This window comes from Arachis ipaensis, chromosome B1 (assembly GCF_059453495.1).
Source record: "Arachis ipaensis isolate K30076 ecotype BB chromosome B1, ASM5945349v1, whole genome shotgun sequence".
Classification (NCBI taxonomy): Eukaryota; Viridiplantae; Streptophyta; class Magnoliopsida; order Fabales; family Fabaceae; genus Arachis; species Arachis ipaensis.
Window position 1 is genome coordinate 71901869 of NC_142436.1, and position 72089 is coordinate 71973957.

At 39.4% G+C, this 72089-nt stretch overlaps 1 protein-coding gene and 1 non-coding gene across 2 annotated transcripts; one reads left to right on the forward strand and one right to left on the reverse strand.

The window, feature by feature from the left end:
* Positions 1-14628: 14628 nt before the first annotated feature.
* Positions 14629-18050, forward strand: MLS (malate synthase). Its single transcript, XM_088501466.1, has 4 exons — positions 14629-15243; positions 15898-16223; positions 16302-16632; positions 17149-18050. The coding sequence occupies exons 1-4, from the start codon at positions 14854-14856 to the stop codon at positions 17803-17805; spliced, it is 1704 nt and encodes a 567-aa protein (XP_088357592.1). The 5' UTR covers positions 14629-14853; the 3' UTR covers positions 17806-18050.
* A 16263-nt stretch (positions 18051-34313) lies between these two features.
* On the reverse strand, positions 34314-34421 carry LOC148576991 (small nucleolar RNA R71). Its single transcript, XR_015902954.1, has one exon. It is a non-coding gene; the product is annotated as a small nucleolar RNA R71 (small nucleolar RNA).
* Between the last annotated feature and the right edge of the window lie 37668 nt (positions 34422-72089).

Consider the following 72089-nt stretch of genomic DNA (forward strand, 5'->3'; position numbering starts at 1 on the left):
ATGGCATTCAGAGTATCAATCTCAAAAACTCCTTTCTTCTGATTTGTCCCATTATTCACATGATTCCTTTCAAAAGTGTACATGAATTGGTTATTTGCAACCATTTCAATGAGTTCCTGAGCTTCTGCAGGCGTCTTCTTCAGATGAAGAGATCCTCCAGCAGAGCTGTCCAATGACATCTTGGACAGTTCAGATAGACCATCATAGAAAATACCTATGATGCTCCATTCTGAAAGCATGTCAGAAGGACACCTTCTGATCAATTGCTTGTATCTTTCCCAGGCTTCATAGAGGGATTCTCCTTCCTTCTATCTAAAGGTTTGGACTTCCACTCTAAGCTTGCTCAATTTTTGAGGTGGAAAGAATTTTGCCAAGAAGGCATTGACTAGCTTTTCCCAAGAGTTCAGGCTTTCTTTATGTTGTGAATCCAACCATGTTCTAGCTCTGTCTCTTACAGCAAAGGGAAAAAGCATAAGCTTGTAGACCTCGGGATCAACCCCATTGGTCTTGACAGTGTCACAGATTTGCAAGAATTCAACTAAGAACTGATGAGGATCTTCCAATGGAAGTCCATGAAACTTGCAATTCTGTTGCATTAGAGAAACTAATTGAGGCTTAAGCTCAAAGTTGTTTGCTCCAATGGCAGGGATTGAGATGCTTCTCCCATAGAAGTCGGGAGTAGGTGCAGTAAAGTCACCAAGCACCTTCCTTGCATTGTTGGCATTGTTGTTATTTTCGGCTGTCATGGCTTCTTCTTGTTTGAAAAGTTCTGTTAGGTCCTCTATAGAGAGTTGTACTTTAGCTTCTCTTAGCTTTCTCTTCAAGGTCCTTTCAGGTTCAGGATCAGCTTCAACAAGAATGTCCTTGTCCTTACTCCTTCTCAAATGAAAAGAGAGAAGAAGAAAATATAGAATCCTCTATGTCACAGTATAGAGATTCCTTGAGGTGTCAGAGGAAAAGAAGAATAGAAGGAGGAGGTAGAGAAGAGAGACTTCGAACTTATCAAGAGAGATAGAGTTCGAATTGCATATTGAGGAGGAGTGTTAGTCCTTAAATAGAAGGGTGTGAGAAGAGGGGAAGAATTTTCGAAATTAAAGTAAAAGATTTTGAAATAATTAAAAAAAATTTTGAAAATTTGGTAATTGATTTTCGAAAACTAAGATTGGGAAAGAAATTAAGTGATTTTTGAAAAAGATTTTGAAATTAGAAATCAAAAAGATATGATTGAAACTTAATTTTGAAAAAGATGTGATTGAAAAGATATGATTGAGAAGATATGATTGAGAATCAAATTTAAAAGAAGAAAGTTTTTTAAAATTAAAGTTGATTACTTGACCAACAAGAAATTAAAAGATATGATTCTAGAATTAATACTTTTGATCCTTTCTTCATAGGTAAGTAACAACTTGAAAATTTTGAACTAAATCACTAATTGTAACAAGAATTTTTGAAAATAATAATTAAAAAAATAGAAAGAAATTGATTTTGAAAAGATATGATTGAAAAGATATGATTTGAAAAAGATTTGAATTAAAAACAAAATCTTCCCTCTAGTGTCCTTCTGGCGTTAAACGCCCAGAATGGCATCCATTCTGGTGTTTAACGCCCAAAATGCTACCTTTTTGGGCGTTTAACGCCCAGCCAGGTACCCTGGCTGGCGTTTAAACGCCAGTTTTCCTTCTTCACTGGGCATTTTGAACGCCCAGCTTTTTCTGTGTGATTCCTCTGCTGAATGTTCTGAATCTTCAATTCTCTGTATTATTGACTTGAAAAGACATAATTTTAAAGAATTTTTTTTTGAATTTTTAATAATGAGAAACAATCAAAATGCAACTAATCATGGAAAACTAAGATCAAATAAGCAATGAATGCAAGACACCAAACTTAGAAATTTTCATATTCGAGATTCTAACAAGTAAATGAAAAACAACAAAACACACAAAACAAGAGAATTTAAAGATCAGAGCAAGGAAATCATCAAGAACAACTTGAAGATTAAAGAAGAACATAATGCATATATTCGAAAAATGCAAGAAGAATAAAGACATGCAATTGACACCAAACTTAAAAATTAACACTAGAATCAAGCAAGAAACATAAAATATTTTTTATTTTAAGATTTTATAGATTTTTTTGTGATTTTTTGAAAATTGAGTGGAGAAGAAAATAAAGGGATTCAAAATTTTTAATAAGAATTCCAGAAATCATTGCAATGTTAGTCTAAGACTCCGGTCCAAGAATTAGACATGGCATACTAGCCAGCCAAGCTTTCAGTGGAAGCTCCGGTCCAAAACACTAGACATGGCCAATGGCCAGCCAAGCTTTAGCAGATCATTACTTTCAAAAGCAAGATTGATAGAAATCATCAAGCTCTTGTGATGATAAGTTGAAACCTCGGTCCAAAAGATTAGACATGGCTTCACAGCCAGCCAGACTTCAACAAATCATCATGAAACTCTAGAATTCATTCTTAAAAACTCTGAAGAACAGAATAGAAATTTTTTTTCGAAAATAAAAAGTAAAATTACCTAATCTAAGCAACAAGATGAACCGTCAGTTGTCCAAACTCGAACAATCCCCGGCAACGGCGCCAAAAACTTGGTGCACGAAATTGTGATCATCAACGATAGCGCCAAAGACTTGGAGCTCTCAAACGTGAATCACACTTTGTCACAATTCCGCACAACTAACCAGCAAGTGCATTGGGTCGTCCAAGTAATACCTTACGTGAGTAAGGATCGATCCCACGGAGATTGTCGGCTTGAAGCAAGCTATGGTCATCTTGTAAATCCCAGTCAGGCAGATTCAAATGGTTATGGAGAATTGATAATTATAAAATAGAATAAAGATAGAGATACTTATGTAATTCATTGGTAGGAATTTCAGATAAGCGTATGAAGATGCTTTGTTCCTTCTGAACCTCTGGTTTCCTATTGCCTTCTTCCAACCATTCATACTCCTTTCCATGGCAAGCTTTATGTTGGGCATCACCATTGTCAATGGCTACATCCCGTCCTCTCAGTGAAAATGTTCCAAATACGCTGTCACCGCACGGCTAATCATCTGTCGGTTCTCGATCATGTTGGAATAGGATCCATTGATCCTTTTGCGTCTGTCACACGCCCAACAATCGCGAGTTTGAAGCTCATCACAGTCATTCCTTCCCAGATCCTACTCGGAATACCACAGACAAGGTTTAGACTTTTTGGATCTCAAGAATGACCGCCAATAATTCTAGCCTATACCACGAAGGTTCCAATCTTAGATTAGAAACCCAAGAGATACGCATTCAAGCCATTGCTAGTAGAACAGAGGTGGTTGTCAGGCATATGTTCATAGGTGAGAATGATGATGAGTGTCACGGATCATCACATTCATCAAGTTGAAGAACGAATGAATATCTTAGAGAAGAAGCAGGCGTGAATTGAATAGAAGAACAATAGTAATTGTATTAATTCATGAAGAACAGCAGAGCTCCACACCTTAATCTATGGTGTGTAAAAACTCTACCGTTGAGAATACATAAGTGAAAACAGTCTAAGCATGGCCGAATGGCCAGCCTCAAAGGTCTAAGGACTAAACGTCCCAAGATCAAAATACAATAGTAAAAGGTCCTATTTATAGAAAATTAGTAGCCTAGGGTTATAGAAATAAGTAATTAATGCAGAAATCTTATTTCGGGCCCACTTGGTGTGTGCTTGGGCTGAGCATTGAAGCTTTCACGTGTAGATACTTTTCTTGGAGTTAAACGCCAGCTTTTGTGCCAGTTTGGGCGTTTAACTCCAGCTTTTATGCCAGTTCTGGCATTTTGATGCCAGAATTTCTATGCTGACTTGGAACGCCGGTTTGGGCCATTAAATCTCGGGCAAAGTATGGACTATTATATATTGCTGGAAAGCCCAGGATGTCTACTTTTCAAAGAAATTGAGAGCGTGCCAATTGAGCTTCTGTAGCTCCAGAAAATACACTTCGAGTGCAGGGAAGTCAGAATCCAACAGCATATGCAGTCCTTTTTCAGCCTCTAAATCAGATTTTTACTCAGGTCCCTCAATTTCAGTCAGAAAATACCTGAAATCACAGAAAAACACACAAACTCATAGCAAAGTCCAGAAATGTGATTTTTAAATAAAAACTAATAAAAATATAATAAAAACTAACCAAAATATACTAAAAACATACTAAAAACAATGCCAAAAAGCGTATAAATTATCCGCTCATCAGGTCTGCACAAAATTCGAAGACCCCTGTTGAAACTTTTTTGTATCCAAATAAGGGGCTCTTCTCCAAGCTTCTCGGAAGAACCCCACAACCGCCTCCTCAACTTCGTCCAAATCATCCAGGCCGTATTTCTCGACAGGAGAAGCCTCTAACCAGTATAGAGGAAAGCGGGGAGAAGAATTTGCATCAAGGAAGAAGGGATGGTGACCCTCCACTGCTAGGACTTTAAAAAAGAAGTTCTTAAAATCGTGAAAGGACTCATCAAAGATGGAAAAAATCTTTCGACCTTGAATGGCCCGGAAAGAGATCCACTGTTGCTTATTATTTTGCCCACTGAAGGGCTTGGTCATATGGAAGAGATAGAAAAAGATCCTCAAAGACGTTGGAAAATCCAACTCCTGACTAACAAGATGGTAAATTTTCATAAAACCCCAAGAGTTGGGGTGGAGCTGGGTAGGAGCAACTCGGCAGTGGTTCAGAACTTCTATCTCAATGTCCAAAAAGGCAAAAGAACCCCTAGACGGGTAAAAAGACTATCATACATAAAAAAGAAATGAGGGTCAGCATTGGCAGCCTTCCCAAAACAAACCCGATCTTTAAGACCCGGCACAATCAACTCGTACTTGGGTTCATCCTCATCAAGAACACAAATCCTATGATGGGTGCAGAGGTCAGTGATGTAGTGTGTATCTACTAGGGGTTCCTCCCCAAGAATAGTAAGGTCTACCCAGTCAGAAATGTGAGAAGTCATCTTTTCCAGTAAAAGAAATGGAAGAAAAAGTGACAAAGACTTACAAAGGAAAACGGAAGAGGATCATACACAGAACCTCTAAAAAACTAAACAGCCTCACTCAAAGGTAAGAAAACAAAAAGGCTAGTTCAACGTACTCGCTAACAGCATGCCAGATCTCCTCTAAATACATAAAAAGTAAATGACAAGAGGAGAAGAATGGGGAACTAACCTTTGTTGATTAGCGCGAAGAGAAGCAGAGGCAATAGCAGTCACAGCAAGGAAGGCTAAAAAACTTTCTCTTTGAGAAAATATAGGTCTGAAGTAAGAAATTTCAAAAAAAAAAAGCGAAAGAAACGGAAGAAAGAAAGGGAAAAGTATTTATAAATACACTAGGGGCAAAACAATAAAACGAGGCTATCATTAAAGATACGCGCCGTTACCAATGTAACCGCTCCCTACGTGTAAATACGAAACTCCTAAACGGACGCGACATTTGATTAGACGCGACTGTTGGAAATTTAAAAATCACGTCGGTTTCTGCATCACGTCGGCTACAAGCCCGAGTTCAAATACTTGAATCCAATTCATGATTCAAAGAGATTGGACTCGAGTAGGGGCACTGTTCATACCCTGGCCCAACACTAAGGCTCAGGTCTAAATAAAAGGCCCAACCTAAAGATTAGCCTTACTCGACACCGACCTCCTCACAAAAAGTCGGACTAACACAAACTTGTTCTAAGGAAGTCGGGAGCGAAGATTAGCTGGCAGATAATCCTTATTCAAATAAGTAACCATCCCTAAAATCTCTCAACCCACTTCCAGGAGCCATATCTCAACTTCCCTAAGATAAAGGGACAGTTATCCACCTTAAAAGGTGGAACTACTCCAACGGTGGTTATTGGTTCACCACTATAAATATACTGACACCCATCAGGTATCTCTAAGCTCCAATACTCTCTAAACCTGCTAAAACCATTTGCTGACTTAGGCATCGAAGTGTCTTTGTAGGTACTACCCCCCATTCTTTCACATACACAAGTCGGACGACAGCTCCCAAACGCGAGCCTAGTCGGAGATTACCTCCACCCAACACGTGAGCCAATTTCACAAGCCCAATCCACTAACTTCAAGTTACCCACATAACAAAATATACTTCAAAATATAACTTAGAATATCTTCAATTATCATCTTCATCTTTTTATAGATCAATAACATCATAGAAATTTATAAAAAAATAATCTTGACAAAAAAAAATACCTAACCCAACAAAAAAACCTGCCTTGTCCGTCACAACTCACAGATTAAGCAATGCGAGTTAGACATATATTTTAAATTTAGCGGTATTAAATTTTCAACTTGACTCACCTTTTCCTACAAATTACAAGGACTGGCTCGGTGAATTTGGTCCCATTTGCGATCTTTTTTGGTGACAATCTAAACATTGATACATCACATAGCCATTGTAGTAATCAGCGAGGCATTAGAATGTTTCTCAATAAATATATAGTCCTTCGGATAAGCTCCAGAGATCCACACAAAAAACGTTCTAAAAATGAAGAGAATTCTTTTCTTTTTTTTGGACAATCCCCATGATGGGTTAGAAGAGAATTCTTTGTGAAGTGTTTCTTTTCATTTTTTTGTCTGAAGTACTTCTTCTCAGAAACGACCTATTCAGATTTTGGCCTTGCTATGAAAACCCAAAACTTAAATATCTGTGGGCCTTAATATTGATTTATTGCATCAGGGCTTAGTAGTAACTCTTTTATCAGGAACTGGTTGAGTGTAAGCCCAAAAGAACAAAAACATATGTCTGTCCCATCAAATGCAGTAATCATGAATAATTTAGAAGTTAGAACTATGACCAGGAAAAGAACCAAACGTTAGATTTTGTGTTCTTAAACAGGAGGCTTTTTTCTTAATCCATGATAAATATTGAACCTCAATTACCATTCTACTTCTACATTTCTACCAACTTCTTTTGTTCATTAATCAGTATCGACTTTAAAGGAACTTTTTTAAAGTATGGACTAACTGCATAACAAAAATACAGCTGAATCATCATCTATTCTGGTAGCAATATAAGTGTTTTAGCAGCATGACGCATGCTATACCAGATATTATTATTCCAATAAACTAAAGGAAAATATATATATATTTACTCTATTACTACAATAGATTCAAATATTAAAACTAATATTATCTGAATAAAAAGATATAATAAAACAAGCATATCAGAAAGCCTTATCAGAATCTATTATTGCAATCTATAGTAACACACTAAGACGGCTAAGGACACTAGTGCCCATTCCCAAAATAATTATAGGGTACACACACACACACACACACACACACACACACACACACACACACACACACACATATATATATATATTGGTTCAAACTTAAGTAGAATCCATATAAGATTAACTTGCTCTGTTGATTGGGAAATAAAAGATCATTGTGTTCCAATTCTTCAGCTTCTCAGTGGATGAGTACTAACCGTTGACAAATCTAAAGAATTTTGATAGTGAAAATAAAATATGTATAGTATGCTAATAATTTTATAATATATATATATATATATATATATATATATATATAATTAATTATTAAATTATTTATTATATATTAATATATTTTTAATGCATATTTTATATTTTATACAAGTAATTTTTTTTGTGTATATATAATATAGTTGTTATTATTATATTTGATTATTACAAAATATGATTAATGTTAAAAATATTTAATTAATAAATTAAAACAGTAAAATAATAATTTAAATAATAACATATAATTTAAAATTTTAATTTTTAAATTTTATATTTTAAAAAATTAAATATTTTTTTTAGTAATTTAATTGAAATATCATTAAACAATTATTTAAAAATTTGTCTCACATCTAATTAGTTTTTAATGATATTTATAGTTAAAAAATTTTTTTAATTAATATATATTATAAAAAAACCAAAACTAATTTTAAAAAATATCGATAAATAAATAATATTTTTTGAATTAATTTTTAATAAAAAATACTAATTTTACTTAAATTTAAAAATTAATTATTATAATGTATATTTAATATAAAATTCTCTCACTATTAAATATTAAAATTAAATTAAATAAAAAATTATTATGAAATTAAATTTATTAATTTAATAAAAACAAATAAATATTATCATAATGTATTACCGAAGAAAATTTCAAATTGTACTTTCCCCCACAAGTAGAACCGTCCCTGACTGCTAACACTAGCAGACGATGTGATCAAGTTCTTGCGTGCTTCTAGTTTTACAAGACAAATGTCACCCACATCATCAATGGCGTAACCTATCACACTTCTCAATGAGGGCACAAAATTCAATAACACCACACTCTTATCCCATGATAGACTTCATCCCTTGCGCAAATAAAGTCATGCAATCTCTTCACATACCCCATGCCGATAATTAGCTTTGTACCAATATATATTTGAATTATTTATTTATTTATTTATTTTTTTACCAAAAATATGAGACTCGATCCCGCAACCTTTTAATTGAGTATGGAAAAACTATGCCATTTGAGTTATTACTTATTGGCTTATTTTTTATTTATTTATTTTAATAGAGTGTGTTATTTGTATTTGTATACACTCTTTTGTTTTTGATATTAGCAATGGGATTTTTTTAAAATATGAATTGTTAGAGTGTTATTTTTAAACGTGGAATCATTTAATTAAAATTGAATGGTCTAATTTATTAGAAGTACAAAAATTGAACTGTTTGATTTGTATAAATACAAAAATTAGACCGTCTAATGTGTTAAAAAAATTAAAAAATTTGAGGTACAGAAATTGGACGGTCCAATTTATATATTCCAAATTTTTTTATTTTTTAAATACAAATCGAACGGTTCAATTTGTATACTTTCTATAATTTTAAAAAATATAAAAAATTATCATATTAAAGTATATCATTTATACTACTTTTATATCTAAATTTTTTAGTCTATTTGTATATTTTATAAAAAATATGTTTATTAATATTTGATTTAATGAACTTGATAAATAAGGCGATTATTATTTATTAATATTTGATTTAATGGTGAAAATAATATTTAAGTAATGAGTAAAAATTATACCAAAATTTGACAGAACGAATATCAACATGATGGGTATCAAAATTTGTGTCTTCTAAACACATTACTATTTCCTATATTTATGTATGAGTAATATTACGTATTTAAATTTGTTTATGAATCAAATTTAACCAAATTAAATAGGGTTATGTTATGTGTATATTAAAATTAGTTATTAAAATTAGTTATTAGTATAAAATTTTTATATTGGTTAGAATATAAATATATATTAAAAATAAATTAAATTACACATATATTTATATAAAAATATATTGATAGCTAATTTTAGTAGGTAATTTTAATTTACAAATAGCATTTTTTAATTAAATAATAAGACTTAAAATAATATTTGTCATAACTAATTTTTGTTATATTAAATTAATTTAATAAGATTTAATAAACAAAAAAATTTAGATGTATAACATTATTTTGTAATTTGTTTAAAAAAGAAAATAGAAAGCTATAAACTTTATTAGAATATAGTCGTTAGAATAATATGAAATATTCATTGATTATTTGACAATTTATTTATCCAATAATCAGCAACAAGTTCTAGTAGTAGTATTTTTAAAAAATACTAAAGACTAATATTTTTAATAAAAAATAAAAATTAACTAATATTATCTCAATGCAATATAAATTTAAAAAAATATTAATCACTTAATTTGTTCGTTGTTTTGTAGGAATTAAATCTTTTTAATTTTTTTATTTGAGAAGATAAAATATGATTATTTTAGAAATTTTTATCTAAATAAAATAAATTAATTATTTACTCAAATAATCGATTATATAATTTTACTGTTTTAAATATTAGTTATAAGTTCGCTGGCACAAAAAATAAAAACGGAATTTATAATGTTTGCGTTGGTGCTAACAATAAAAATAGCACATAATTCTCTTTCAAATTTTGCTGTTGTTGTCCGCGAAAACAGTATATAAATTTCGCTTTCCTTGATAATAATATAATATATACACACTCGTAATAAAATTAATAGGTCTAATTTTAAGAAAATAAATTAAAAAACCTAAATAAATATATACTAAATAACTTTATTAATTTATTTTTCATTCCACTAATTTAAATAAATAAATTTTAAATTTAAATCTCTATCATCTTTTACAACTAAAAATTAAAACTATCATACATTAACAAGTGTATATCTATACTAATTTAAACAAACTTATCCGTTAATCTAAATAAATACATTTTAAATTTAAATCTTAATCATCTTGACCGCTAAAAATTAATACTAACATACATAAACAAGTTTATATTTATACTAACTTAAACAAAAATAAATATAAAAAAATTATAAACTATTAACCTGCTTACTAATTTATTTAGTAATGTATATCTATATGTCTTTATTTAGTCTATTAATAATTTAATATTATTATTACGTGACATTTTTTTCCACTCTTCTTTTCCTCTCTTCCATTTCTCTTCGGCTGCTCTACTCTCCTTCTCACTCAGTGGTGGAGCTTTGTGTAGGTAAAAGAGGTCATGGTTCCAAAATTTTTATAAAAATATTAATAATTTTATTTTAAAAAAATAAAATTAATTTATTTAATTAAATTAATATACTTTTAATTTATGTATCTGAATTTTATGTTCATTTTTACTATTTTTTCAAACTTTTTATCCTATCTATTTGATATAACAAATAGCATATTTTTAAATCAATAATAAATGACATATTTTAAAATCAACATTACAAATTAAATATTATTAAAAAATTAATACTAAATTATATTTAACTTCTCATATAGTTTCATGCATTATTTTATTTTTAGAATAATAAAAATTATAATATAACTCATAATAATATCAGTTATTAATAAAAATTTATTATTTTATTTTAAAATCAACTTTATAAATTTAATACTACTATAAAATAACACTATTTATATTAATAAATTTTGATATATTTATTTTATTAGAAATTTAAGATTTTATTATATTATATTATATTATTTAATTTGTAATAAAATAATAATAAAAATAATTAATTTTAAAACTTTTGAGAGATAAATATTATTAAAAATAAAATTAATTTTTTAAAATATTAAAAAAAATTATAAATTATAATTGATTTTATATAATTTAAATAAAAAATTAATTTTTTAAAAAAAATCAGTTTTTAAATAAAAAAATTTAATTTTTTTAAATAAAAATAGATTTTTATGTGCAAAAACTAATTTTTTTCATGTAAAAACTGATTTTTTAAAATTAATTTTTTATTTAAATTCAAATTGACTTATTAACTTAAACAAAATTTTTTTATTAATCAAAATTAAAATTATTTTTCGTTAATCTTAATCATATATAATCCTATATATTAATAATAAATTTAAAAATAAAATAATTATATTTATAAATTTTATTTTAATATAAATACTATTATATAATTTTCTATTAAGATTTTTGACTCCTTCAAAAAAAATTTTCAAGCTCCCCACTACTGTCACTCAAATAAAAAATTTGGCAAACGAAGTAGTTTGGAAAATACTTACAAAGGTTACACTATTTATAGTCGCTATTGTCCCTTTTTACTGACAAGGAAAGTGCAAACCAAGGCATTTTTTCTTTTCGATTTTCGCTGTTAAAAGGAGTGAAATTGGAAAAAAAATTTCTCCAATTTTTTCGTTGCCAGTACCAGCGCAAACATCACATTTACATTTTTACTCTGTGACAACGAATTTGTAAATAAATGTTAAAACGGTAGTTCTATAAATCGATTTATTTGAGGAAATAATTAATTTATTTTATTTTAAACACCAAGGTTCAGAAAATTGGACCGGTCATCAAACCGTTCTAGTTACTAGTTCATTAGTTTACTGGTCTAACCAGTCTAACCAGTGGTTCAACCGAAAAAATTATTTTAAAATAAAATAATAAATAAATTATAAATATACATCCTAAAATATAATTATAGTCTAACAGCAATTCTGCCTACAGCAATTAACAAAAAAAATCAAACATTCCATAAATGGCTTGTTCACTTATTAGGATTATGTATGAATTACGAATCTAATTTTAGTTTCAACTAATCTCAAAATTTACAACATGAACTAAGGCTTACATTTTCGCTCAGTCCCTTAGCATTTCTTCCCAAAGATTTGGGATCATGCAAGTGTTTGATTACAAAGAAATTGTAGTGTACTATGTATGAATATAGGTGTCAGCATGGTTCATCCACTGTGTAGACAAGTCTTTGCCAAACTTTTGTGTTCTTTTTTGGGACCATCAGTGAAGCTATGATCAGTGTCATGTTCTTTGAATGTTCAAATAACAGGTTTTCGCACCCATCATGATAAGCCTCTCCACCATGAATAACTCTTAATTGCTCTCATCGCACCCATCATGATAAGCCTCTCCACCATGAATAACTCTTAATTGCTCTCAATCAAGGGATTCAGGAGATGACTATAGTTTGAATGATATGCCATTTTGTACCTGCAAATTTGAATTTGAATCATCGTGAACATCAATAGAACTTAATCTGAGCCGAAAGCTACATCGAGATACAAAACCTTTAAAGAGTCATTGTTCCATGAATCATAAGAGTATTGGTTCAATTATGCCCATAGCAATTCTGCCTACAGTATTCAGCCATTCAACAATATTGCAAAACAGAGTAAGTTTCCATTTTCCAGTATTAACAAAACAGAGTAACAAATTAACAATTACAAAGTAACAAATTAAAACAGATTAATAAATTAACAATTACAAAGCAGCAAAAGTGCAAAACACTAAAACAATAATAAATTGAAAAAAAATCGCGTAACGGGTACACTAGGTACGTCTTCATGTTTCTGTATCAACTGAGGAAAAAAAAGGAACGAAGAAGATGAGCAGAGGACTGAAGAGGCGAAGAATGAAGAAGATGAGCAGAGGACCGAAGAGGCGAAGAACGAAGAAGATGAGCAGAGGAAGTTCAGAGAAGATGAAGACCACGAGTCACTCACCTGGGTTCGATGGAGGGCTACTGGTGTTGAGGACCAGGCGACGATGAAGACGATGAGAGGGCTACTGGTGTTGAGAAGTTGAAGACGATGGAGGGCTACTGGGCTGGGAACCAGGTGACGATGGAGGGCTACTAGTGCTGAGGACCAGGCGACGGCGGTGGCGCTGACGACCTCAGACTGCGGCGACGATGGAGGGCTACTGGGCGACGATGGAGAGGAACTTCAGAGGGCTAGGGTTCACTCACTGTGAGACTGAGATGAATGAATGGGGGTGGGGGTGCCGGGTCGGGTAGGTTTTCATTTGTTTAATTTTTTTTAAAACAATTAAGAAAACGGCGTCGTTTAAAGGAACCGGCCGGTCACCGGTCCGACTCAACCGGCGGGTTTTTGGCCGGTTCACCGGTTTTCGAGCGGTTCTTTCTCTAGCGGTTTTTAAAGGAGGATCGGACCACTTGTATCGCTGGTTCACGGTTAAACCGGTCGAACCGGTCGGTCCGGTCCGATTTTCAGAACCTTGTTAAACACGGATACTTCATTGAGTTGCTGTGTCCACGTGTCAGACACATTTCGGACACGACGCTCACCGACACTCGTCCGACATGCGTGTCTGTTGTGTCCAACCGTGTTTTAATAAAAAATAAAAAAATTCTTTTCTGGACACATCTGGACAGGACACATCTAAATACCATCACGTGTCAGCGTATCCTGTCTTATTCTTAATATATATTTTTAAAATAAATTTAGATATAGTATATATTATTATTTATTAAAACAAAAAATATTTTAAATACTTGATATAATTAAAATAAGACATTAAAAATAATTAAAAATTTAATTTATATTTTAATATCAATAAAATATCAAAATATCATTATGATTTATCTAAAAAATACTTTATATTTTATATGTATGCGTATCTCCGTGCCATGTAAGATTTTAAAATTCGCGTGTTAGCGTGCCGTGTCCGTATCAGTGTCTATACATCATAGTTTACTGTATATTTTGTAAATGAAACTAAAAAAAGTATAATTGAAAATATTAAAGGACTAAAAATTATATTTTACATTTTTAATTAAAAAATGAGTTAATATTCAATTTGGTCCCTAAAATTTAAAGTCAGATCCAATTTGACTCTTAAAATTTTAATAAACTCAAATTGATCCCAAAATTTACAAGCGTAACTCACATGAACTCTTGAGCTAATTTTCATTAACGATGTGTTGATTTGGTACATTACTCTATCGCGCTTTGAATTTTTTACCTAACTTTCATGTGATCGAGATTTATCAGAGCTCAAAAAGCTTGATTGTTTTTCTTCCATGAGCCATAAAATTTTCAAACTGAACTTGTTATTGTCATTTTTCGTAAGAATGTTGGAGAGCCAATTAAGTTTTTAGGAGGTCTAATATTCTTAGTCAAAATATAAGCAAAAAATTCAAATTCTGCAAAATCAACATGGCATTTATAAAAATTAAAGACTAATATGAGTTAATATTATAAATTTTGGAAGTCGAATGGAGCCAATTATAATTTTAGGATTAATATAAATCCGATGTTAAATTTCAGACTGAGTATTAACTCTAAAAAGAATTGAGATAATTCATTTCCTATTTTGTAACGGTTTGTATGATGACTCTGTGATTGTTTTCGTAACATTACCTATCCAACTTGCTCCCGTTTCTCTATTGGTTCTATAAATTCTAACTAGCCCTTGCCCTCAAGACACATTCCATATTTTCATACAAGAACCAATACTATTACTATAGGCACGTAGAAGGGGAAACAAAGGTTAATAAAACAAAAAAAGGAAAGGGATGGATACTGGAACCTATGGATATCCCAAACAAGGAGTGAAAAAGATTGATCCGTCCTATGATGTTCCAGAAGGAGTGGACATTCGGGGAAGATATGATGAGGAGTTTGCAAAAATCCTCACAAAGGATGCTCTGAAGTTTGTTGCTGAGTTGCAACGTGAGTTCAGGAGCCATATAAGGTATGCTCTGGAGTGCAGAAAAGAGGCAAAGAGGAGGTACAATGAAGGGGCTCTGCCGGGGTTCGATCCGGCGACGAGGTACATAAGGGAAGGAGAGTGGGTGTGTGCACCGGTTCCACCGGCTGTGGCTGATAGGAAGGTAGAGATCACAGGACCTGTGGAGAGGAAGATGGTTATCAATGCTCTCAACTCTGGAGCTAAAGTCTTTATGGTTAGTACTAATTACCAACACATCTTTATGCGCATTAGCAGTGTTTTACGATGGGGTATCCATTTTACATGGAATAAAATGTGTCGACTCATTCATTATTTACTATTGGATTGGATTTCAGTAGAGTCTATATTCTATTCATTGAAAGATAATGGATAAGTCAACAATATTGTATATCTAAAATGAATGAATTAGTGAAGAAAATAATTAAATGATAAAATGAGAGATAAATCAATAATCATCATTGAATTTGTAATTCTTATCATGTGAACTCTATTATCTTAATTTGAAACTGATTAATATTTCACTTTATTATTTTATTAATTCTCTCCCTTTGAGGAGTTTGATCCAAAATCAATATATCAAACATTTATTTAGTGCTTCCTTAAAAAAAAAAAAGAAAAAAAGAAACACTGTACTATACTCCCCACATGCTCTTACAAAAAACAAATTTTTTTACAAGTACACTTGATTTTTTTTTTTTTTTTAGATTTTTAAGGAGTTATGAAGATGGGCCAGGATATGATTAAGAGGAGATATCATTCCTATCTTATAAGAGGTTGTGTTTATGTTCGGGGGTGATGTTCAAATAACATTTCAGATTTGGAACCAAAACAATGAAAAGTTGCTGTTTGTTAAAATTTCAATTTGTAGGCTGATTTTGAAGATGCACTCTCACCAAGCTGGGAGAATCTTATGAGGGGTCAAGTGAACTTGAAGGATGCAGTGGCTGGGACTATAACCTTCAACGACAAAGCCAGGAACAAGGTTTACAAGCTCAACGATCAGACAGCTAAGCTTTTTGTCAGACCAAGAGGTTGGCACCTACCGGAGGCCCATATTTTCATTGATGGTGAACCAGCAACCGGTTGCCTTGTTGATTTCGGTCTCTACTTCTACCACAATCATGCACCGTTCCGCCAGACTCAGGGTGCAGGCTTTGGCCCTTTCTTCTATCTTCCAAAAATGGAGCACTCAAGGTAAAGAACAAAGGCTAGAGATTTTATGTTTAGGAGTTTATATAGAATACAATCAAACAAGTAATTTGTGATTGACAGGGAAGCTAAGATATGGAACAATGTGTTTGAGAGGGCAGAGAAGATGGCAGGCATAGAAAGGGGAAGCATACGGGCCACTGTTCTGATTGAAACACTTCCTGCTGTGTTTCAAATGAACGAAATTCTGTATGAGCTGAGGGACCACTCCGTTGGTCTCAACTGTGGCCGTTGGGATTACATTTTCAGTTATGTCAAGACCTTCCAAGCTCACCCGGATCGGCTGCTCCCGGACAGGGTTCTTGTTGGCATGACTCAGCACTTCATGAAGAGCTACTCTGATCTTCTCATCCGGACGTGTCATAGGCGTGGCGTGCATGCTATGGGAGGCATGGTATGTATATGTGATAAATTAATGTCACTCTTTTTCTATAATGTCACTCCATACATACTTTTGCATTGTGAATTTGTAGAAAAAATGAAGGACATTATAAAAATAGAAATGACAATATCCATTCTCTGAATTTGGTTCACTACAAGAATAAGTTCTCCAATGCCGAAATTGCATATGGCTTTAACAAACATGTTTTCATTGCTTGGACAGGAAAATAAGATGATGGCATTGAAATCAAAGTATAACATTTTAAGTTCACATGAAATTTGAAGCTGACCAGAGTTTACTACTATGCAGCATTCTTAATTTCTAGTGGTAGTTCTAACTTTTAAGTGAAGGGTATATGGACTATATAATTTAGATGCTAACTGACTAGTATCAAATAGAACATTAAGGATAACAATCACAAGGCTAGATTGAAAATTTAGCTGAAACTGTTTAAACCAAATTGAGGCAAGCCATACATGAAGGTGGTTTTTTGTTGAAAATGTTTCTTAAGTTTATATTCTTTACCAGGCAGCTCAAATTCCAATTAGAGATGATCCAGCTGCTAATGAGGCAGCACTGGAACTGGTAAGGAAGGACAAACTAAGAGAAGTAAAGGCAGGGCATGACGGAACATGGGCAGCACACCCCGGTCTGATCCCAACCTGCATGGAGGTTTTTAACAACAACATGGGCAATGCTCCTAACCAGATCAAGGCCGCGAAGCGCAATGATGCTGCAAGCATAACTGAAGAAGACCTCTTGCAAATACCTAGAGGTGTACGTACAATTGATGGTCTCCGCTTGAATACACGTGTCGGTATTCAGTATGTGGCGGCATGGCTCACGGGATCTGGTTCAGTTCCTCTTTACAACCTCATGGAAGATGCTGCCACTGCTGAGATTAGCAGGGTGCAGAACTGGCAGTGGATTAAGTATGGAGTGGAGTTGAATGGGGATGGACTCGGAGTAAGAGTGAGCAAGGAGCTCTTCAGCCGGGTGGTTGAGGAAGAGATGGCTAGGATTGAAAGTGAGGTGGGAAAAGATAAGTTCAAGAAGGGAATGTACAAGGAGGCTTGCAAGATCTTCAAAAGGCAGTGCACTGCTCCAACGCTGGATGATTTTCTGACCCTGGATGCCTACAATTACATAGTCATACATCACCCCAAGGGACCAGCAAAGCTTTGAATTTTGAAATGCTTCATTATGCCTAATAGTTTGTTGTTGGTTTGGATTGTGTCTTATACTCTTATGTAAGACGTTAATTCAGTCTTTATATTTTCATCATATTTATGTACACAAGAAACCGACTCCACCTAGTGGGATAAGGTTTTGTTGTTTTGTTATGTACACAAGAAAAAGGGGGAGAAGGGGAGGTTGAGGTGTTGGTATTTTAAATAAAGATGGAACAATGCTATCTGCTTGAGCAGAAACTAAAACCCGTAACCAAGATTAGTTATGAGTCTCACCATATCAGTCTTCTGCAACCTAGTTTATTAGAAAGATAACTCCAAGATCTTCTTCCCCGTGGATCCAGTAAGGGGATAGGAGCAAGTCATGAGCCAATATAATGGTTAGCTAAAATTTCCATCAATTAGATAGGAGTTGGTTCAAAACTTGCACCCAATCAAAAAGCCAAACCAAAAATAGAAGTTTCTGGATAAGATTCTACAGCTTCAATAACAGCATGTTCCTGCATTTTTTGAATTAATTATTCTCCACATACAAGTTTATACAAGTCATTTACATTTAAGCATCCTGCACGTTCTTCTTTTTCTCCTTTTTCTTCTCCTTCTTCTTTAGACTCTTCGTCTTCTTCTTCTTCTCCTTCTTTTTTGTTATTTTTTTCTTTTGTTATCATCGTTACCACCACCACCACCTCCTCCTCCTTTCTCGTTGGACTTTTTTCTCCTTCTTCCTTTTCCTCCTTCTTGTCCATCATCTTCATCATCATGATCATCATCGTTATAGATCGTCGTCTTCTTCTTATACGTATCGTCGTTATCGTTATTGTCGTTATTGTTATCGTTATCGTAGAAATTTTGCCATATTGATGACGATATCTGATCTAAAATTTTTGCCATAGAATTTTCTCAATTTATGTAGTTGCAGCAAATTTCAAGGTAAAACTAAGACATTTAGGCGTATTGTATAAGAATTTTCGATAAATTTATACTGATAAATTTTGCATAATTCAAAACTCTTCCTCTTCCTCTTCCTCCTCATCATCTTCTGCTGCTTCTTTGTTTTTTTAATCATCATCACCATCTTCTTCCTTTTTTTTTCTTTTTCATCTTTCCTTTCTTGTTTTACCTTCTCAAGTTTCTTCTTGTTTTACTCTTTTTTAATAAGAATAAAAACAAAAATATCAAACAATAAAGAAGAAAAAATACATAATGTGCAAAATTACTTGAGAGATGATGAACTTATATTCATTCAGCTAAAAAAAGAAAGAAATAAAGAAAAAAAGAAGAAAAAATGTAGCATTAGAGAAAATATTTTTGTGTAGTTGCAGCAAATTTTGGAGTAAAACTAAGACATTTAGGTATATTGTTTAAAACTTTTCAGTGGATTTGTACTAATAAATTATGCATAATTCAAAACACTTCCTCTTCCTCCTCCTCATCTTCTGCTACTTCTTTTTTTTTATCTTCATCACCATCTTCTTCTTTTTTCTTATTCATCTTTCATTTCTTGTTTTACCTTCTCAAGTTTCTTCTTATTTTACTCCTTCTTAACAAGAATAAAAATAAAAAAATCAAACAAAGAAGAAGAAGGAACACATAATGCTGCAAAATTACTTGGAAGAGGATGAACCTACATTCATTCAACTAAAAGAAAGAAAGAAATAAGGAAAAAAAGAAGAAAAAATGCAGCATTAGAGAAAACATTTTTATGTAGTTGTAGCAAATTTTGGGGTAAAATTAAGATATTTAGGTATATTGTTTAAGAGTTTTCGGTTGATTTGTACTGATAAATTCTGCATAATTCAAAACTCTTCCTCTTTCTCCTCTTCATATTCTGCTGCTTTTTATTCATCTTTTCCTTCTTGTTTTACCTTCTAAAAAAATACATAGTATTGCAAAATCAATAGAAAGAGAAGGAGGAAAAAAGTACAGCAACAACAGCAGCAATAAAAAGAACGACGAAGAGGATGAAACAAGCGAAGAAGAAGAAGGAACGCGAAGTGGTGCACGAATCCCCACACCTTTGTACAGCTGTACCAGCAAGTGCACTGGGTCGTCCAAGTAATACCTGAGCGAGTCAGAGTCGATCCCACGAGGATTGTAGTTTGAAGCAACCTATGGTCATCTTGCAGGTCTTAGTCAGGCAGATAAGAAGGTGTTGTTTGATTTGAAGGTTGATAGATAAATATTTATGGGATTATTATAATAGGGTGCTAATACTTTAAGGATAGAGTTGAGAGTTGGAGTTGCTTTGTCTTTCTGAATTAACTCTGATATTACTGCTCTCTTTACTTGTGAGTGATTTTTCAGTGGCAGGCTGTATGTGATTGACACTGGTTTGAGCAGCTGCCAATACTCCTCCGGATCTGAACCCCAGGTTTAGTGTAGATCCATCTCTACTTGAGGGTGAAGCGCTTACAGTCCATTCTCTTTTATGATCCTACTCAAAACGCCACAGACAAGGTTGGATCTTTCGGATCAGAGAATGCTGCATCTTTGGGTTCTAGCCTCTACCACAGAGACCGTAATCTCCCCGGAAATCGGCTGAACTGGTGTCTCGAGAAGTCCCCAACAAATTCGTCGATTAGCCTTCTGAGAGATGTATATTCAAGATGTTGGTCGTCCTTGTCCAGTAAAAGACGCATTCTGACCCAAGTAGATGCGGGTGTTTGTCAGGTACGTTCGTCTTAATGTGATGAACAGAGCTAATTAGTTAGATCATCCTATTCACCACGACGAAGTACGAATATACATCTTAGAATTAATCAGACACGGATCGAAGAGAAACAGTAGTACTTTTATTAATTCATAGGACTCAGCAGGTCTCCTCCCCTCAACTTAGGAGATTTAAAAACTCATACTGAAGATAAAACACAATGGTAAACGTGTATGATGCTCTCCTAAATCGAAGTGTGTCTGAATTACATAAATAGAATCCCTTAAATACTAAACAAATGACTAGTAAGAGTAAAACAATCTATTTAGTGCTAAAATCTACTTCTGGAGCCCACTTGGTGAGTGTTTAGGCTGAGTTTTAATGAGATCCACGTGTTATGAGGCTCTTTGGGTGTGGAATGCCAGCTAGGGGGTCCTCTCTGGGCCTTTGGACACTGGGCTCTGCTCTTTGGGCGCTGGACGCCTGGAAGGGGGCAGAAAGCTGGCGTTGGACGCCAGTTTTGGGCCTTCTAATCCGAAGCAAAGTATGAACTATTATATATTGCTGGAAAGCTATGAAAGTCAGATTTCCATAGCCGTTGAGAGTGCTCCATTTGGACTTTTATAGCTCCAGAAAATCTCTTCCGAATGCAGGCAAGTCAGATCCAGACAGCATCTGTAGTGCTTTCTCTGTCTCTGAATCAGACTTCTGCTCCAGCTCCTCAATTTCAGCCAGAAAATATTTGAAATTATCCAAAAACATAAAAACTCATAGTAGAATCCAAAAATGTAAATTTAACACTAAAACCTATAAAAACTTAATAAAAACTAAATAAAAACTACTAAAAACTATATGAAAGTGATGCCAAAAAGCGTATAAAATATCCTCTCATCACGAAGAAAAAAGAGGAAGAATGTAATACCCTAATTATCCTAAGCCTTACCTCGCGTCGTAAGGCAAAGGTTAATCAAATGTTACGACAGTTCTAAAGCTTATATATATTATGTAGAAAGAAGTAATATATTTTAGAAGGCCGATGAAGGATACAACTCAAAAATAGGATTTGAAAAGCGCAAAATGTGCACACGAATCTACAACTTAACGCAAAAGAAATAGATATAATATAACAAAATATTAGAGTATAATAGTATAAAGATCTAGCCACGACAACAACTTTGGAATAGTATAACAAAATATCAGAATATAATATTGCAAACTTCAAGGTGGGAAGAAGTATACCTCAATATTTCACCAGGCAACAAGTGAAGAAGTTGCTCACCGAGGCCAAGAAATTCTTGTGGGATGAGCCCTTTCTATTCAAGTGATGCCCAGATGGAATGATTAGAAGGTGTGTGCCAGAAAGTGAGATGAGAGACATCCTATGCCACTGCCACAGTTCAGGTTATGGTGGACATTTTGGGGCCGAAAGAACAGCTGCCAAAGTTCTTCAGAGTGGCTTCTATTGGCCATCCATATTCAAAGATGCCAGGAACTTTGTAAATCAGTGTAATGAATGTCAAAGAGCAGGAGGCTTGACAAGGAGAAATGAAATGCCCCAAAACTTCATCTTGGAAGTGGAATTGTTTGACCTTTAAGGAATAGATTTTATAGGACCCTTCCCTCCATCATATTCATTCAAATACATATTGGTAGCAGTAGAATATGTTTCCAAATGGGTGGAAGTCATAGCAACAACTACATGTGATGCACAAATTATTCTCCAATTTCTCAAGAAGCACATATTCACCAGATATGGAGTGCCTAAAGGTCTCATTAGTGATGGTGGCAGCCATTTTTGTAACAAACAGATGGATAAGCTACTCCACAGATATGGGGTAACTCACAAAGTGGCCACACCATACCATCCTTAAACTAATGGCCAGGCTGAATTGGCAAACAGAGAGTTAAAAAGAATTCTAGAGAAGACGGTTGGAGTTACAACAAAATACTGGGCAAGGAAGTTGGATAATGCCCTATGGGCATATAGAACTGCATTCAAAACCCCAATTGGGAGGTCACCATTTCAGCTAATCTATGGCAAATCCTGCTATTCATACCCTGGGTCGAGATGTCCGACCCGGGATGATTAGCGTCAAAGCGACCGACCTCTTTAGGTCGAACCATCCGACCTCTTCCCAAAGAGCTCGGACAAGTCGACAAGACAGCCCAAAGAGGGCCCAAAATCGAGGAACACGACCCAAGTCCAAAGGCAGCCCAAGCCTACAGAGAGAAGGGCGATTCCCTGGAAAGATAAGCTGACCTCACCCAAAGATAAGATAAGATAAGATAACTAACTTATCTTATCTAAAAAGGTCACTCCACACCATTATAAATACACTGGACCACCCAGGTATAATTCATACTCTGATTCTACAAAAAACCTGCTTAATACCCTTGCTAACTTAAGCATCGGAGTCCCTTGCAGGTACCACCACCCTCCGGTGACAAAGGATCAGCAGCATAGCCAGTCCAACAAGTTGGATACCACAGCTCCAGCCGCCATTCACCAGCCGGACACGTCAGCTCCGACCAAGTACAGAAGATTTTGTCTGAGATCGACTTACAATTTCAGGTAACCCTCGGAACATTGGCGCCGTTGCCGGGGAATCTGGAAGTCATCCCACCACCATGGCAGATGACCATGACAACAACCACGATTCAGATCTAGAAGATAGAACGCCGCACAAGAACGCGGACACTACATCAAAAGATACTCCTCAACCTAACAAAAACAACGATTCACCAAATGTGGAAGCCGTGGAGGCACTTCAAGATCGTTTAAAGCAACTCGAAAAAGAGGTAGAGCATCAACGAGAAGCTGAGAGAGACCTACGAAGGGAAGTTAGGCGACGCCGCGAGTTAGAGGACAAACTCCTAAAACTCGAAGCAGATCTTAAGACCAAGACTACTCGATCTGGTCACGAAGACGACTCCCGTAAGGACCAAGACCCATTCACTAAAGAGATCATGAGGACCAAAATCCCAAAGGACTTCAAACTTCCCGACATGACTTTATACGATGGCACAGTAGATCCCGGCCATCATCTCAGTAACTTCAGAAGTAGAATGTACCTCACCGACGCCTCAGATGCAGTTCACTGCAAAACCTTCCCGACCACTTTAACAAAGACAACAATTAGATGGTTAGACAATCTACCCCCTAGGTCCATCTCAAGCTTCGACGACTTAGCCAACAAGTTTCTGGCCATATTCTCCATCCAAAAAGACAAAGCTAAGCACGCCCCTAGTCTATTAGGAATCAAGCAAGGAGATCGAGAAAGTCTCCGCAGCTACATGAAAATATTCAACAAAGCATGTCTAGACATACAAAGCCTACCAACAGAGGCCGCCATTATGGGTCTCATCAATGGCATGCGGGAGGGATCTTTTAGCCAATCTATATCAAAAAAACATCCCACATCTCTGAACGAAGTGCAAGAACGAGCAGAGAAATACATCAACATGGAGGGAAACTCTCGACTGGGAGAGACCTCAAAATCCGGATTCTCCTACTCCTCCCGAGATAAGGATAAAGAGTCCAAAAATAAAGAAGACCAACATGGGGAAAAAAATACCACAATTACACTCCTCTTCGGGTGTCCCTTGTGGATGTCTACAGAGAAGTTTGCCATACTGAAAAAATACCCCCAGCTCGACCACTCAAAAGCAAAAAAGGGGGAGGAAATCAGACTGAATATTGTGAATATCATCGAATCCGTGGACATTCCACCAATGAATGCTTTGACTTAAAAAATGTCATAGAAAAAATGGCAAGAGAAGGGAAATTAGATCGGTACCTTGCCGACCGAGTCGATGAGCAAAGAAAAAGAAGAAGGGACGAAGATGTCGGACGAACTGAGCGATCACCTCGTACACCAGAGAGACACGTACACATGATACACGGAGGATTTGCGGGAGGAGGAATCTCCAAATCATCTCGCAAAAGATATCTTAAAGAAGTATATCATGTCGAGGGAAAAGAGGAAGCACTGACATCCCCACAATCACTTCTACCAAAGAGGATACATCCGGCATCATCTCAGGACACGACGATCCCATGGTCATCACTATTATACTGGCAAACGCAAATCTCCACCGCACACTGGTAGACCAAGGAAGCTCTGCCGATATCTTGTTCAAAACTGCCTTCGACAAACTCGGCCTGGAAGAAAAAGAACTCAGAGCATATCCAAATAGCCTGTTCGGACTGGGAGACACTCCAGTTCAGCCACTTGGATACATCTCACTACACACGACCTTCGGAAAAGGAAACCAGTCAAGAACACTCAAGATAGACTACATCGTGATCGACGTGAGTTCAGCCTACAATGCCTTAATAGGTCGGACAACCTTAAATCAGATCGGCGCAGTAGTCTCAACTCCACATCTATGCATGAAGTTCCCAACTACAGAAGGGATAGCTACAATAAAAAGCAGACCAGAAGACAGCGCGCCACTGTTACAACGAAAGTCTAAACCTCAAAGGCAAAGGAGAAGAATTCCACACCATCGAACTCGGTGGAATTCAAAGGTAGGAAGAACTCCGCCCACAACCCGAAGGCGAAGTAGAAAAAGTCCAGATTGGAGATATCTCGGACAAAATAACCAATATCGGTACAATCCTAAAAGGAGACACAAAAGACTCACTCGTACAGTTCTTACGAGATAACGTCGACCTCTTTGCATGGAAGGCTGCAGACATGCCAGGCATAGACCCCAAGTTAATGTGCCACAAGCTAGCAGTCTACCTAGGATCTCGGCCAGTACAACAGAGACGTAGAAAGCTCGGACCAGAACGATCCCAAGCTGTGGAAGAGCAGGTACAAGCTCTACTGGAGGAAGGATTCATAAGAGAAGTCAAGTACCCACTATAGTTAGCTAACGTCGTCTTGGTGAAAAAATCAAATGGGAAGTGGCAGATGTGCACCGACTATACTGATCTCAACAAAGCCTGCCCAAAAGATCCTTATCCACTCCCAAGTATCAACGCTCTGGTGGATGCCTCCTCCGGATATAAATACCTCTCATTTATGGATGCATATTCGGGATACAATCAAATCCCGATGTACCTACCCGACCAAGAAAAAACTTCATTCTTAACCTCAAAAGCAAACTACTACTACATCGTCATGCCTTTTGGACTTAAAAACGCAGGAGCTACTTACCAGAGATTGATGAATAAGGTCTTTACGGATCACATTGGAAAAATCATGGAAGTCTATGTGGACTACATGTTAATAAAGACACAAAGTGAAGAGACGTTACTGTCCGACCTCACCCAAGTATTCGACACTATAAGAAGGCATGGCATGCGATTTAATCCTGCAAAATACACCTTCGCAGTAGAAGCTGGCAAATTCTTGGGTTTTATGCTCACACAAAGAGGAATCGAGGCAAATCCAAATAAATTCCAGGCCATAATCTATATGAAAAGCCCAACTTGCGTCAAAGAGGTACAACAGCTCAATGGAAGATTGGCAGCCTTGTTCAGATTTCTAGCGGAATCAGCGATAAGATCTCTTCCCTTCTATGCTACTCTAAGGAAGGGAAAAAGGTTCGAATAGACAATGGAGTGCGAACAGGCCTTCCAAGATTTCAAAAAGTTCCTGGGACAACCTCCTATCCTAACTCGGCCACGGGAAGGAGAACCCCTCGTATTATACCTCGCAGTAGAAAGTCGGGCAGTAGCCTCAGCATTGGTCCGAGAAAGTGACAGTGGGCAACAACCTGTATACTTCATTAGCAAGGCACTATAAGGATCCGAGCTAAACTACCAAAAAATAGAAAAATTCGCCTATGCTCTCATCTTAACATCTCGATGACTTTGTCCATATTTCCAAGCCCACAGCATCAGGGTTCGGACCAATCAGCCAATAAAAGGCATTCTGCAAAAAACAGATTTAGCAGGAAAAATCTTACATTGGGCAGTCGAGTTGTCTGAATTTGACCTTCAATACGAAGCTCGGACAGCCATCAAATCCCAATATTTGGCTGACTTCATTGCAGAATTTACAGACACCCTAGAAATCCCCACAGAGTGGAATCTCTATGTAGACGGTTCCTCAAATAAAACTGGAAGCAGCGCGGGTGTAATAATTAAAAGCGATCAGGGAACTCAAATCGAACTTTCCCTCAAATTCGGGTTTCCTGCCTCAAACAACCAAGCTGAGTATGAGGTGCTACTAGCTGGTTTGAAGCTGGCTAGGGAGGTTGGAGCTCAAAAGCTTATCATCTTCAGCAACTCACAAGTAGTCACTTCACAAATAGCGGGGAGCTACGAAGCCAAAGATCCCACCATGAAAAAGTACCTGGACAAAACCAGGGAACATCTCGGACAACTCAGGAAATATGAGGTCTGCCACATACCTCGAGAACAAAATGCCCGAGCTGATGCACTCTCAAAGCTAGCCAGCACCAAACCAGGGGGCAACAATAGAAGCCTCATCCAGGAAATGCTGCAGAACTCGTCAATCTCGGAAGAAGAAAAAGTCCTAGCTATAATAAGCCTGGATCAAGGATGGATGACTCCCATAATTAACTACCTCAAAATTGAAGTACTCCCCACAGATGAGAAGGAGGCGAAGAGGCTAAAAAGGGAGGCACAATACTACACTATCATAAACAATACTCTATACAAAAGAGGGATTTCAATACCATTGTTAAAATGTGTACCGACTTCCAACACAAAGGAAGTTTTAGAAGAAGTACACAGTGGCATCTGTGGCAATCATCTCGGAGCGCAGGCACTTACCAAAAAAGTACTCCAGGCAGGATTTTATTGGCCAACTCTACAAAAGGAAGCCACAGAGTTCGTAAAGACGTGTCCACCATGTCAGAAACATGCCAAATTTCACGTCGCCCCGCAAGAGGAGCTCATTAGCGTAACCTCGCCCTGGCCATTCGCAAAATGGGGACTCGACCTGCTCGGACCTTTCTCTTAGGGTACAGGACAAGTCAAATTCCTCATAGTAGGGGTAGACTACGTCACAAAATGGATCGAGGCAGAACCTCTAGCTAACGCCACTACTCAAAGAAGTCGAAAATTCCTATATAGAAATATTGCCACAAGGTTTGGGGTTCCATACTCCATCACCACAGACAATGGAACCCAATTCATAGATGCAGGCTTCAGAAAGTTAGTGGCCGACTTGAACATAAAACACCAATTCACCTCCGTAGAACATCCACAGGCTAATGGACAAGCCGAAGCGCCAAGAAAGTCATATTGGTTGGGCTAAAACGGAGATTACAGGATGCAAAGGGAGCCTGAAGAGAGAATTTTTGCGTGGTCTAGAAATTCACAGATAAATCCTCGTTGTAGGTATAGCTTCTAAACCAACAAAAGTCCTTTCTTACAAACGTTTTAGTTGTCACAAGTAACAAACCCCTTTTAAAATTGATAACTAAAGTATTTAAACCTCGGGTCGTCTTCTCAAGGAACTGCAGGGAGGTATGTTCTTATTATTGGTTATGAGTTTTGTAAATTGGGGTTTTGAAAGTAAGGAACAAGTAATTTAAATGACAAATAAAATAAATAAATAACTGTAAAATAAACTCTTGGCAAGGTATGGGAATTTGGAAGTCCTATCCTAGTTATCCTTATCAATGGTGATGAGAATTGAGTTTTAATCCCACTTAGTTAGCCTTTACTAAAGCAAAGGAAGGTCAAGTGACTAATCAGTTTGATCCTCAGGTCCTAGTCAATTCCTAAGAAAGGACTGGAATTATTGAAGTTCAATTCAATTAGCAAAGACAACAATTATCAATCATGTTGAGTTTGATAACTCAAGAGTTGCCAATTAATCAACCAAAGCCAAAAGGGGAAAAGTAAACTTACTCGAATAAAAATGTCTTCAGATTGGAAGCAACAGTAGCATAAATAAAAGAAAGCAATAATAAACTGAAATGCCTCAAATTATATTAAATAGAAATTCAAATCTAAACATGAATGGTTCATAAGCCAAATTGGCAACAAAAGTAATTAAAAGAAAGCTTTAAAAGATCTGAAAGCAAAAGAGAAATACAAAGCAAAAGGAATATTGAACCTGATAAGAAGTTGGAATACTAAATTGAAATAATAAGAAATCCTAATCCTAAAACTTAAGAGAGAGGAGAGAACCTCTCTCTCTAAAAACTACATCTAAACTATGAAAAGTGAATAATTGGAGAGCTCCCTCCCAATGGATGCATTCCCCCACTTCATAACCTCTAATCTGTGCCTTCTGGACTTGGATCTGGGCCAAAAAGGGTTTCAGAAATCGCTGGGAGCGTTTTCTGTAATTTCTGGTGCGTGGCGTCTATCACGCGTCCGCGTGAGTCACGCGGTCGCGTCATCTGGAGTTTTTCTTGTCACGTGCTCGCTTTGGTCACGCGTACGCGTCGCTGCCTTTTCGCGCTGGGCATGCGACCGCGTCGTCCATGCGTTCGCGTCGCTCTCAGTTTCTTCAAAAACTCCATTTTGTGCTTTCCTTCCATTTTTGTATGTTTTCTTTCCATCCTTTAAGTCATTCCTGCCTTAGAAGATCTGAAACTACTCAACACACAAATCACGGCATCGAATGGTAATAAAAGGTAATTAAAATAAATAATTTCAAAGCATAGGAAACATGTATTTCACATATATCACATAATAAGGAAGGGAAAGTAAAACCATGCAATTTTCATGAATAAGTGGGTGAAGGATTGAATAAATCTCTTAAATTGAGCACAATATATATCATAAAATATGGGTTTATCAACCTCCCCACACTTAAACAATAGCATGATCTCATGCTAAGTCCAAGATAAAGAATAAGGTAAGGTTAAAGTGGTGGAATCACATGCAATGCAATATATCCTAAATGCAACTACCTAAACGAATCATGCAATTCTAATTGTTATTCACTTGTATATAAAACTTACATGTAGTTAAATTAATTCACATTCTCAAGGAATCATATATGCATAGCCAACCTTAGATAATGTTAAAGTACTTTTACAATTGAGATGGGTAAAAATACTTTTCAAACTTGCAAGACAATTAACAATTCAAGCAGAGATATATGGTGATGAGCTATTGAACCCTCACTGGATTTTGTGTTTACTCTCTAGTCACTCAGTGTTTATTAAGTTAATCACTCTATTCTTCTTTTTATCCTTACTTTCTATAACTTTGTTCTTCATCTAACCAATCAACAATTATAGAATACAGTCATACAAAAATCATGAGATCTTTTTCAAGGTTGTAATGGGGCTAAGGTAAGGGTAAGGGTATATGTATAAGGCTAAATGAGCTAATAAGTGAATCCTTGATTTGTCTAAGATCTCACCTAACATACATATTTTGTAATTCAAAGTTTCTTAACCTATTTGCCCAACTTTTCTCACTTTGTATTGCAAGCTCATGCATTAACTTAAATTTTATCCCATGTGCATTGATTCTTTTTATTTTGCAATTGGGGAATTTTTGTATCCCCTTAATTAAATACCAAAAATAAAAATATTTATTTATTTTTTTTAATGCACATGGTAATTCAATTGTTTCGATTTCACATGAGCATGCTTCCCATATTGAGATATATTTTGAATTATCTTTATTCTTTTTTTTTTAACTTTCTACCTTTGTTTCTGTCATCCATGTTCCCATTAAGTTCCCCACACTTAAACAATACACCATTTCTATCTTAAGCTAACCAAGGATTCAACTTGGGATTTTTATTTTGTTTTTTTGCTTAAGGTTAGTAATGTGGTTTATAGAACAAGAGGGGATTAAAAAGCTAAAGGGGGTTAACAAAGGTGATGTAAAAGGTACGCTAATTTGGGATAAGTGAGGAAAATTCAAATGATGGCCTCAATCATCTCTTAATATGTATCTATACTCTATATTGGACATATAGATTAAAACAAAGTAAAGAACATCAGAATAAAAAGAAGGGCGAAATACACAGGAATGAAAATGATGGTTTGAATGTAACCATACAATTAAGCTCAAAACTCACAGGCTGTGTGTTCTCTAGCTCAAAAATCATATATCAGTTATACATGTCATGCAAGTAAAATTTAAGAGTTCCCATTATTCCCAATGTAAAAAATTTTTGGGTGGCTTTAAAGTTTTAGTGTTCCTCCTTGATGAAATGTTGTTAACTAACGAACATGTTATGTTCTATATACAAGGTGTGTGGATTGTTTTTGATTATGTTAAAGTCTCTAGTGTAGTTCCTTTTTATTTTCAATTTAAACCAAACTATCATATGCTAAAAGGGGTAAACTATACTAATCAATCCACAGATTCTATAACTAATAAGTTTAGAATTGCAACTAAACTAAATGGCTAAAATATGAACTAAGGTGCAAAATGCAGAAATAAAAGTAAAAACACATGAAAAGAACAATGTATAAGTACTGAAAGATAAAAATAAAAATAAAGATAAAAATACAGAAAAATAACCAAAATAAAATAAAAGAGTCTGTAGTGGTTCACCAAAAAGATATGCCAGAGATGGCGACCTCCCCACACTTAAAATAAAGCATCGTCCTCGATGCTCACTCAAGCTGGGTGTGAAAGAGTATCATCACTGGAAGGATGGGCTGCTGGGGTCTCTGTGGTAGCCTGAGGATCTGCAGACTGGATGAAGGTAGGAGGATCTGTCTGCTGCAGTGGAGGATCTGACTAGATAGGAATCTCGGGGTCTGCGGCCTGTATCTAGTGTGGCTCCTCCTGCTGTGGCGCAGCCTGCTCCAGGCCTGTTTGCTCAGCCTGGGCATGTGTCTCCTCCTCATGAGCGCTCGCCTCCGCCTCAGAAGTGTCAGAAGGGGTGTCAGGCTCGGAGGGGATGTCGCCGCCGGATCGGATCATCAACTTGAGGTGCTCATAGCGTCGCTTGTTGCGACGCTCCATACGGTCCAAGCGGGCGAAGAGGCGATGCACCAAATGGTAAATAGGCTTAGAAGCAGGTGGGGGTGCAGTAGGTGGTGCTGGTGCAGCAGTGGAAGAAGAAGGGGCAGCTGAAGGCATGGCTGTGTCAGCAGAAGCGGCGAGGAATGGGGGTGTATAGCCTAAAGCCCGAAACTTCCTGATGTGAGGGATAATCTTCTTGCAGTCCGTAGCAGGTGGCTTCTCATCAGCATCCTCCCAAGGCACGTCAGCTCGACGGCCTAGCTGGGTAACCAGGTAAAGGAAGGGAAGGGTGCCTCTGATATGGACCCTGGCCATATAGTGCCAGATGAATCGTGGCAGATACAGGTCTTTACCCTCCATCACACACCAGAGGAGGGTGCCAGGAGAGACATAGAGGATTCACCTCTTTTCTGTTTGCCAGTGGTGGCTTTGCCTTTTCCTTTTCTTTGAGGGTTAGACATCCTGAAAAACAGAAAACTAGGATATGATAAAAATAGGAAAATAAGTAGGCAAGTAACAAGATAAGCACATAGTGGCAAAGGAGTAGTAGAATATGAAATGAGTTGAATAATTATGCATTTTGGGTTGTGTTGGAGTTAAAAAGCTGAGATGAGAAATTACGATCCAAAGTGTATTATAAGGAGAAAACTTGTTAATTAGGAGCAATAATAATCATGCCATGAGTTAAAAAGTGGAAAAAGTTAGTCAAAAAGCAAAGGGGGAAGTTAGAAAGTGAAAAGTGGTAAAATTGAAAAAAAAAAAAGAGGTTAGAAGGCGAAAATCAGTGAGTTAGTAAAAAGAAAGTCAGAGTAAGTGGCATGATGACTGATAAACCACTATTTTATGGTTTATAATGTGTTTAATTGTGTGGTTTTATCATGATCTTTACCCACTTATTCATGTGATTAGCATGCATTTATATTTCCTTCCTAAAATTATTACATGATTGAAAACTGCTTCCTAGAGACTTTTAATTATGTATCTTAATTCTCCTTTATTCCATTCGATGCCGTGATCTGTGTGTTAAGTGTTTCAGGCTTTATAGGGCATGAATGAGTTGGAGATTGGAATGGAAGCTTGCAAAAATGGAAGGAACACAAGAAGTTGAGGAGATGACCAGCGAGAAGTGACGCGGCCGCATGGCTCACGCGACTGCGCTAAAGAGAGGAAATCGAAGTGACGCGGCCGCATGGCTCACGCAACCGCGCAGATTGGAATAGCACAAGTGACGCGGAGGCGTGGACGACACGGCCGCGTGGCAAGCAAAACGCCGAATGACGCGTCTGCATGAATGATGCGATCGCGTGACGTGCGCGATCTGCAGAATTCGCTGGGGGCGATTTTGGGCCCTACTTTGACCCAGTTCTCGGCCCGGAAAAGCTGACTAGAGCCAGAGAACATGCAGAAACGAACAACAACATTCATTCTAGACAGTTTTTAGTTTTTAGATCTAGTTTTACTCCTCCTCTAGGTTTTCTCTCTCTACACATTCATAGTTCTTAGGATTTTAATTTCTATTGTTCTTTGCATTGGGATATTGAGAAGAGTTATTACCTCATCAAGATTTCATCATTCTAGTTCGTTTTCTTTACTTGGCTTTACTCTTCCATGTCCTTTAATTTACTCAATTTTACTATTGGATTATTTTAGAATTTATTAATACAAGAATTACTTTTATTTTTAATTGATTCCTTTGAGTTTTATTTATCATGTCTTCCTTTAATTCCCTTTCTTATGTTATAAGTTCTACATTCACAATGAGCGAGTAGTTCCTTAACTTGATGGAGAGTTGATTGAAAGGAACCCTTGAGTTGGGGTGCTTAAAAGAAAAATTGTAATTGGGTTTATTGTTGGAATGCTCTCTAATCACTGACACTAATCCTTTTCAATTGAGTGGATTGGGACTTGTGAATAGAAACAGCATTCCAACTTGTTTGACCTTCCCTTACCTAGTAAAGGATAACTAAACAGAACAACCTTCAATTATCAATTAATCTTGAGAGTACTGCAACAAGAATAAGGCTTCAACTAATCTAATCCCAGTCAAGGCTTCTATTTAAATTATTTAATTTCTCTAATTTAATTTCCTGTTTATTCAACTCAAACCATTTTGAAAACATCTGATTAATAAAATAGCACACCTTTCTGTAACTCGTTGGGAGACGACCTGGGATTCATACTCCCAGTATTTTAATTTTAATTTTTGTGACAACCCTTCTAAATTGATAAGCGGATTTCTGGTTGGTTAAGAACTATACTTGCAACGCATATCTTATAACAATTCTTAATTCGCCAATTTCCGCCACGTCAATTTTTGGCGCCGTTGCCGGGGAGTTACAATAGAGTGCTAAAGTTATTAATTAGAATTTATTTATTTGCATTTTATTTTATCTTGCTACTATGAGCTGCTTGTTTCTTTCGCTAGATGACGCGTTCACTTCCTGATCCAAGCTTGCCAGTATTCGATCCTGAGATTGAAAGAACTATTTCACGAATAAGGCAAGCTCGGCGTCGGTTAGTCCTCTCTGAGGGCGGATCTGAAACATCATTTGAGGAAGAAACCAGCCCCCGTTCTACTGATTCGGTTGATTTACGTGTAGGTGACATGGCAGAACCTAAGAGAGTTACTATCCAGGAGGCTGGAGCCCCTGATTTTACAATGCAACCGTTTCAAGCGCATCACCCAGTAGTGGCTACAGACTTCGAAATAAAGACTGCACTGCTCAATTTGATGCCCAAGTTTCATGGCTTACCTGCTCAAGAGCCTATCAAGCACCTGAGAGATTTTCAAGCAGCCTGTTCTATTGTCAGGTGTGATGGTGCAGATGAAACTTCAATTTTGCTGAAAGCTTTCCCGTTTTCTCTTGAGGGAAAGGCAAGAGAGTGGTACTACACTCAACCCGCAGCAACTGTATCCAACTGGGATACACTTAGAAGAGAATTCTTGGAAAAATTCTTTCCAGCTGAAGTTACTGATAAACTAAGGAAAGATATTTCCATGATTGTTCAGGACGAATCTAAGACTCTCTATGAATAATGGGAGCGCTTCAATAATCTTCTGGAAGCATGCCCCCACCATATGATTGACAAGATAGTGTTGCTCGGTTACGTCACACAGGGCATGAGGCCCCAAGATAAGACCACATTGGAAAGTGCTAGCAATGGGTCTATGAAAAAGTACAAGACCACTGATGAGGCATGGCAATTGATCATCGACTTAGCTGAATCCACTCGGAATCACAGATAGAAATAAGGCCGTTCAAAAGCTGTTGCAGAAGTATCCTCTAGCAGAGAGACTACTGCTCTAACTCAGAGTATCTGTGAAATGACCAACTTGCTCAAGCAGATGCAATTGAATCAACAACAAGTTCAGCAAGCTCAACCTTCTCCACCACAGCAAAGCCAACAGTTAGTCCCACAGAGAGTTTACGGAATCTGTGCTGATTATAGCCATTATACTGATGAATGTCCGCAGCTCCAGCAGGAAGACAACACCGTGGCAGCCACTCATAACTTCTATGACCGCCCCAACCAAGGGTACAATCAAGGTGGCAATTACAACAATGGATGGCAAGACAATTCTAACCAAAATTGGAGGGACAACAACAACAGAGGAGGCAGAGGCAAGCAAGGAAATCAGAGGTGGAATAACAACAATAACAGGCAACAGAACCAGAACCAGCCTTACATAGCACCTCACCTGAGGCAATCCCAAGGACCACAGAATAACCAACAACAGACCTCTCAACTTACTTATCCTTCCTCATCTTCTAATGACGACTTACTACAATCTATTGATCGGAGACAACAGACCATGGAAAATAACCTTTATGCTACACTAAATGGTCTGAATTCTACCCTGCAAGCTCTTGTCTCACAGATTGGATCAATGAATAACTCCAATAACCAGCCCTTGAGCTCTAGTGGAATCCTCTCTCAACCATTACCCAATCGAAAGGGTGGCATTAATGCCATCACCCTAAGGTCCAGAACCACACTCCAGGAGAGGAATCAGGAGGAGCCAAGCCCACCAGAACACGCCTCAGCTGAAGAGGTAGTGGAAATAGAAGATGTTGAAGAGGAAGAAGACATGCAAGACATAGATGAAAAAGAAGAAGTTCAACCACAGGAAGAAGCACCAAAGGGCACAGACACTACAGAAGACACCACTCCCATTCCATTTCCACAACTTGGAAGAAAGCCCAGGAAGCAGCTGGAACCTGATCCCAAAATGGTAGAGATATTCAAAAAGGTTGAGGTAACTGTTCCTCTTTTTGATGTTATTCAACAGGTACCTAAATATGTAAAGTTTCTAAAAGATTTATGTATACATAAAAACAAAATTAATGAATTAGAAACTATTCCTTTAGGTAGTTCCATATCTGCTTTAATGGGAGGTTTACCTGAAAAGTGTAGTGACCCAGGTCCATGTATGGTTAATTGTACTATTAGTGGTGTAGTATTTTCTGACTGCATGTGTGATTTAGGAGCATGTGTGAGTATAATGCCTTTGTCTATATATGATATTTTGAGGCTCCCTCCCTTAAAAAGGTCAGCAGCTCGTTTTGTGTTAGTAGATAAAAGCATTATTACAGTGGCTGGAGTTACTGAAGATGTATTAATGGGCATTAAAGGGCTCACGTTTCCCATTAATTTTTATATCCTGGAGATGCCCCAAAATGACTCAGAAAAGCCCTCATCAATCCTACTCGGAAGACCATTCCTGAAGACCTCGAAGTTCAAATTAGATGCTTTCTCAGGAACATACTCGTTTGAAATAGATGGCCGAGTAGTAATCTTCAATCTGAATGGAGTTATGAAGCATCCTCCAGAGGATCATTCTATCCTCTAGTGTGACATTATAGATGAAATCGTGGCTGAAGTTCACCAGGAGGAATTTGAAGAGAAGTACATAGGACAAGGTCCAAGTGTGAGGACATTCTTAGAGGACAATGACAGTACTTTACCATTGTCACCAGCTCCAGACAACCCAGAGCCTGACCATGATTAGAAGTTGGAATTAAAACCCCTTCCTCCACACCTCAAATATGCTTACCTTGAAGACGAGCAGAAGTTTCCAGTTATCATTGCAAGGGAACTCACTTCTCAACAGGAAGAGCAGTTACTTAGTGTGCTGAGGAAGCACAAGAAGGCAATTTGTTGGAGTTTGGTAGACATAGTAGGCATCAACCCTCAAGTCTGTGAGCAGAGGATATTTTTAGAAGAGGGAGCAAGACCTGTCCGTCAACCCCAGAGAAGACTGAACCCCACTATCTTAGAGGTTATCAAAAAGGAAGTGACCAGACTACTTGAGGTAGATATCATCTATCCCATCTCAGACAGTGAATGGGTAAGCCCAGTACAAGTGGTGCCCAAGAAGTCTGGAGTCACTACAGTGAAGAATGAGCACGGAGAGCTCATGGCAACCAGAGTTCAGAATGCCTGGAGGGTCTGCATTGACTACAGACGCCTTAACCAGGCCACTCGTAAGGATCACTATCCTCTTCCATTCATTGATCAAATGCTGGATCACCTGTCAGGTAAATTACATTATTATTTTTTAGATGGTTACACAGGTTATTTCCAGATTCATATAGCTCCTGAGGATCAGGAAAAGACCACTTTTACATGTCCTTTTGGGACTTATGCTTATAAGAGAATGCCCTTTGGCTTGTGCAATGCACCAGTTACCTTCCAAAGGTTGATGATGAGTATTTTCTCTGATCTTATTGAGGACTGTATGGAAGTTTTTATGGATGATTTTAGTGTGTACAGTGATTCCTTTAGCCTTTGCTTAGATGGATTATCTAGAGTATTAGATAGATGTGTCAGTACAAACCTTGTATTAAATTTTGAAAAATGTCACTTTATGGTAAAACAAGGTATTGTACTGGGACATGTTGTGTCTAATACTGGTATTTCTGTAGATCCAACAAAGGTGGATGTTATTTCTAGTTTACCTTACCCCTCTTCTGTGAGGGAAGTCTGTTCGTTCCTTGGCCATGCAAGTTTTTACAGGTGATTCATTAAGGACTTCAGTAAGGTAGCACTTCCCTTATCCAGGCTAATGTAGAAGGATATTGAGTTCGAGTTCAGTGAGGATTGCAAACAAGCATTTGATAAGCTGAAGACCGCCCTGACTCAAGCTCCAATTGTGAGAGGACCAGACTGGAGCCAGTCATTTGAAATAATGTGTGATGCCTCCAATCATGCAGTAGGAGCAGCACTGGCTCAGCGTGAAGGTAAAGACCCCTTTGATATTGCTTATACGTCTAAAACTTTAGATGCCGCTCAGTCCAATTACACTACTACTAAGAAAGAGCTTCTTGCTATTGTTTTTGCTCTGGATAAATTCAGAGCCTATTTACTTGGTGCGAAGGTAGTAGTGTACTCAGACCACGCAGCTCTAAAGTATCTATTAGCTAAAAAGGAGTCCAAACCAAGGCTCATACGTTGGATACTGCTATTACGAGAATTTGATTTAGAAATTAAGGATAGGAGTGGTAACCAGAATTTAGTGGCAGACCATTTGAGTCGCCTTGAGCACATTACAGATGACCCCACTCCTATAGCTGATAATTTCCCATTTGATAACCTGCAAGCAGTATCTGAGGTAGTCCCTTGGTATGCACCTGTAGCTAATTATCTAGTTAGCCGAACCTTTCCTCCAAACTTTTCTAAGCATCAAAGAGACAAGCTGAAAAGTGAGTCTAAATATTATATATGGTATGACCCATATTTATGGAGATGTGACACTGACCAGGTAATTAGACGGTGTGTGCCCCAATCAGAATTCTAGTCCATCTTAGAGGCATGTCACTCATCTGAGAGTGGAGGACATTTTGGCCCTCAAAGAACAGTTAGAAAAATCTTATACTATGGATTTTGGTGGCCTACACTTTTTAGAGACGCTGCTGAATTTTGTAGATCTTGTTTCCCATGCCAAAAATTTGGTAATATATCCAGGAGGGATGAGATGCCTCAACAAATTATGCTATTCTGTGAAATCTTTGACGTTTGGGGCATTGACTTCATGGGTCCATTTCCAAATTCTAATGGTTATTTTTATGTATTGTTAGCCGTGGATTACGTTTCCAAATGGGTGGAAGCAATTCCTACCCGCACTGATGATGCTAACTGTTTCGAGGGTTACCTGAAACTGGAGGTCGATCTCGGACGAGATCTTCCGTACTGGTCGGAGATGTCGTGTCCGGCTGGCTGGTGGCAGCCGGAGCTGTTGTGTCCGACTTGCTGAACTTGCTGCACTGCTGATCCTTCGTCACCGGAGGGTGGGGGGTACCTGCAAGAGACTCCGATGCTTAAGTTAGCATGGGTATTAAACAGGTTTTATGTAGAATTAGAGTATGAGTTATACCTGGGTGCTCCAGTGTATTTATAGTAGTTGTAGGGTGACCTTTCTAGATAAGATAAGTTAGTTATCTTATCTTATATTTATCTTTGAGTTGAGGTAAGCTTATCTTCAAGGGAACCGCCCTTATCTCTATAGGCTTGGACGGCCTTTGGATTTGGGTCGTGTTCCTCTAATTGGGCCCTTTATGGGCTTTCCTGTCGATTTGGCTGAGTTCTTTAAGAGAAAGTCGGTCCGCTTGACCTGAAGAGGTCGGTCGCTTTGTCGTCAATCATCCCAGGTCGGATAGCTCGACCCAGGGTATGAACAGTGCCCCTGCTTGAGCTCGGTCTTCTTTGTCAAGGTCGAGTCCTTGACTTTGGTCCTTCTCGTAGCGAAGCCGAACTCAAGCATTTTGTCGACTTCTTTTTGTAGCAGCTTTTGAATGTAGAACGTTTTTCTCTAAAAGCGCGCGCTTTTATATCAGCACTTTTTTGGGAACGCAAGCGGTTTTAATATCCACATTTAATTGGCATTTAATTGCCCCCACTCTCTCTTTGCTTTTATTTTGAATTTTTCGATCAAAAACGGTTTCTTTTCTTCGCTTCTTCTTCGTAACTTCTCCCTTTACTTTCTCACTTTCAACTTTTTCCTTTGATTTTTCTGAAGCCTCCGCCTGTAGCTTTTGCGTTTCAGCCCAGCGACGTTGCTTTGTGACTTTGCTTTTTTGTGGGGGAAGGGGTGATTCTGGATTTTGCCTTCCGCTTTTCTGCTTTTCTTTGCAGCTTTCTCTCATTTTCCCAGGTTTGGTTCTTCTTTCTTCCTCCCTCTACGCCATTTTTGTGTCTGTTTTGAGAAAGTTTTTATCTTAGTTGGGAAAAGTTTGGATCTTTCTACTTTTTGCTGTGCCTGATCACTGTGCGTCTTGTAATTTCTTCGTCTTTTGCATGGTCTTTTTCGCTTTTCCTGTTGCTTGATACTTTTAGGGCTTTTGCATGTTGTGAAATGATATTGATTTTGAAGCTTTAGAATGATAATTTTGTTTGATTTTGAATAAAGGTTGCGTCTGGTATGTTTGATGTTGTTTTTTGCTGATAGACTGTAGGAAGATGACTTTCTGTTTTGTTTGTGTTTTGTCTTTCTCCTATGAAAAATGCTTGCTGTTTGAAATCTTCTATTCTTGTTTGCGAGATGTCGGGACGTAAGTAGATTTTCCTTGATACCTTGCTTTGTTACTGCCTCCAAAGGATACCCCAGGAGTTTTAGTTTGAGTCTTGGGGTTTTTTCCTTTTCTGTGTATTCGCCCACCGAGATGTTTTTGAGTAATCCGTTCTTCTTTTCTTTTGTAGGATTTAGTTGGCCTCATGTCTTCCCGAAATAACGTTGTAGAGATGCCTTCCCAGGTTCCTAAGGGTATAGCCGATTGGGTGGACTCGATGGTTCTTGTGTGTGTTTCTCTGGTTGATTATGAGTTTTGTGCATAGCTTAGACAGTTTCATAGTGTTTGTAGTAATCCCAGTGATGAGAAGAACTTTGAGCTTGTCCCTCCCTCTTCTGATGAGAGAGTCTACTTTTCTACTCGGGTTGTTGATGATCGCCCTTTCTTTTATGTTTATAATTTTTTCTTCGGTCAGCTGGGTATCACCCTTCCTTTTACTCAATTTGAAACCGACCTGTTATGGTCCTGTAATGTTGCCCCCTCTCAACTTCACCCCAATTCCTGGGGTTTCATAAAAATTTTTCAATTGTTGTGCAATGGTTTTGGTATTCCTGCTTCCCAATCTCTCTTTTTCTATCTGTTTGTCTTGACTAAGTCTGGTGTGGTAAAAAAGAAGTCAGCTTGGGTCTCCTTTCGTTCTACCCAGGGAAAGAAGGTCTTTTCCATGTTTGACGAGTCATTCTGTGATTTTAAAAACTACTTTTTCAAGGTCTGAGCTGTTGAAGGAGCTCGGCCCTTTTTTCTGGATGAAAATGACGAACCTGCTTTTCCCTTGGAATGGCAAAAAGATGTGAGGTTCTCCAAATATGCGTGGGAAATGTTGGATGAGGCTGAGCGAGCTTTTGTGACTGTCTTGGAAGAATGCTGGGGTCAACCTCCCCATCTTAACACAAAGAGATTTTTAACCAATCCTTCTCTTCTTCAAACTGAACTGAGTATCTTGTGTTTCCTTTATTATCTGTTTATGTTGCTTGTAGCTGTCTTTCCGACTTATCCGACTTATAGCTTAATTTCTATTTTATTTGCAGAGGCAATGAAGAATAATGAATCCATAAAAGCTTTTAAGAGGGCGCAGAGGGCGACTGCTGCCAGAAATATTGCGGCTAAGGCGGCTGGGGAGGGATCCTCCCAAGTGCGCGAGAAGCCATTAGTGCCGAGTTCTCCTGGGGTGAAGAAGGTGATCCCTACACCCCGAGTCCATTTGGTGGATCCTCACCCCACTTCTGCCGCTCCATCTGTTGCTCCTCCCAATAAAAAACAAAAAACAGCTGAGCCCTTCGACCTCGATGCTCCTGATTTTAATGCCATTGAATTTGTGGATCAGAAAATCGGTCCCTATGGCGCCCTCTCCATGGATGATGTGTCCATCCTCCATCACTTGGAATTTATGGCCTGAAATCACGTAAAGATGGCGTATATGTCGGCTGCCATATATCGGACTGCTCAGAATCTCCCTCTCCATGCCACTAAAGCGTTTATGGAGGAGGCAAAACAAGAGTTTGATCGGATGAGGGAGTTGAAGGAGGAACTTGAGATAAAGGTAGCCAAGCTGGAGAAGGACTTAGAGAACGAGAAGGCGAGTTCTCAATCATTGGCGGCTTCTTTGAGGTTGGCTGAGGACACAGCCATGATGCATAAGGATAGTTACGTTACATCCTATCGGGAGATGATGTGCCTGAGGGGGGAGCTCGACAATGTCCGGGAAGATTATTCTGAGCTCCAAAGTCATCTCGTTGGCAGCGTGACTGCTGCTTATGAGAACTTGAAGGAGCAAGTTCGGGTCATTGCTCTCGAGGCCGATCTCACCCCCTTTAGCCTGGATAACATTGTCAGGGATGGCAAGATTGTCCCTGATGATGAGGATGATGATGATGAGGTTGCTCCTCCCCCTGCGTCCTCTGCCAAAGTGTTGACCTCTTTTGCTCCTCCGGTTACGCCTGACTCGGATTGCCAAATTCTGAACCGGGAGGATGGAACTGTGGATGCTGTGCCGATTCAGACTCGTCCTCCTTCTCCTTGTCCTGATGCTGCCAAGAAGGCTCTTGATGTTTGCTGATCTTTTTATGGATATGTAGTTGGCCCGGCTCGTGGGCTTTTAAAACTTTTTATTTAATTGCTGACATTTCCTGGTTGCTTGTTTAGCAACTTTTTATTTTGAAAAACAAAAGGTAGCTCGCTATCCCTTCACGGTAGGTTTTGGTGGCCTTCCGGGCCTTATAACTTTTGTAGAGTAAAAGAAGTAGTTTTTTGACTTGGCATCTTTTCTGTTTTCTACTGATGTTTGAAATCTTGCATCTCGACTTCCTCGGATTGCTTTGTTTTATTGTTTGTAGCTTGGATCCTTTGAGGTTATGATTTATGGGTCCAACTTGTTTCTCGGTGGTTCTTTTGCGCTGGTCCCCTTTTTAAGTTATTTCTGTAATCCTCTTTTTTGGACCTTTGTCAGGTCTCTTTTCGGGGATTACTTTTGTAACTTGTTTGTAGGAGATCGACTTCGTTAGGTCGATCTCTTTCTAGGTTATTTTTGTAATTCCTTTTCTTGGACCTTTGTCAGGTCTCTTTCAGGGATTGCTTTTATAACCTTTTCATTTTGTAGGAGATCGACTTCGTTAGGTCAATCTCTTTTTAGGTTATTTTTGTAATCCTCTTTCTTGAACCTTTGTCAGGTCTCTTTCAGGGATTACTTTTATAACCTTTTTATTTTGTAGGAGATCGACTTCGTTAGGTCGATCTCTTTCTAGGTTATTTTTGTAATCCTCTTTCTTGGACCTTTGTCAGGTCTCTTTCAGGGATTACTTTTATAACCTTTTCTTTTTGTAGGAGATCGACTTCATTAGGTCGATCTCTTTCTAGGTTATTTTTGTAATCCTCTTTCTTGGACCTTTGTCAGGTCTCTTTCAGGGATTACTTTTATAACCTTTTCTTTTTGTAGGAGATCGACTTCATTAGGTCGATCTCTTTCTAGGTTATTTTTGTAATCCTCTTTCTTAGACCTTTGTCAGGTCTCTTTCAAGGATTACTTTCATAACCTTTTCTTTTTGTAGGAGATCGACTTCATTAGGTCGATCTCTTTCTAGGTTATTTTTGTAATCCTCTTTCTTGGACCTTTGTCAGGTCTCTTTCAGGGATTACTTTTATAACCTTTTTATTTTGGGCTGACTTTGTTAGGTAGAGCCCTTCTAAGTTAAAGTAATCCTCTTTAATAGGGTTGGCCAGACCTCTTTCCAGGGTTTACTTATAACTTGGGTTGACTTGGTCCGACTTCTGGATGTCGGCCAGTCTTTAAGTTATTATTTTAGCTATCCGTAAGACCTCGTCAGGTTCTTTTTTGGATTGCTTTCGATAACTTCTTACATTATTCTGTGTTTATCTTTGCCGATTTGTAGAAAGTGGTTGGCATCTTTGGATCGTCCTTTGGGTGAATCGCGCTTTCACCTTTATCGGACGGTTTATCTTTATCGTGGTCGTGCGGTGAAATTGTTTTTCACTTTCTGCCGACCTGTTGCTTTATAATCGGACGATGAATACTTCAAATTAATGCGTCTTGAATTCTTGTAGAATATCTAAATAAACTTTATTCAAAGTAAAAGTGCAGATATATACATGTGAAAATTTTTCATCCCTTTAAGTCGGATAGTGTCTGGGTCTCAACTTGGTGCCTCATTAAAAAACCTATTTGGGAAAAAGAGTGCATCCAATAATGAGATCTGTTACCTTCCTAACTGTAGTCCCTTCTTAGGTTGCAAGCGTGCCATGATCTGGGAAGCTCTCGTCCATCGAGATCGGACAGTCTATAGTAGCCCTTCCCGAGTATTTCTACAACTCGGTAGGGTCCCTTCCAGTTTTCTGCCAGCTTTCCTTCTCCTGGTCGAGTTGTTCCAATATCATTTTGGATTAGGATGAGATCATTTTCTGCGAAACTTCTCGGCACTACCCTTTGATTATATATGGACGCCATTCGGTGCTTTAGAGCTTCTTCCCTGATCCGAGCTCTTTCTTGGATTTCAGGTAGTAGGTTGAGCTCTTCCCTCTGAAGTTGGGAGTTTGCTCCCTCATTGTAATGAACTACTCTAGGCGATCCTTCCTCAATTTCTACTGGAATCATTGCCTCTATTCCGTATGCTAACCGAAAGGGGGATTCCTTCGTGGTAGAATGTGGTGTCGTTCGATATGCCCATAGGACCTGTGGAAGCTCTTCTGCCCAAGCTCCCTTTGCATCTTGTAATCTCTGTTTTAACCCGGCCAATATGACTTTGTTGGCAGCTTCGGCCTGTCCATTGGCTTATGGATGTTCAACGGAGGTGTACTGATGCTTTATATTTAAGTCGGCTACTAGTTTTCTGAAGCCTGCATCTGTGAATTGAGTGCCATTGTCTGTGGTTATTGAATATGGAACCCCGAACCTTGTGACGATGTTTCTATATAGGAATTTCCGGCTTCTTTGAGCGGTGGCATTGGCTAGGGGCTCTGCCTCGATCCACTTTGTGAAATAGTCTACCCCTACTATGAGAAATTTAACTTGTCCTGACCCCTGGGGGAAGGGGCCGAGAAGGTCGAGCCCCCACCTTGCAAACGGCCAAGGCGAAGTTACGCTGATGAGCTCTTCTGGCGAGGCGATGTGAAAGTTGGCATGTTTCTGACATGGTGGGCATGTCTTTACAAATTCTGTAGCTTTTTTCTGTAGAGTTGCCCAATAAAACCCCGCCCGGAGTATTTTTTTGACGAGAGCTTGTGCTCCGAGATGATTGCCACAAATGCCGCCGTGTACTTCTTCTAACACTTCCTTTGTGTGGGAGGTCGGTACACATTACAGTAATGGTATTGAGATCCCTCTTTTGTACAGGATGTTGTTTATAATGGTGTAGTACTGTGCCTCCCTTTTTAGCCTCTTTGCCTCCTTTTCTTCTGTGGGGAGTGTTCCTGCTCTGAGGTAGTTGATTATGGGAGTCATCCATCCTTGGTCCTGGCTTGTTATGGCTAGAACTCTTTCCTCTTCCGAGATTGACGGGTTTTGTAACATTTCCTGGATGAGGCTTCTATTGTTGCCCCCTGGTTTGGTGCTGGCTAGTTTTGAAAGTGCGTTAGGTCGGGCATTTTGTTCGCGGGGTATGTGGCAGATCTTATATTCCCCGATTTGTCCGAGCTGTTCCTTGGTTTTATCCAAATACTTTTTCATGGTGGGATCTTTGGCTTGGTAGCTCCCTGTTATTTGTGATGTGACCACTTGTGAATCGCTGTAGATGTTGAGTTTTTGAGCTCCAACCTCTTTAGCCAGCTTCAAACCAGCTAACAATGCTTCATATTCCGCCTGGTTATTTGAGGTCGGGAACCCGAACTTGAGGGAGAGCTCAACTTGGGTTCCTTGGTTACTTTCTATTATCACGCCTGCGCCGCTTCCAGTTTTATTTGAAGAACCGTCCACATAGAGATTCCATTCTGTGGGGGTTTCCAGGGTATCTGTGAATTCTGCGATAAAGTCGGCCATATACTGTGATTTGATGGCCGTTCGAGCTTCATATTGGAGGTCGAACTCTGATAACTCGACTGCCCATTGTAGAATTCTGCCTGCTAAATCTGTTTTCTGCAATGTTCCTTTTATGGGCTGATTTGTTCGGACCTTAATGGTGTGAGCTTGGAAGTACGGGCGGAGTCGTCGAGATGTTAGAATAAGAGTATAGGCGAATTTTTCTATTTTCTGGTAGTTCAGCTCAGATTCCTGTAGTGCTTTGCTAATGAAGTAGACGGGTTGCTGCCCACTTTCGTCTTCTCTGACTAGCGTGGAGGCTATTGCCCGGTTTCCTACAGCGAGATATAATATGAGTGGGTCTCCTTCTCATGGTCGAGAGAGTAGGTGGCTGTCCTAAGAACTTCTTAAAGTCTTGGAAGGCTTGCTCACATTCTGTCATCCATTCGAACTGCCTTCCCTTTCTTAAAGTAGCATAGAAGGGGAGAGATCTTATCGCAGCTCCTGCTAAGAATCGGGATAGGGCGGCCAATCTCCCGTTGAGTTGCTGTACCTAGGGGTGTGCATGGTTCAGTTTTTCTATAAACTGAACTGAAACTGCACTAAACCATTTTAAATGGTTTAGAAACTGAACCAAACTGCTTTGTCATATAAGAAACTGGTTTTAAACCAGTTTATAATACAGTGCACCAGTTTAAACCAGTTCATAAAAATAAAACTGGTTTTAATTAAAAAAACCAGTTTAAACTGGTTTATGCCTAAAACTAGTTTTCACACCCTCTCTCTCTCCCTCTCTTCCTTTCCTCTCTCTTTCTCTCTCTCTCTCTCCTTCCTCTTTCTCTCTCTCTCCTTTTCTCTCCCTTCCCCTTTCTCTCTCTCTCCTACCCTCCTCTCTCTCTCTCTCTCTCCTCTCTCTCTCCTACCCCCTCTCTCTCCCTCCTCTTTCTCTCCCCTTCCCCTCTCTCTCCCCCCTTTCCCATTCTCTCTCCCTCTCTTCCCTTCCTCTCTCTCTCTCTCTCCTTCCTCTCTCTCCCCTTTTCTCTCCCTTCCCCTCTCTCTCTCCTACCCTCCCCTCTCTCTCTCCCCCTTCCCCTCTCTCTCTCTCTCCACCCACTCTCTCTCCCTTCTCTCTCTCCCCATTTTCCCATTCTCTCTCCCTTCTCCTCTCTCTCTCCTACCCCCTCTCTCTCTCTCTCTCCCTCTCTCTCCCCCCTTTCCCACTCTCTCTCCCTTCTCCTCTCTCTCTCTCCCCCTTCCTTTCTCTCTCTCTCTCTCCCCCTTCCTCTCTCTATCCCCCTCTCTCTCTCCCCTTTCTCTCTCCTCCCTTTCTCTTTCTCTCTCTCTCCCTTCTACTTTCTCTCTCCCTTCTCTCTCTAAATCAAAAGTTGAAAGAATCATAAAATATTCACATACTAATAAACTAAAGCATGGTCTTACTTTTTGTTCAATGACAATATTCAAAATATGATATAATATGATACTAACCTAAATGAAGTTAAAATAAACTAATTCAAATCTAACAGACTAACACAATATGGTCTTACTTTCTCCCTCTCCTCTCTCTCCCTCTCTATTCCCCTTTCTTTCTCTCTCTCTCCTCTCCCTCCCCTCTCTCCCCCTCCCATCTCTCTTCGTCTCTCTCTCTCTCTCTCTCTCTCTCCCTCCTTTTCCTCGCTCTCCCCTTTTTTCTCTCTCTCTCCTCTCCCTCCTCTCTCTCTCCCCCTCTTTCTTCCTCTCTCTCTCTCCTTCTCCTCTTTCTTACCCTCCTCTCTCTCTCTCTCTTTTCTCTCGCTCTCTCTCCATGTCTTTTCTTTTTCTCCCCTCTCCCTTGCTCTCCCTCCCTTCCCCCTTCTCTCTCTCTCTCTCCCATTTTGTTTCTCTCTCTCTTCCTCTTTTCTCTCTCTCTCCCATTTTGTTTCTCTTTCTCTCCCTCTTTTCCCTCTCCCATTTTCTTTCTCTCTCTCTTCTCCCTCCTTTCTCTCTCCCTCCCTTCTCTCTCTCTCTCTCTCTCTCCTTTTTTTCCTTTTCTCTCTTTCTCTCTCCTATTTCTCTCTCCTCCTTCCCTTATTTCTCTCTCCTCTTCTCTCTCTTTCTTCGCCCTCCTCTCTCTCTTTCTCCTCTTTCTTTCCTTCCCTTCCTTTCTCTCTTTTCTCTTTCTCTCTCAACCTTCTCTCACTCTATATCCCTCTTCTCTCTCTCCCCCTCTTTTCTCCAAAATAAGAGAGAGAAGGTTGAGAGAGAAAGAGAAGAGGGGGAGAAGAGAGAGAGAGAGAGAGAGAGAGAAAGAGGAAGAGAGAAGGGAGAAAGAGAGAGAACAGAGAAAGAGAGAGAGAAGAGAGAAAGAGAGAGAGAGGGATATAGAGTGAGAGAAGTTTGAGAGAGAAAGAGAAAAGAGAGAAAGGAAGGGAAGGAAAGAAAGAGGAGAAAGAGAGAGAGGAGGGCGAAGAAAGAGAAAGAAGAGGAGAGAGAAATAAGGGAAGAGGGAGAGAGAAATAGGAGAGAAAAAGAGAGAAAAGAAAAAAAAGGAGAGAGAGAGAGAGAAAGAGGAAGAGAGAAGGGATGGAGAGAGAGAAAAGAGGGAGAGGAGAGAGAGAAAGAAAATGGGAGAGGGAAAAGAGGGAGAGAGAGAGAGAGAAAAGAGGAAGAGAGAGAGAAACAAAATGGGAGAGAGAGAGAGAGAGAAGGGGGAAGGGAGGGAGAGCAAAGGAGAGGGGAGAAAAAGGAAAGACATGGAGAGAGAGCGAGAGAAAAAAGAGAGAGAGAGAGGAGGGTAAGAAAGAGGAGAAGGAGAGAGAGAGAGAGGAAGAAAGAGGGGGAGAGAGAGAGGAGGGAGAGGAGAGAGAGAGAGAAAAAATGGGAGAGCGAGGAAAAGGAGGGAGAGAGAGAGAGAGAGAGAGAGAGAGAGAGAGAAGAAGAAGAAGAAGAAGAGAGAAGGGACGAGAGAGAGAGAGAGGAAGGAATTGGGAAAGAGTGGGAGAGGAGGGAAAGGAGAGAGAGAGAGAGAGAGAGAGAGAGAGAGGGGAGGGAGAGGAGAGAGAGAAAGTAAGGGGAAGAGAGAGGGAGAGAGAGGAGAGGGAGAAAGAGGAGGAGAGAGAGAGGAAGAGAGACGGGAAGGGAGAGGGAGAGAGAGAGATGGAAAGGAGAGAGAGAAGGGAGAGAGAGATAGGAAGAGAGACGGAGAGAGAGAGATAGATAGAGAGAGAGAGAGAGAATGGAGAGAGAGAGGAGGGAGACAAAGAGGAGAGAGAGAAGGGAGATAGGGGAAAAGAGGAGAGAGAGAGGAAGAGAGACGGGAAGGGAGAGGGAGAGAGAGAGGCAAAGGAGAGAGAGAGAGAGACGAAGAGAGATGGGAGGGAGAGAGAGAGAAGGGAGATGAGAGAGAGAGGAGAGGAAAAAAGAGGAAAGAGAGAGAGAGAGAGAGAGAGAGAGAGAGAGGATGGAGAGAGAGAGAGGAGAGAGAAGAGGGAGACAAAGAGGAGAGAGATAGAGAGGAGGGAGAGGAGAGAGAGAGGAGAGGAAAAAAGAGAAAAGAGAGAGAGAGAGAAAGAGAGGAGAGAGGAGAGAGGAGAGAGGAGAGAGAGAGGATGGAGAGAGAGAGAGGAGAGAGAGGAGGGAGACAAAGAGGAGAGAGATAGAGAGGAGGGGGAAAGAGAGAGAGAAGGGAGAGAGGGGGAAAAAGAGGAGAGAGAAGGGAAATAGGAGGGAGAAAGTGGAGAGAGAGAGGAAGGGGAGAGAGAAAGTGAAAGGGGAGAGAGAAAGAGTATGTAAAAACTAATTTTAGAGTTTAAATAAAACCAGTTTTAATTTGGTTTAAAACTAAACTGAACCATAAAAACTAGTTTTTAATAAACTGGTTTTCATAAAAACTATGGTTTCAGTTCAGTTTTTTATTTAAAAAAACTGGTTTATTTAAAACAGTTTCAGTTCAGTTTCAATTCAGTTCAGTGAAACCAGTTTTTTTGCACACCCCTAGCTGTACCTCTTTGACACAGGTTGGGCTCATCATGTTGAGTATGGCCTGACATTTGTCTGGATTTGCTTCAATTCCTCTTTGTGTGAGCATGAAACCTAAGAATTTTCCTGCTTCTACTGCAAAGGTGCATTTCGCGGGGTTGAGTCGCATGTCGTGCTTCCTTATGGTGTCGAACACTTGGGCCAGGTAGGACAATAGTGTCTCTTCACTTTGTGTTTTTATTAGCATGTCGTCCACGTAGACTTCCATGGTCTTTCCGCTGTGATCCGAGAAAACTTTATTCATTAGCCTTTGATAAGTAGCTCCTGCGTTCTTGAGACCGAAAGGCATCATAATGTAGCAGTAGTTTGCTTTCGGTGTTAGGAACGAAGTCTTTTCTTGATCTGGTGGATACATGGGGATCTGATTGTATCCCGAGTATGCGTCCATAAACGAGAGATATTTATATCCGGAGGAAGCGTCTACCAGGGCGTCGATATTTGGAAGTAGGTATGGATCTTTTGGACAAGCCTTGTTGAGATCGGTGTAATCGGTGCACATTCGCCACTTCCTATTTGATTTTTTCACCAAGACAACGTTGGCTAGCCATAGTGGATATTTGACTTCTCTTATGAATCCTGCTTCCAGTAGTGCCTGTACTTGTTCTTCCACAGCCTGGGATCGCTCTGGCCCAAGTTTTCTTCGTCGCTGCTGTACCGGCCGAGATCTTGGATAGACCGCTAATTTATGACACATTAGCTTAGGGTCTATGCCTGGCATGTCCGCGGCTTTTCACGCGAAGAGATCGACATTATCTCATAAGAATTGTATTAGTAATTCCTTTGAATCTCCTTTTAGGGTTGTGCCGATATTAGTTATTTTTTCCGAGGTATCCCCGATCTGGATCTTTTCTATCTCACCCTCTGGCTGGGGACGAAGTTCTTCTCGTTGTTGAACTCCGCCCAGCTCAATTATGTGGAACTCTTCTCCTTTGCCTCTGAGGTTTAGGATTTCATTGTAACAGCGACGTGCCATCTTTTGATCTGCTTTTATCGTGGCTATCCCTTTTGTTGTTGGGAATTTCATACATAGGTGTGGGGTCGAGACTATTGCGCCGAGTTGGTTGAGTGTTGTCCGACCTATGAGAGCATTGTAAGCTGAACTTAAATCGACCACGATGTAGTCTATTTTGAGTGTCCTGGATTGGTTCCCTTTTCCGAAGGTTATATGTAGTGGTATGTATCCTAATGGTCGAACCGGGGTGTCTCCTAGTCCTAACAGACTGTTTGGATATGCTTGAAGTTCTTTTTCTTCTAAGCCGAGTTTATCAAAGGCTGTTTTGAATAAGATATCGGCAGAACTCCCTTGGTCTATTAAGGTGCGGTGTAGGTTGGCGTTTGCTAATATGATGGTGATAACCATGGGATCGTCGTGTCCTGCGATGATGCCAGATGCGTCCTCTTTAGTGAATGTTATTGCCGGGATGTTGAGTGCTTCCTCCTCTCCTTCGACATGATATACTTCTTTGAGATATCTTTTGCGAGAGGATTTGGAGATCCCACCTGCTGTGAATCCGCCATGTATCATGTGGACATGTCTTTCTGGTGTCCGAGGTGATCGTTCTGTTCGTTCGGAATCTTCATCCCTTCGTCTCTTTCTTTGATCATCATCTCGGGTGGCCAGGAATCGATCTGACTTTCCTTCTCTCACCAATTTTTCTATGATATTTTTTAAGTCGAAACATTCGTTTGTGGAGTGTCCTCAGACTCGATGGTATTCACAATATTCCTTCCGGTTTCCTCCTCCCTTTTTGCCTTTGAGTGGCTGTGCTGGGGGGATTTTTTCTGTATGGCAAACTTCTTTGTATATCTCGACCAAGGATGCCCTGAGAGGAGTGTAATTATGGTATTTTTTTATTTTCTCCCATTGTCGATCTTCTTTCCTCTTGGATTCCTTGTCTCTGTCTCGATAGGAGGCCCTTGATTTTGAGGTTTCTCCTAACCGAGCATTTTCTTCTATGTTGATGTATTTTTCTGCTCGTTCCTGTACTTCATCCAAGGAGGTCGGGTACTTTTTTGATATAGATTGGCTGAAAGGTCCTTCTCGTAGGCCGTTGATGAGTCCCATGATGGAGGCCTCTGTTGGTAAGCTTTGTATGTCCATGCATGTTTTGTTGAATCTTTCCATGTAGTTGCGGAGGCTCTCCCGATCTCCTTGCTTGATCTCTAGCAAGCTGGGGGCGTGCTTGGCTTTATCCTTCTGGATGGAAAATCTGGCCAGGAACTTTTTGGCCAGGTCGTCAAAGTTTGAGATAGACTTTGGAGGTAAGTTGTCGAACCATCTGATTGCTGTCTTCGTGAGAGTTGTTGGAAAAGCTTTACAGCGAACGGCATCTGAGGCGTCGATAAGGTACATTCTGCTTTTGAAATTGCTGAGATGATGGTTGGGGTCTGTGGTGCCGTCATATAAAATCATATCCGGGAGTTTGAAGTCTTTTAGAATTTTGGTTTTCATGATTTCCCTGGTGAATGGATCTTGTTCTTTGCATGAATTTTCCTCAGGAACAGTCTGGGGAGCTTTCGATTTGAGGTCGGCTTCTAATTGCTGTAGTTTTTCTTCCAATTCGCGACGTCGCCTTACCTCTCTTTGTAGATCCTTTCCAATCTCTCGTTGTTGTTGGGTTTCTTTCTCAAGTTTCTTTAAGCGATCTTGAAGTGCATCTATTGCTCTCGGATTTGATGAATTTTTGTCCCCGTTAGATTCCGGGGTATCTTTCAATATAGTGTCCGCGTTTTTGTGCGGCGTTCTATCCTCGAGATCTGAATCATGGTCGTTGTCATGGTCGTCCGCCATGGTGATGGGATGACTTCCAGGTTCCCCGGCAACGGCGCCAATGTTCCGAGGGTTACCTGAAACTGGAGGTCGATCTCAGACGAGATCTTCCGTACTGGTCAGAGATGTCGTGTCCGGCTGGCTGGTGGCAGCCGGAGCTGTTGTGTCCGACTTGCTGCACTGCTGATCCTTCGTCACCGGAGGGTGGGAGGTACCTGCAAGAGACTCCGATGCTTAAGTTAGCATGTGTATTAAACAGGTTTTATGTAGAATCAGAGTATGAGTTATACCTAGGTGCTCCAGTGTATTTATAGTAGTTGTAGGGTGACCTTTCTAGATAAGATAAGTTAGTTATCTTATCTTATCTTTATCTTTGAGTTGAGGTCAGCTTATCTTTAAGGGAACCGCCCTTATCTCTATAGGCTTGGACGACCTTTAGATTTGGGTCGTGTTCCTCTAATTGGGCCCTTTATGGGCTTTCCTGTCGATTTGGCCGAGTTCTTTAAGAGGAAGTCGGTCCACTTGACCTGAAGAGGTCGGTCGCTTTGTTGTCAATCATCTCAGGTTGGATAGCTCGACCCAGGGTATGAACACTAACACTATTGTTTCCTTTGTTAGAAACCACATTATTTGTCGCTTTGGATCACCATGAGCAATCGTTAGCGATCAAGGCACCTATTTTTGTAACAGGAGACTAACAGGATTAATGAAGAAGCATGGGATAGTTCATAAGGTTGCAATAACCTACCATCCGCAGACTAATGGGCAAGCCGAGGTGTCAAACAGAGAGATAAAGCGTATCTTGCAGAAGATAGTCAAACCTCATAGAAGAGACTGGAGCACCAGGCTACAAGATGCACTCTGGGCATACAGAACAGCATACAAAATCCCATTGGGATGAGTCCTTTCCGCTTAGTTTATGGAAAAGCTTGTCATCTCCCTGTTGAAATAGAGCTCAAAGCCTTTTGGGCAGTAAAGGAGTGCAACATGGGAATTGAGAAAGCCGAAGATGAAAGGAAGTTGCAACTGCAAGAACTGGAAAGTCTTTGCCTAGAAGCTTATGAGAACTCAAGACTATACAAGGAGAAGATGAAGGCTGTACATGATCAGCACATCAAGAGAAAAGAGTTCCAACCTGGGGACTTAGTCCTCCTTTACAAGTCTCGACTAAGGCTCATGCCAGGCAAGTTGAGATCAAGATGGGAAGGTCTATACAGAGTAGAGAAGGCCGAACCATACGGAGTTTACCACCTAAGCCATCCTTCAAACTCTGAACTTATCAAAGTTAATGGACATCGTTTAAAGCTGTACCATGGCGAGAAGCTGAAGAAAAACAAGGAGCTCGAGATCTTCCTCTTGGAAGATCCCCACATAGCCGAAGCCTGAGCTAGTGGAGCATCCAACTTATGGACGTTAAAGCAAAGTGCTAGGTGGGAGACAACCCACCATGGTATGATCGTCCTTTTCTTTATTCTCAGTTTTCCTATTCAATAACTCTTCTCTTTATTAGTACATTTCGTGCATCTGCATTTACATACTTTTATTTAAAAAAAAAAATTTCACGCGACGCGACCGCCTCATTGACGCGTCCACATCACAGGAGATGGGAGGAAATAATAAAACAAACAGAGAGTCCCGCAAGAGCGTGGCTGGAGGCGTGCCAGTGGCACAAAATGCCCCACGCGACCGCGTCGCTGACGCGTCCGCATCACTAGGGAATATTGGCCTCCCACGCAACTGCGTCACTCACGCGGCCGCGTGCCCTGGAATTCGACGTGAAAAGGGTGCACGACCGAAAGTTGTGCTAGAGTGGTGCTGGATTGGTGCTGAACGCACAATCCTTCCCACGCGGCCACGTGACCGACGCGACCGCGTCATGTCCTTCTCATGGCCACTCACGCGATTGCATGCCCCACGCGATCGCGTCACCCCAGATTTGGTAAAAATAAACTTTCAAACAGAGAGTTGTGCGAGTGCGAGGCTACCCTCGCGCCAGTAGAATGAAACGGGTCACGAGACCGCGTGACCGACGCGACCGCGTCAATTATCATAAGCGTAATTCACGTGACCGCGTGCCCCATGCGGCCGCGTTTCTTGCGCTGCACAGCTTCCCTGATTTGCCAATTATCTTATCTTTCTTTTACCCAAATCCTAATTTCTCTTTTCCCTCCTTATTTCTTCCTTCTTCCTTCTTCCTTCTTCCTTCTTCCTTCTTTTTCACTTTTTACACTCTCACTCTCTCTCTCACCCCCATTAACAAGGTTTTTCTTTTTCTTCTTCCCTCCTGACTTTTCTATTTTTCTTCTTATTTTTATATGTTATCTTCTTTTCTTTTCTTTTTACTTTCATTATTCATATTTTTTTTCTTTCTTTTTCCTTTTTACTTGGTGTTAGAAATTTATTTGAGTCATTGTTTCTCATTATATGCTTGTGGATTGTTGTAAAATTGTTTGGCAATTATATACCTTTTTAAAAGGGTTTCTTGCATGTTTAATTTAATACTTTCTATACCCTCTTTACCATGCATGCTATGTGTTTGTGAAAAAGCCCATATGGCATTATGCACTTTCCTACATTATTCTATTCTACTACTCTAAATGCTTGCTTTTCACAAAACCCTTTTTATATTTTATTACTTAAATATAATTGTTATTACAAACAAATTGTTAGTTTGAAAGACTTGGTAACCTAACTTGGACATTGAATGCTTGATCTATGCTCCTCATGCCTTTGCCTGCATGCCAATAAACCTCTTGCATTTAATTGTCCTCATATGCACTTGCTATATTTCCATTGATGACCTTTTCACATGTAGTCATGACCATGTGTTAATGACGTCCTCTTTACCGTGCATTGATTATCACTCCTACAACCCTCTTCCTTGCTCTTTCTCTTTGAACTTAATTTCCTTCCTCTTCCCTTTTTCAGGATGGCCACCAAGAAAGGAAAGGAGAAGGCTACTCCCAAACAACTAGCAAGAAGAGGAACAAAAAGAGCATTAGTGGTAGAACCCTCTTCAAATGCGGTTAAACCCTCAACAAAAAGAACTAAGAGGATTATAAAGGTTGATGATAAAGAAAAAGCCTTCCCAGCAAAGGACACTGCGCGATTTCCCAATCGCTACTGTGAGCAGATGTTCCCCATCCTGGCAGAAAGGAGTTACAACAACGAATACCTTCTTCTCCTCCCAAACCATATTGCTACCTTTGTTGAGCCGCAAATTGCACAAAGACAATGGGGTTTCCTACAGAGACAGCCAGGCAGGTCAATCTTTCTTGGGTAGTCGAGTTCTACTCCAACTTTCACCTGCCAACTCTGCAGTCTGTCTTTGTCCGTCAGAAGCAAGTCCCCATTACAGAAGAGGACATTCAAAGAGCTCTAGGTCTTCCCCCTATTCCAGAAGGATTGGACGCCTTTCAAGAAGCCGCACTCAAGCGCCAGATGTACCAATTTGACTGGGACGCCGTTCTCAGAGTTATCGCACTACCTGGCAGCCGCTGGATCTACGGATACCATCGTACCCGCCCTAAGGGAATATCGGCTTCAGCACTTACCTTGGAGGCTCGCGTATGGGCACAGATCATGTCCCATTACGTCTTCCCGAGCACTCATGAGTCCTCCTTCACTGCGGACATGGCCGTTCTACTATGGTGCATCCTTACAGACCAACCTCTGAACCTACTAAGACACATCCGGAGTGCCATGGGACATGTACAAATTGCGGGCAACTTACCTTTTCCTGCCTTGGTCTTAGATCTTATCTCAGCAGCCGGAGTCTCCTACAGAGTGGGGACACCAAAGCCATGCTTCCACGGGATGATCAGTATGTCCCTAACGGGAAATACATCAGACCTCCACCAGCTGCCACAAGCCATCAGACTGAACCGGTTGAAGATATTCCTTCTTCAACACCACAAGCACCTACCACAGACCAACTGCTCCATCAGATACTCGAAAGGTTGGATCGGCAGGAACATAAAGCTAAGATGAGAGAACGCCGTAACAAGCGCCGATTCACATACCTCAAGGAGCTGATTATGGGAAAATTCAAGGACTCAGACACCCCGGATTCTACTTCCTTTACCAGCACAGGAAGCCATGATGGCCCAGACTGTGGAGATACTGCTACCAGCCCACCTTTGTTTCTGACAGATGGCACCGAGGACGGTGCAAAGCCTTAAGTGTGGGGAGGTCGGTCAGTACCTGACTTCCGGTGGTAATTTCTCTTCCTTAAACACCAATAAATTAGGATATTTAGTTAGTTTTTCTTTTATAGAATAGGATAAATTGCATAGTAATAGATTAGTTGCATGCATGTTCTACTTGATTGAAAAGACAATAAGTTTCTTCTAAGACTCTATTTTTGGAACAAAATTTCACTAATTTTAATTAAAAATTTTATGTTAAATTTGCTTGAAGTTGTATTTGGAACATGATTTTTGAGCTAAAGAACACACAACCTGTGAGATTTGAGCCTTTATGCATGGTTACATTATTTAACTATAATTATTTTATTCTTGTGTGTTTACTTCTCTATGATTGTAATCTATATTTTGTTCCATCTTATATGTCCAATGTTTATTATATTTATATGTTTGCATATGATTGAGGCCATTAATTGTTTAGCTCACTTATCCAAATTAAGCCTACCCTTTCAATTACCTTTGTTAGCCACTTTGAGCCTTTAAACTCCATTTGTTCTATATTTTACCACATTACTAGCCTTAAGCGGAAAAATAATTATATATCCCAAACTGGATCTTTGGTTAGCTTAAGATAGAATTGTGTGTGCTAATTAAGTATGGGAAATTGTGGAAACAAAAGATAATAAGGGAATGTGTCATGATAATATAATAGAAATTTGGATACCTACTCATGTGAAACTATAAGAATTAAATATCTATGTGCATTGATAAGCTATGTTTATTTTTATGTTTATGTTAAAAAAAAACCAAAAATATTCAATAAATAAATAAGGAGACAAAATTACCCCAATGTTAAGTTAAGAATTCAAAGATCAATGCATGTATGATAAAATTAAAATAAAAAGTTGATACATGAGTATGGAATGTGAAAGGGAAATTCTAGGGAGCTAGGTATGAATTCTAAAGTTATATAGAATATATATATATAGGTTATGTTAAGGCTTGGGTTAATTAAAGATTCAGTTTATAAGCTTACTTAGCCATATGTGTATCCTTACCATTACCTTGGCCCCATTACAACCTTGAAAAGACCTCATGATGTTTGCATTGGTATATTAAATATTGTTGATTGGTTAGGAGAAGAACAAAAATTAGAGAGCATGATTAGAGAAGGATAGAGTGATTGCCCTATACACTAGAGAGATTAGAGTGTACATACATCATCAGTGAGGGTTCAATGCTTAAATTTCTGTGTTCCCTGCTTTCATGAGCTACCTTCTCGCATTTTTATCTGTTCTTACTGTATGAGAATTTAATTAGTGGAATTTGATTTGTAATTATTTTGAAGAGCTTATTTACTATTGATCAAGTGGACAAGAATCATATAGTTACACTTACATATATAGGTTGCATTGCATTGTATGAGTTTTACATGTTCTTACTCATTTATTCTATCTCCTTCAACTAAGCATGAGGACATGCTAATGTTTAAGTGTGGGGAGGTTGATAAACCACTATTTTATGGTTTATAATGTGTTTAATTGTGTGGTTTTATCATGATCTTTACCCACTTATTCATGTGATTAGCATGCATTTATATTTCCTTCCTAAAATTATTACATGATTGAAAACTGCTTCCTAGAGACTTTAATTATGTATTTTAATTCTCCTTTATTCCATTCGATGCCGTGATCTGTGTGTTAAGTGTTTCAGGCTTTATAGGGCATGAATGAGTTGGAGATTGGAAAGGAAGCTTGCAAAAATGGAAAGAACACAAGAAGTTGAGGAGATGACCAGCGAGAAGTGACGCGGCCGCATGGCTCACGCGACCGCGCAAAAGAGAGGAAATTGCAGTGACGCGGCCACATGGCTCACGCAACCACGTGGATTGGAATAGCACAAGTGACGCGGAGGCGTGAACGACGCGCCCGCGTGGCAAGCAAAACGCCGAATGACGCGTCCGCATGAATGACGCGATCGCGTGACGTGCGCGATCTGCATAATCTGCAGAATTTGCTGGGGGCGATTTTGGGCCCTACTTTGACCCAGTTCTCAGCCCGAAAAAGTAGACTAGAGCCAGAGAACATGCAGAAACCAACAACAACATTCATTCTAGACAATTTTTAGTTTTTAGATCTAGTTTTACTCCTCCTCTAGGTTTTCTCTCTCTACACATTCATAGTTCCTAGGATTTTAATTTCTATTGTTCTTTGTATTGGGATATTGAGAAGAGTTATTACCTCATCAAGACTTCATCATTCTAGTTTGTTTTCTTTACTTGGCTTTACTCTTCCATGTCCTTTAATTTACTCAATTTTACTATTGGATTATTTTAGAATTTATTAATACAAGAATTACTTTTATTTTTAATTGATTCCTTTGAGTTTTATTTATCATGTCTTCCTTTAATTCCCTTTCTTATGTTATAAGTTCTACATTCACAATGAGCGAGTAGTTCCTTAACTTGATGGAGAGTTGATTGAAAGGAACCCTTGAGTTGGGGTGCTTAAAAAAAAATTGTAATTGGGTTTATTGTTGGAATGCTCTCTAATCACTGACACTAATCCTTTTCAATTGAGCGGATTGGGACTTGTGAATAGAAACAGTATTCCAACTAGTTTGACCTTCCCTTACCTAGTAAAGGATAGCTAAACAGAAAAACCTTCAATTATCAATTAATCTTGAGAGTACTGCAACAAGAATAGGGCTTCCAACTAATCTACTCCCAGTCAAGGCTTCTATTTAAATTATTTAATTTCTCTAATTTAATTTCCTGTTTATTCAACTCAAACCATTTTGAAAACATCTGATTAATAAAATAGCACACCTTTCTGCAACTCGTTGGCAGACGACCTGGGATTCATACTCCCAGTATTTTAATTTTAATTTTTGTGACAACCCTTCTAAATTGATAAGCGGATTTTTGGTTGGTTAAGAACTATACTTGCAACGCATATCTTATAACAATTCTTAATTCGCCAATTTCCGCCACGTCAATGACCGGTTTCTAAGTAACAAGAAATCCACAATTGTAAGCAACAGTCAACTCATATTCAAGCAAGAAAATCAGGTTGTTGATGATTCATATAGATATAAAAATAGCAAAAATTGAAATCTAATCGTCAATAAAGCAATTTATTAACCGGGAAAACAGATGAATAGGAATGCTGGCCCGTGCATTCATGAATTGGTTTGGTAAAAGCTGAGGAGTGCCAAATTCAAATTGCCAAAACCAAAACATGAATGAATATCGAAACAATTTACAGAAAATTGGGCAGCATTCTGGCTAAAATTGGATGTTCCCGGGTAATAAACAGCAAGCAAAATAGTTCATATAAATTAAAACAGATCCGCAAATAGGCATAAATAATATGAACATGAAAGAGCAGTCGCAATAGCAGCATGAACAGTAAGAACATCATATGAACAATACTAACATCACAGCAACAGCAGAATTGCGAAAATGATAAAATAAGTAGCAAGAACAGCGTAATTAATCAGGCCTAAATCTACTAACCACATCCTAGCTACCTAACCATATAGAATCCACTACAACATACATCTCTAACTATCCTAAATTTAAACATAAACTGAGAAATATGCAACTAACTATGAATGAAAGAAAAGCGGCGTTCGGCGGAACCTGGTGGTTAGAGGCACAAGTAAGGAACGACGAGAGGTGGTGGGAGTGGGGTGGTGTAGGCGGCAGTGCAGCGGCAGAGTAGGGTGGCGCGGCGGCGAACCTTGGTGGCGGCAGGGATGGTTTTGTGGTGTTGGGTTAGGGCTGGGGTGCAGGAAGTTGAGGTTAAGGGGGAAGGAAGGGAAGGGGGTGGGCGTTGGTGGCGGGAGGCGCGGCGGTGAGGGCGCGGTGGGGGGGGGGGGCAGTGGCGGAGGGGGGTGGAGAAAAGAGAGGAGAAGGGAGAGGCGAGAAGGAGGGGGTTGTGGGTGGTGTCGCGGTCGTGGCTTGGTGGTTGAGGGTGCTGTGGCGGTCGGAGGTGATTGGCTGGGAGTGGTGGTGGTTAGGGGGTGGGTTGCAGAGAAGGAAGGGAGAAGAAGGGGAAGGAGAGGCGCGACGGGGAGGGTTTCACATCACTGGGGGTTAGTGAATTTGAATCCACGCGAACGCATGGGGCACGCGGTCGCGTGGCTAGGGTGGACAGGGGGTTGACGCGATAGCGTGAGTGACGCGATCGCATGGAATGGGTAAAAGAATGAATGACGCGGTCGCATGAGGCAGGCGACCGCGTCGCTGGAAATTGTGCTAAACGCACAATTCCAGCGTCGTTTCAGCGCAACTCTCTGTCTCCTTTGGGTGTTGTGCAATCCACGCGACGCGAACACGTCGCTCACACTCTCGCGTGGGATGAGTTTTTTGTGCAAGTGACGCGTTCGCGTCGGGGACGCGGACGCGTGGGCCATTTTGTGCTATACGCACACCAGCCGCACGATTCCAGCCCAGATTTCTGGGCGTTGGATATTTACGCCGATTTCCAGATCACGCGGCCACGTGAATGACGCGGACGCGTGGGAGGTGTTTTTCACAACTGACGCGAACGCTTTAGCGATGCGGTCGCGTCTCACGCCTTCCTCTTTTTTTTTTCTTTTCTTTTTTTTTATATATGCAAGTATGCAATTATGCAATATGCAATGCTAATGCAAATTCTATGAATAACATCCAGGTTCAAAAAATAATATAACATAAAATCAAATAGTACGAAATAAAAATTGAAAAAGAACGACCATACCATGGTGGGTTGTCTCCCACCTAGCACTTTTAGTTAAAGTCCTTAAGTTGGACATTGGGTGAGCTTCTTGTTATGGGGGCTTATGCTTAAATTCATCCAGAAATCTCCACCAATGTTTGGAAATGCCAACAGCCTCCGGGGTCCCAAACTAGGCATGTAAAGTTTCTGAGTAGCTTCAAACAGATTCTCAGGCTCCCAGGGTGACGAATATCAGAATATTTTCCAGGATCCCAAACTTTGCTTTTAAATCTGGCTTCGTCTTGATCTATATTTTTCCATCCGAGCGGTTTAGAAATTAGATTCTCACCAAGATGACCAAACGTTTTCCGAGATCCATTCGACTGAACATGATACCAATCCGTGCACTTCGAATTGAAGCGTGGAACCTTATTGAACCTTGTGCACCAGCTCTGAGTATGAGCCATTTTCCTCTTACTCTTAAAGCCGCAGAGAGCTCTAAGCTGGCCATCTGTTTCAAGCAAACCATATTCAAGTGGAAAAATAAAGTTAAGGGTTAAGGATTGTACCCACTTGAAGCTTGTATTGGGTGGTAATGGCCTTGGGATAGGTGTTTCCAGTGGTTCTGTAAGGTCTACTCCCTTGTAATCTTCTACGAATTCCTCCACTTCCTTGCAAACTTCTTCAAATGCGACCACGTCTTGATCAAAGTCTTCGACATCTTCTGCATCACTCAAGTCATAAGTTGAAGGTTGAGAAAAATCTACCTCGACATCATCTTCGTATTCACTTGGATAAGGTTCTTCAATCTCAGAAAATTCACTTGCGGATGCAAGTTCATTACTAGGAGAACTTGACTTGAGACTATCATCATCAGGGAAACATGCGTCTTGGGTTATTCCGTCTAGTTCTTCATGAAATACCTGCTTTGGGGGTTGTGCACTACCCTCCTTAGCATTAATTGTAACGTCCTTGACGGAATTTTTCACAACTCTGGATTTTCATGGAGGTTCAGCATCTCCTAAATCTTCAATCAGTACTTCTTCTTCTTGGATAATTTGAGCTTCCTCCAATTGTTCCAGAACAAAGTTATGCTCATTACTGCCCTCTGGGGTTTCTAGTGTCTCCTTCATGCTACGTTTGTCGTTAGATTCTCCACATAAGACTATTGGAGTTCCTTGAGTGTCTAAATGTCTGGAAGATAATTGATGTATTGCTTGCTCCAGCTGATGAAGGGTTGTATGAAGTTGATCTACTGTTTCCTTGAGGCGAGCCTGTGATTCTCGAGGTTATGGATTTGGACATGGTACATAGGGAAGTGGTGGTGTTTGGGAGTAATTGGATTGGAATTGGGGTAAATAAGGATCGTATGGTGGTGAATGGTGAAAAGGAGCTTGTGAGTGTGGTGGTTCAAAGTTATGTTGAGAGGATGGTCTATAGGCACAGGGTGGGGCTTGTTGGTAGTTACATGGTTGTCCACCATATCTGTCAGCTTGGTATGCATTGTAGAATGGTCTTTGTCTATGATATCTTGGAGGGTGTTATTGCCTAAAGGATTGATCAAATCCTCTTGGCTCCATCCATCTTTGATTTCTCTGACCTTGATGCATGTTCCTGCTATAACTTCCGTTCCCTTCAATAATATTAGAATCAAACTCAAAGCGAGAGAGGTGAGAATTCATAGTAGCTAATAAAAAAAATAAAAAAGGGAAAAACAAAAACAAATAAACAAATAAAAGAAAAAAATATTTACAATAACCAATAATAAGGCACACGTTTGTAGTTCCCCGGCAACGATGCCATTTTGAAGAGAGAACTTTTGCGTAGTCTAGAAATTTGCAGATAAATCCTCGTTGCAGGTATAGCTTCTAAACCAACAAAAGTCCTTTCTTACAAACGTTTTGGTTGTCACAAGTAACAAACCCCTTTTAAAATTGATAACCGAAGTATTTAAACCTCGGGTCGTCTTCTCAAAGAATTGCAAGGAGGTATGTTCTTATTATTGGTTATGAGTTTTGTAAATTGGGGTTTTGAAAGTAAGGTACAAGTAATTTAAATGACAAATAAAATAAATAAATAACTGTAAAATAAACTCTTGGCAAGGTATGGGAATTTGGAAGTCCTATCCTAGTTATCCTTATCAATGGTGATGAGAATTGAGTTTTAATCCCACTTAGTTAGCCTTTACTAAAGCAAAGGAAGGTCAAGTGACTAATCAGTTTGATCCTCAGGTCCTAGTCAATTCCTAAGAAAGGACTGGAATTATTGAAGTTCAATTGAATTAGCAAAGATAACAATTATCAATCACGTTGAGTTTGATAACTCAAGAGTTGCCAATTAATAAACCAAAGCCAAAAGGGAAAAAGTAAACTTACTCGAGTAAAAATGTCTTCAGATTGGAAGCAACAGTAGCATAAATAAAAGAAAGCAATAATAAACTGAAATGCCTCAAATTATATTAAATAGAAATTCAAATCTAAACATGAATGGTTCATAAGCCAAATTGGCAACAAAAGTAATTAAAAGAAAGCTTTAAAAGATCTGAAAGCAAAAGAGAAATACAAAGCAAAAGGAATATTGAACCTAATAAGGAGTTGGAATACTAAATTGAAATAATAAGAAATCCTAATCCTAAATCCTAAGAGAGAGGAGAGAACCTCTCTCTCTAAAAACTACATCTAAACTATGAAAAGTGAATAATTGGAGAGCTCTCTCCCAATGGATGCATTCCCCTACTTCATAACCTCTAATCTGTGCCTTCTGGACTTGAATCTGGGCCAAAAAGGGTTTCAGAAATCGCTGGGAGCGTATTCTATAATTTCTGGTGTGTGGCGTCTGTCACGCGTTCGTGTGAGTCATGCGGTCGCGTCATCTGGAGTTTTCCTTGTCACGCGCTCGCTTCGGTCACGCGTACGCGTCATCTGTGTTCTGCTTATGGTGTGCGTTTGCGTCAGTCACGTGTTTGCGTCGCTGCCTTTTCGCGTTGGGCATGCGACCGCTTCGTCCATGCATTCGCGTCGCTGTCAGTTTCTTCAAAAACTCCATTTTGTGCTTTCCTTCCGTTTTTGTATGTTTCCTTTCCATCCTTTAAGTCATTCCTGCCTTAGAAGATCTGAAACTACTCAACACACAAATCACGACATCGAATGGTAATAAAAGGTAATTAAAATAAATAATTTCAAAGCATAGGAAACATGTATTTCACATATATCACATAATAAGGAAGGGAAAGTAAAACCATGCAATTTTCATGAATAAGTGGGTGAAGGATTGAATAAATCTCTTGAATTGAGCACAATATATATCATAAAATATGGGTTTATCAATCTCCCCACACTTAAACAATAGCATGTCCTCATGCTAAGTCCAAGATAAAGAATAAGGTAAGGTTAAAGTGGTGGAATCACATGCAATGCAATCTATCCTAAAGGCAACTACCTAAATGAATCATGCAATTCTAATTGTTATTCACTTGTATATAAAACTCACATGTAGTTAAATTAATTCACATTCTCAAGGAATCATATATGCATAGCCAACCTTAGATAATGTTAAAGCACTTTTACAATTGAGATGGGTAAAAATACTTTTCAAACTTGCAAGACAATTAACAATTCAAGCAGAGATATATGGTGATGAGCTATTGAACCCTCACTGGATTTTGTGTTTACTCTCTAGTCACTCAGTGTTTATTGGGTTAATCACTCTATTCTTCTTTTTATCCTTACTTTCTATAACTTTGTTCTTCATCTAACTGATCAACAATTATAGAATACAGTCATACAAAAATCATGAGGTCTTTTTTAAGGTTGTAATGGGGCTAAGGTAAGGGTAAGGGTATATGTATAAGGCTAAGTGAGCTAATAAGTGAATCCTTGATTAGTCTAAGATCTCACCTAACATACATATTTTGTAATTCAAAGTTTCTTAACCTATTTGCCTAACTTTTCTCACTTTGTATTGCAAGCTCATGCATTAACTTAAATTTTATCCCATGTGCATTGATTCTTTTTATTTTGCAATTGGGGAATTTTTGTATCCCCTTAATTAAATACCAAAAATAAAAATATTTATTTATTTATTTTTAATGCACTTGATAATTCAATTATTTTGATTTCACATGAGCATGCTTCCCAGATTGAGATATATTTTGAATTATCTTTATTCTTTTTTTTTTTTTTAACTTTCTACCTTTGTTTCTATCATTCATATTCCCATTAAGTTCCCCACACTTAAACAATACACCATTTCTATCTTAAGATAACCAAGGATTCAACTTGGGATTTTTATTTTGTTTTTCTGCTTAAGGTTAGTAATGTAGTTTATAGAACAAGAGGGGATTAAAAAGCTAAATGGGGTTAACAAGGGTGATGTAAAAGGTAGGCTAATTTGGGATAAGTGATAAAAATTCAAATGATGGCCTCAATCATCTCTTAATATGTATCTATACTCTATATTGGACATATAGATTAAAACAAAGCAAAGAACATCAGAATAAAAAGAAGGGCGAAACACACAGGAATGAAAATTATGGTTTGAATGTAACCATACAATTAAGCTCAAAACTCACAGTAAAATTTAAGAGTTCCCATTATTCTCAATGTAAAATTATCAGTTATACATGTCATGCAAGTAAAATTTAAGAGTTCCCATTATTCTCAATGTAAAAAATTTTTGGGTGGCTTTAAAGTTTTAGTGTTCCTCCTTGATGAAATGTTGTTAACTAACTAACATGTTATGTTCTATATACAAGGTGTGTGGATTGTTTTTGATTATGTTAAAGTCTCTAGTTTACTTTCTTTTTATTTTCAATTTAAACCAAACTATCATATGCTAAAAGGGGTAAACTATACTAATTAATCCACATATTCTATAACTAATAAGTTTAGAATTGCAACTAAACTAAATGGCTAAAATATGAACTAAGGTGCAAAATGCAAAAATAAAAGTAAAAACACATGAAAAGAACAATGTATAAGTACTGAGAGATAAAAATAAAAATAAAGATAAAAATACAGAAAAATAACCAAAATAAAATAAAAGAGTCTGTAGTGGTTCACCAAAAAGATATGCCAGAGATGGTGACCTCCCCACACTTAAAAATAAAGCATCGTCCTCGATGCTCACTCAAGCTGGGTGTGAAGGAGTGTCATCACTTGAAGGAAGGGCTGTTGGTCTCTGTGGTGGCCTGAGGATCTGCAGACTGGATGAAGGTAGGAGGATCCGTCTGCTGCAGTAGAGGCTCTGACTAGATATGAATCTCGGGGTCTGCGGCCTGTATCTGGTGTGGCTCCTCCTGCTGTGGCGCAGCCTGCTCTGGGCCTGTCTGCTCAGCCTGGGCATGTGTCTCCTCCTCATGAGCGATCGCCTCCGCCTCAGATGTGTCAGAAGGGGTGTCAGGCTCGGAAGGGTTGTCGCCGCCGGATCGGATCATCAACTTGAGGTGCTCATAGCGTCGCTTGTTGTAACGCTCCATACGGTCCAAGCGGGCGAAGAGGCGATGCACCAAATGGTAAATAGGCTCAGGAGCAGGTGGGGGTGCAGTGGGTGGTGCTGGTGCAGCAGTGGAAGAAGAAGGGGCAGCTGAAGGCGTGGCTGTGTCAGCAGAAGCGGTGAGGAATAGGGGTGTATAGCCTAAAGCTCGAAACTTTCTGCTGTGAGGAATAATCTTCTTGCAGTCCGCAGCAGGTGGCTTCTCATCAGCATCCTCCCAAGGCACGTCAGCTCGACGGCTTAGCTGGGTAACCAGGTAAAGGAAGGGAAGGGTGCCTCTGACATGGACCCTGGCCATATAGTGCCGGATGAATCGTGACAGATATAGGTCCTTACCCTCCATCACATACCAGAGAAGGGTGATCATAGCAGCAGGCAGCTCCGTCTCATGAGTACTCGGCATAACAAAGTTGCTCAGGATCTAGTACCAGAGCCGAGCCTCATCATTCAGATACATCAGCTTGATACCCTTAGGCATTGTTGTGTTCTTACCGATGACCCATGGGACAGTAGGGTCAAGGGCTATCCTCTCCTTGACAGCATCCCAGTCGAATCTCAGAAGCCTCATATCCTCTTTAGCCTTTTGGTAACCGTCAGGCTGATCTGACTTAAGCTGAAGGCGCAGAATATCCTCAATGGCCTCTTCAGTGACCAGTATCTGTTTTCCTCTGAGGTGCACTGCATCCAGGGAAGTCTTGAAATAATTGCAGTAAAACTCTTTTACCCAGGAAGCATTGACCTCTGTCAGGTTTCTCTCCAAGAAGAACCAGCCTCTCTGTTTGATCTGATCGGAGGTGTACTGCTGTAGTTCTTCCGGAATTTTCAAATTCCTCTCCAAGTACAGATTTCTGGAGGTAGCAAACACTGGATACTTCAGTTCACAGTATCGGTTTGAAAACTTAATGGGATCATTAGCAGGGAGGAGCTGGTCAGCTTTCTCCTGCGGGGTAAAGTGCTTTTCCCGCCAGGAGTCATCATGCATAATCTCCATGAGAGATATAGAGGATTCACCTCTTTTCCGTTTGCCAGTGGTGGCTTTGCCTTTTCCTTTTCTTTGAGGGTCAGACATCCTGAAAAATAGAAAACTAGGATATGATAAAAATAGGAAAACAAGTAGACAAGTAACAAGTTAAGCACATAGTGGCAAAGGAGCAGTAGAATTATGAAATGAGTTGAATAATTATGCATTTTGGATTGTGTTGGAGTTAAAAAGCTAAGATGAGAAATTACAATCCAAAGTGTATTATAAGGAGAAAACTTGTTAATTAGGAGCAATAATAATCATGCCATGAGTTAAAAAGTGGAAAGAGTTAGTCAAAAAGCAGAGGGGGAAGTTAGAAAGTGAAAAGTGGTAAAATTGAAAAAAAAAAAGAGGTTAGAAGGCGAAAATCAGTGAGTTAGTAAAAAGAAAGTCAGAGTAAGTGGCATGATGACCGGTTTCTAAGTAACAAGAAATCCACAATTGTAAGAAACAGTCAACTCATATTCAAGCAAGAAAATCAGGTTGTTGATGATTCATATAGATATAAAAATAGCAAAAATTGAAATCTAATCATCAATAAAGCGATTTATTAACCGGGAAAACAGATGAATAGGAATGCTGGCCCGTGCATCCATGAATTGAATTGGTAAAAGCTGAGGAGTGATAAATTCAAATTGCCAAAACCAAAACATGAATGAATATCAAAACAATTTACAGAAAATTAGGCAGCATTCCGGCTAAAATTGGATGTTCCCGGGTAATAAACAGCAAGCAGAATAGTTCATATAAATTAAAACAGATCCGCAAATAGGCATAAATAATATGAACATGAAAGAGCAGTCGCAATAGTAGCATGAATAGTAAGAACATCATATGAACAATACTAACATCATAGCAACAGCAGAATTGTGAAAATGATAAAACAAGTAGCAAGAACAACGCAATTAATCAGGCCTAAATCCACTAACCACATCCTAGCTACCTAACCACCTAGAATCCACTACAATATACATCTCTAACTATCCTAAATTTAAATATAAACTGAGAAATATGCAACTAACAACGATTGAAAGAAAAGCGGCGTTCGGCGGAACCTGGTGGTTAGAGGCACAAGTAAGGAACGACGAGAGGTGGTGGGAGTGGGGTGGTGTAGGCGGCAGTGCAGCGGCGGCGTAGGGTGGCGCGGCGGCAAACCTTGGTGGCGGCAGGGATGGTTTTGTGGTGTTGGGTTAGGGCTGGGGTGCAAGGAGTTGAGGTTAAGGGGGAAGGAAGGGAGGGGGTGGGCGTTGGTGGCGGGAGGCGCGGCGGTGAGGGCGCAGTGGGGGGGGGCAGTGGCTGAGGGGGGTGGAGAAAAGGGAGGAGAAGGGGGAGGCGAGAAGCATAGGGTTTTGGGTGGTGTTGCAGTCGTGGCTGGGTGGTTGAGGGTGCTGTGGCGGTCGGAGGTGATCGGCTAGGAGTGGTGGTGGTTAGGGGTGGGTTGCAGAGAAGGAAGGGAGAAGAAGGGGAATGGGGGGCGCGACGGGTAGGGTTTCGCGTCACTGGGGTTAGTGAATTTGAATCCATGCGAACGCGTGGGGCACGCGGTAGCGTGGCTAGGGTGGATGGGGGTTGACGCGATCGCGTGAGTGACGCGATCGCATGGAATGGGTAAAAGGATGAATGACACAGTCGCGTGAGGCATGCGACCGCGTCGCTGGAAATTGTGCTAAACGCACAATTCCAGCATCGTTTCAGTGCAACTCTCTGTCTCTCCAACTGATGCTTTTCTCCAAGGATTGTGCTGATAGACTTGTTTGTCTCCTCATTTAGAAGCTTTTCCTCTCCCTTCGTGGTGGCCATCCTGAAAAAAGAGGGAAAAGAAGAAAAGTAACCCAAAAACGAAGATAGAAAATAAATAAAATATGGGTGTTAATGCCAGATAATAAGTGTCCCAATTACATGGTAGCTACAACATGCAAGTGAGAAAACAGTAGAAGTACATGGCAAATCAAGAGTGCAAAAATTTGTAACAATGGTGAAGAGAGTGGGTAAGGAAAGATAATATAAATTCAAATCAATGCAAAAGTAATACAGGTATAAAAGATTGGCATTGATTTAAATAATATTACCTAATTAGAATAACACAAGTCACTAAGCACCCAAAATAATTCAAGAGAAGATGCAACAGTTAAATAAGAAAATTTTAACACCAAAGAAAAAATAATTAATTTAGAAAAGAAAATAAAAATATGCACAAAATTAAGATGCAATGAATGAAATATGCAAATAAATTAAGTAAAATAAAATGAATGAGAAGTTAAAACGATGAAGAAAAAGAAAGTAAGAAAGGAGAGAGAAAGAAGAAAAGATAAAAGAAATTAGGATTAGAAAAGAAAAGATAAGATAATTGGCGCTGATCTGGATAAGTTGTGCGACGCATGCGACACGGACGCGTGGTTCATTCTATGCAAGTAGTGCGAGGGCAGCCTCGCGTTCGCGCAACTCTCTGTTGTAAATGCATATTGCCAAAAATCCCGGTGACGCGATCGCGTGGTTGACGCGATCGCGTGAATAACCTTTCTTTTAAAAATGACGCGAACGTGTGTGGCACGCATTCGCGTGGTAGGGCTTGTGCTGCTAGCATGGTTCCAGCCCCACTCCATCATAACTTTCTACCATACACCTCTTTACATCGATTTCACAGGGCCACGCGTTTGCGTGGGTGACGCGGACGCGTGGGAGGCATTTTTCCCACATGACGCGGACGCGTCAGCGACGCGGTTGCGTGGATCGATTTGTGCCAAAGGCACGCCTACAGCCACGCTCTCGCGTGACTCTCTGTTCAATTCTTTTTTCTTCAAAACGCACTGGTGACGCGGACGCGTCAGCGACGCTGCTGCGTCGCGTGCGTGTTTTTTTTTTTATAATGCAGTATGCAGAGTGCAATGCTAATATGAATGTTATGCAAAACTCCAGGTTCAATACAATAAATTAAAATAAAACTCGAAAACAAAAAAAACTAAATAAAAAATGAAAAAGGAACGATCATACCATGGTGGGTTGTCTCCCACCTAGCACTTTTAGTTAAAGTCCTTAAGTTGGACATTTGGTGAGCTTCCTGTTCTGGTGGCTTGTGCTTGAATTCATCCAGAAATCTCCACCAATATTTTGAATTCCAGTAGCCTCCGGGATCCCAAACTAGGCGCAGAAAGCCTTCAAGTAAGTTGAAGCAAGTGACAAGGCCCCAAGAGTGTTGATTGCTAGACTGAATTACGGGGTCCCAAACCTTGCTTTTGCACCCGTCTTCTTGTTGATCATTATGATTCCATCCGGGTAGCAAGCAATCTGAATTCTCACTAAAGCGGCCAAACAACTTCCTACACCCATTCAGTTGAGCTCTACACCAACCTTTGCGTTTAAACTTAAAAGCTTCCAACCATAATGAACCTAGCAGGACAATTCCTACCACTGACCATCTTCCTCTTCCTCTTAATGCCACAATGAGCTCTAAGTTGACCATCCATCTCCAGTAGCCCATATTCAAGTGGAATTAGAAAGCTAAGGGATATGAATTTTACCCACTTGAATATTGTGAATGATGATGGCAACTTAGGGGGAGGGGTTTCTAATGAACTTACAAGCACCACTCCTTTGTGTTCTTCTTTGACAACTACCACCTCTTTGCAAGCTTCTTCAATATCAACCTCTTCCTCTTAGTAGATTTCTTCCAATTCAATCTCTTCTTCATTGTTTACCAAGGGCATGGGAGGTTGTGCTTCTTCTTCTTTAATCTCCATGTCTAGTCCAACGGGAGAGGATTCAAATATAGATAAGAATTCATCAATGATTGAATCCATCTCTTGATCATCTCCTTCAAAGTCTTAAACCATGATATGCCTTGGAGGTTGTACACCCTCCTTAACATCAATTTCAAACGTCTTTGAAGGAGGCTCTATAACTTGAGTTTCCCATGGAGGTTCCACATCTCCTAAGTCTTCAACCACTTCTTCCTCCTCCATGGCAGGCGTAGCTTCTTCCAATTGTTTCAATACAAAATCGTGCTGCTCAATGTCCATTGGAGTTTCTAATATCTCCTTCATGTTACGTTCTTCATTAGATTCCCCACATGAAGCCATGGGGGTTCCTTGAGTGTCCGAACGTCGGGAAGGTAATCGATTTATCACTTGATCCAGTTGGCGAAGGGTTGCATGAAGTTTTTCCACTGTTTTTGTGAGACGATCCCTTGATTCTTGTTGCGCTCGGCTATCATAAGTAGGATCATAGTGCTCTTGGATTGATGGATATGGAGATGGCAAATATTGAGGTGGTGGTTCTTGGGAGTAATTGGGTTGGAATTGGGGTGGTTCTATATATGGTTCATATGGCTCATAAGGTGGTTGGTGTGGTGGATACGGATTAGAGTCATATGGGGGTGTTTGGTGGTAAGGGGCTTGTGAGTATGGTGGTCCAAAGTTGTGTTGAGGAGATGGTTCATTGGCATATGATGGAGCTTGCTGGTAACTACAAGGGGGTCCACCATATCTATTGTCTTGGCATGCATTGTAGGATGGTCGTTGTCCATGGTATCTTGGAAGGTGATGTTGCCGAAAGGGTTGATCAGATCCTCGTGGCTCCT

Bases quoted from the DNA above. Each gene is read 5' to 3' on its own strand.
- MLS (XM_088501466.1), top strand. From the start codon at position 14,854: ATGGATACTGGAACCTATGGATATCCCAAACAAGGAGTGAAAAAGATT. The intron at 15,244-15,897 runs GTTAGTACTAAT...TTCAATTTGTAG, and splicing joins CTGGAGCTAAAGTCTTTATG to GCTGATTTTGAAGATGCACT. The intron at 16,633-17,148 runs GTATGTATATGT...ATTCTTTACCAG, and splicing joins TGCATGCTATGGGAGGCATG to GCAGCTCAAATTCCAATTAG.